Here is a 70,754-nt window from a genome sequence, read left to right on the forward strand (position 1 = left end):
TTTTTGTGCAGGGGGTTGGACTAGATGATCCTGGATGTCCTTTCCAACTCTATGATTTGAAACCTGATCCCAGCAAGAAGATCAACAAATGCAAACAATGGAGCCATGTACAGGTTAGGGAAATTTTATTTTATTTTATTTTTCAATTTATTTCCCGCCACTCCTTAAGCGGCTCGTGGCGGGTCACATTGTCTTAAAAACCCCATGAAAACTCCCATTAAAAGACTTAAAATCCATCACAACATGGCGGCAGCAAAAAAAAAAAGATCCCCTTCCTACCCCCATTGCTAAGGGGGGCAGAGGAGAAGAAGGTCAATGATGTACTAGAAGCCTGGGTGGGAGCCATCGGTGTACCTCGCCGACCCCAGCCTCAACCATGGACCTGGCAGAAGAGCTCCATTTTGCAGGACCTGCGGAACGCCAAAAGATCCCGCAGGACCTGCAGCTCACCCGGGAGCTCATTCCACCAGGTGGGGGCCAGGACTGAAAAGGCCCTGGCCCTGGTAGAGGCTAGGCATGCTTCCCTAGGGCCGGAAATGACCATCAAGTTTTCACCTGCAGAGTGCAAGGCCCTGCGGGGGGCATAGGGCGATAGGCGGTCCTTCAGGTATGTGGGTCCCAGCCCGCATGAAGCCATAAAGGTTAAGACCAAAATGTCTGTATAAACCAGGGGTAGTCAAACTGCGGCCCTCCAGATGTCCATGGACTACAATTCCCAGGAGCCCCTGCCAGCATTCGCTGGCAGGGGCTCCTGGGAATTGTAGTCCATGGACATCTGGAGGGCCGCAGTTTGATTACCCCTGGTATAAACTGACAGGTTTGCAGAGCAGTAATAACCCACTATCCAAAAAAGAGGGGGTGTATTTAAATGGTGAGATCACTACTGCGCATCCTGAGAATAATGTTCTGTATTTGGTAGAAGATGGGATCACTCAAGCAACATCCATCTCTCTTCTCTGGAGTAAATTAAAGAAGAACCTTCAGCAGAAGAAGCACAAGAACAGTTTGGAAGAAACATCGAGGTGGTGCTGGAATGGTGATAGGAGGTCCAGAGGACAGTAGACAGTGGTCAATGGTGAAGAAACCCGGTGCGGGAACTGCTTGGACATCTTGGCAGAAATCATGATTGGTACAACACTTCAGGACAAAGGGCACAGTCCAATTTTCTGCGGGGAGATAGCAGGCATAATTAGAACTGCAAGTGTCCTTTGACTTCCAACCCTTTCTATCCAATATTTTCATGGGAGAGCTGTAGTAGATAGATTTTATTGCATTAGCCCAAGGCCTTCACAAAGAAGTTACATATATAGACAGACATAAAGGTAAAGGTATCCGCTGTGCAAGCACCGGGTCATGTTTGACCCTTGGGGTGACGCCCTCTAGCGTTTTCATGGCAGACTCAATACCCAGTGGATTCCTACTAGCCAAGCATGGGCAGCAATAGGCAAGAGGGGATCAGCCAGATCAGGCTTTCTCAACCCGGGTTTCATGAAACCCTGAGGATCCTTGATTACCCTGGAAGGGTTTCTCGAATGGGTGGGAGTTAATTCATTTTTAAAACATTTTTTTTAAAACATGTTAAGCATTTATCCAGTGATATGATGATGTATTGTCATGTTGACCTGCCCACCTATCCAAAAATGGCCAGTGATATTGATATTGATATTGATATTGATTTATTCCCTGCCACTCCCAAGGTTGGCTCGTGGTGGGTTACAACATCCATTAAAAATCCCATAAAAATGGAAACAAAATCACACTAAAAGAGATAACATGGCAAAATACCACCCACCACCCATCCCTACCTATGAAGGAAGGAGGGTCAAATAACACAAATTGTTACTTAACACCAGAGTAGCCCCGTTGATCTTCCTCTCTGCCCCTCCAGCCTCAACCATAGACCTGGCGGAAGAGCTCCATTTTGCAGGCCCTGTGGAATGCCTACAGCTTCCGCAGGGCCCGCAGCTCACCTGGGAGCTCATTCCACCAGGTTGGCCAGGACTGAAAAGGCCCTGGCCCTGGTTGACACCAGGCATGCTTCCCTGGGTCTGGGAATGACCAGGGCGATACCTGAGGGACCTGTGATGGGCCCGGAGGGGATGGGAAGGGGAGGGGTCTTAGGTGGGCTTTTACACCGTTCTGCTTTCCATACATATTCTGCCCAATCATGCCACTTCTGGGGTTTCTCGAAGCCTAAATAATGTTTTAGGAGCCTCTCACCAGTAAAAAACGTTGAGAAAGGCTGAGCTAGATGTATACCCAACCATGGAATTATATAATTTCAAGCACTAAAGTATATGCACATGCTTGTATGCTACTTTACCAAAGGTTCCAGTTGCTCTGAGCTCAGCACAATGGATGTGGTCTCCTGTGCAATCTGCAACCACACCTTCGCACTCAAGGCTGTTCACAGCATAGCAAGCGGGACACTTCTTCCCATTGGGGGTGGTGTTGATGGGCGGCCCTGAACAAAAGAGAGAAGTGTAAGCTCAGTCTTAGGTTGGTTGACTGCCAATTCCTCTTGATCTCCAGATTGCAGAAACCAGTACCCGGAATAACAAGGGTAGCTTTGATTAGTGGACAGTATGGAATTATGCCCCATTGAGATCCCTCTCCAAGCTCAGTCATCTACCATTGGCCATCGATCCAAAGTTCCAGAAATGTCACAAACTGGCACTGGCAACCATAAATATTTACTGACTGGGGATTGAACCGGGGGCCTTTTAGATGCCTCCTATGGTCTCTGCCCATTTACTGACCACAGCAGCCTCTCCCTTCCTTTATGTCAGTGGTTCTCAACCTGGGGGGTTGAGACCCCTTTGGGGGTTGACCAGCCATTTCACAAGGGTCGCAGCAGGGCAAACAGCTTGGCTGGGAGGGGGCGCCATCTACACAACAGCCTTGCGGGGTAGATCGAGATAGAGCATTAGTCTGTCTGTAGCAGCGGAATAGAGCGGCATCGGCATGGTGGGACAAGAGGCAGAACTGAACTGAGAAACCCCGGAAAAAAAAAACAATTTATATACAATCATGAACAAGGGATCTTCATGCTATTGGTGAGTTTTGGTTTAATTTCAGTGAAAGAACCCTTGCATAACTTTATGGTTGCGGGTCACCACAATATGAGGAACTGTATAAAAAGGTTGCAGCATTAGGAAGGTTGAGAACCACTGATTTACATCAAAAACAAAGTATTCAGGCCTCATCCATCTGGGGGCAGTATTACTCCAACACCTTTGAAAATGTACTTTTGCACAACCTCTGAGGCTGTGGCTGGAAACTTCGTATTACTGTTTTCTGGCCTCACAACCATCATGAAAAATGGAATATTAATTCAGTATCTGTTCTTGTGATGGGCAGTGTTTTATATGCAGAGGAACAGATCCTGAGATCCAAGCTGGGGACCGTAAGAACAGCCAAGAGGAAACAAAGATTCCTGCGGTCCTGAAAATGAAATGTCAGAGTTAACGACCAATGAGAGGTCTCCACTTAGGACCAATGAGGTTACTGGGTGGAGAGATCCTTTGTTTTGTATTTGTATATAAGTAGGGGGTTGTTGACGGGTTTTTCTCAGTTCAGTTTTGCCTCTTATAACATCATGCTGAGATCACAATAAAGAGCTGGCTGAACTCTTAGTGGTCCTGGCTTTCTTGAACCCACAGTTTTAGCAGCCAGGACCCATAAAGCCTCTCGATTGGCCAGGACTGGCATAAAACCCGTAAAAGCTGAATTCAGAGACCCTGAACTAGAAACTCCAGATTCAAGTCTGATCGTCTCAAGCTTTTTACTCCCAGCAGAGGGCTGGCAGCTTCTACTTAGGAAAGCTCTCCATTGGCTCCAGCAGAGGTTTTCTAAGTTCTTCCATCTGTTGTTGTTTCAACAAGAAATTCCTTCACTTCTGTGAGTTCTATGGAATTAATCAGAGCACACAGCAAAAGGCAAGAGGAGATAAATGCTTGGGTTTCATTTTAGAGACTTGAACGGGTAGGATTCGATTTATTCATTTACAGTATTTGCTGACGTATAAGACTACTTTTTCCCCCTGGAAAACATGCCTCCAAGTGGGGGGGGGGGGTCGTCTTATACGCCGGGTGCACTTCAGCTGGGATAGACATAGCTGCCCATAGTGGCCCATAGTACTGTATTTTGAGTGGAAATGTTGGGGGTTCGTCTTATACGCCCAGTCGTCTTATAACCCGGCAAATACGGTACCTATTTTTGGAATGTGTATGCTGCCTTTCCCTGAGAGCTCAGGGTGGCTCACAACAATCGTTACAATAGGCAATAAAATGATATATACGTTCCTAAATAATTAAGTTAAAAGTCTAACCATTCCAGAAGGGCCACCTTCTGTTCTCTACTGAAAGAGAGGCACATAACCCACACTCCTGGTAGCTTACAGGTATTTATTAGATTGTTGAGTGGCCAGAATTTCTGATGATATTTCTAGGCCTCAACCACATGCCTGGGGGAACAGCTTCATCTTACTGGCTCTGCATATCCTACCATGAGCTGTGATGGCCAGGAGATTCCTGAAAATCCCAGACATGCACAGACGCTGTCCATGCAAAAAAGGCTGTATAGAAGCTATGCAACAAGTTTTCCTATTCTGCCTTATATATGATATGATGCTCTCCAGCCAAAACCCTCCATGCTCTTCTAATTAAATGAAATGGTTACTCCAATAACTGTAAGATATCTCTTCTTCTTTCCAATCGTGATATAACGAATAGCAACATTTTTGCAATTAGCTATTTGGCTCCAGGAACTTAATACCTGACTGATTCCATCTTGATTTGTTTTATTACATATTTGGTAAATATTTTATAGGCCAATAAAGGTGTTTGTTGCCATCTCAGAGCACTCCAAAAGACAGGGGCCACATCTGAAAAGGCCAGTTGACTGAAGGGCATCCAGCAAAGGAAGATATGACTCTTATTTTATTTTTGGCAATAATAAGGCCACAGCTTTTATTGAGATGTCCCTCACGCCAATGAGGGATGGCATGGCATGGAAAATGAGTACCAGTTTTGCATCCGACCAGCTGCTGCTCAATTAGGGCTCCAGTAGCCATTGGGATCCCTCCTTTGCCAGCCGAGAAGGTCAGTCCCTACCTCCTGGAACCTCACTGCAAGGAGGCATTGAGACATGATGACCAATGGGTGCCCACTTCATTTGGCCTCACTCACTCCCTGGCACACAGTCCCTGGTCTGCCCCAGCTAGGACAGCCGCGCTCACTTCTGCCAGTCTCTTAAGACAGAGGTAGTCAACCTGTGGTCCTCCAGATGTCCATGGACTACAATTCCCATAGAGCCCCTGCCAGCAAATGCTGGCAGGGGCTCTATGGGAATTGTAGTCCATTAGCATCTGGAGGACCACAGGTTGACTACCCCTGTCTTAAGAGACATCTCTCTCCAGCAAGGATCCAGTGCACAGACTGGGTCCTGCCTCAGCTCATTTCTGTGCCCCCTAAACTGCCGCTGTGACAGAAAACAAAACTGAAACACAATCATCAACAAACAAGAATAACATGGGCGGGAGGGAAGCTGTGCAGGTGATGAGTGAGGCAAAGAGGCCGACTCTGAGGCACGTGGCACCTATAAAGGTGCCTCCGCCCTGCCTCTTGTGTCGCTGCCATGCGCGCCCAGCGAGGTGCATATAGCAACAGGCCCGTGCCGGCTGCACTTCTTCCTGTTCATGGCCAAGCCCTCTGTGGCATCAACTGCTGGCCGCGTTTTACTTGCAGCCGCTCTTTTTAATCTCTTTGGGCTGGGGGATCTGGAGCAAAATTTGCCCATTAGATCTTAATCTTCTTGGATTAAAGAGGGATACAGCAGTGACTTTACAAATAGCTTAACATCCCTGATAACCACAGTGGGGTAGTTACTGACCTGGAGCCAGACATCCTGGAATGTGAAGTCAAATGGGCCTTAGGAAGTCTGAGCAACAATAAAGCTAGTGGTGGTGACAGCATTCCAGTTGAACTATTCAAAATATTAAAAGATGCAGTAAAAGTGCTACACTCAATATGCCAGCAAATTTGGAAAACTCAACACTGGCCACAGGATTGGAAAGGTGAACAAACCGGTCAGTCCTAGAGGAGATCAGCCCGGACTGCTCCTTAGAAGGCCAGATCCTGAAGATGAAACTCAACTACTTTGGCCGCCTCATGAGAAGGAAGGACTCCCTAGAGAAGAGCCTAATGCTGAGAGCAACTGAGGGCAAAAGAAGAAGGGGATGACAGAGAATGAGGTGGCTGGATGGAGTCACTGAAGCAGTAGGTGCAAACTTAAATGGACTCCGGGGAATGGTAGAGGACAGGAAGGCCTGGAAGATCATTGTCCATGGGGTCGCGATGGGTCGGACATGACTTTGCACCTAACAACAACAACAACAGAAGCAGTGACTTACAGGGGGGAACGAGGTCACACTCCTTTCCTGTGCAGCAAGTAAGTCTGGTCAACAGTTGTCCTGTGATGCCAAAATCAATAGACTCGATTGATTTTTTGCAGTCTCTTGAATGGAAACAAGATTTGACAACTGCCTCCATCTTGAACACTGGAATGAAGAAAACTTGAATGAAGAGAGACTATCTTGGGACAAACAACCCCCGGCCACCCAGCCCAGCATCCTGTGTGAGCATCAGAGTATTGGCAGAGTCTAAAAATGCATGGAAGCTGAGTACACACTGTTCAAGAACAAAACAAATTTAATGAATAAGAAAACAACTGTATTGGTAAGAGGGGAGGTAGAAGACTGTCTGGTGTAGCTGGAGAGAAGAAAACTAATGGGCCATTCTCTGAAGAATTAGGGGGGGGGGGAAATCTGACTGAACAAGTCAGAGGGAAGGAAAGGAAGTATTTGAAATGGGAGGAGGTCCCCTTTACTTCCTCCAGCAGGATTTTCCAGTCACGTACCTGTGTATATGCACATTAGCTTTTAGAATCATAGAATAATAGAATTGGAAGGGACCGCCAGGGTCACCTAGACCAACCCCCTGCAGAATACAGGAAAATCACAACTACCTGCCCACCCACAATTACCCCAATTCCACGCTCAGATGATGCCCCACCCCAAAAAATAGAATATCTGGAAAGCCTGGCCAGTTTTCCACAATCCTACAATGGACCATGCCAACTTGTTTCATCCCGAGTCCATCATGCCCAGATTTATAGGCCTAAATTCCTTGAGCTCAGGATGCTGGGGCATCATCTGTGCTCCTTCAGGGTGTTGTGCTACCAAACCTTGCTGTCCCTCAGATTCTGGGGATGTCCATAGGGATTCTATTCAGGCTGGTTTATTGTCAAAAGTCCCATCTGAATTCTTTCATATCACACATATCTTTCCTTGTAGCACAGCACTCTACCATGACGAGTATCCCACCAAATAGTCACGTGGGCAGCCAGGTACTCTACAGAGGGCTGGGTTTCCTGCCCCTTGGCAAGTGTTAGAACATCCCTTGGTGGTATTTATTTATTTGTTTGTTTTAAAATTTATACTCCACCTCTCACAACAATGTCGCCTCGAGGTGGCTTACAGAATAAAACCATAAAACAGTATCTTTAACCACTCCGTGAGAGTGGTATAAATAAAACATTAAGGGCTCTTGGGGTGGACCCAGACCAGGATGGGGAAGGGCACCCATTAACCCCTTCCTCCCCCCCAGGGACTGACAAGCGGAGGGCCCATTTGGCAGGCGCTCCAGCCAGACAAGTCAGGAGGCACAAAGCACCTCCCGACACGCCCATCCCCCAATGTCGGCCACCTTCCCCCCACTGCCACCATTACCAGACTGTCCGGCGCTATGACAGGTAGGCGCCTAGCCGGGGCAACCTGGTGGAGGCAGGGTGGAGGGGGGGCTTTGCCCCTGGCAAGGGGACAGCCCTGCCACATCACAAACGCAGCAGCTCTGTCCCTTGGCCAGCCCCAAAGACCTGCAGCCTCCCGGGAGCTGGCCGGGACCAGGAGGGTTCCAGCCGGGGCCAGGAGCCGGGACCCTGTGGGGGAGGGGGCTGGGGAGAGCTGGGCCGGCGCATCGTGGACACGATGGCTCAGCTCCTTTCCCGGCCTTGATGCCAGGAGCCTAGGGCAGGAGGGGCCGGGAGAGGGCTTCGTGGCTGGGAGCGGGGCACCCCAAGGAGGGCTCCTAGCACCTGCTGTATTTAGGGTACAGCAGGCTTAAGTACTAGTATCCCATAAAATCCCATCAAAAGAACAATAACATTGATCACAATATCCCACAGTTATAAGATAGTGGTAAATGGTAATCTCGCCAACCCAACTCTGCTGATTCCAACCAAAGACCAATGTCCTTATCTTAATTATAACCCTGGGATGCTCAGATAAGGTGGGCCCCCAGATCAAAACTCCAGTCATTTGTGATTCCCTCGAATAGGAACCTGTAACTGAATTGTTGAAGGTTTTCACGCCTGGAGTCAACTGGTTGTTGTGGGTTTTCCAGGTTGTGTGGTTATGGTCTGATAATTTCAGTCTCTGGTATTTCACCAGTAACTGTGGCTGGCATCTTCAGAGGTAGGACGTCGCAAGATGGGAGTCTCTACATGTCAAAGAGACAGAATGATTCTCATCTTGCCATTTGCTGGAATTGTTATCAACAAGTAATTTGGTGAAGTTGGCCCTGAAGGACTGTTGTTAAACTGTTAAAACAGCTAAGCTGTGTCTGTGTGCTCACTAGTGGCATCAAGTGGTGAGGTTGCAGTGAAGAAGCTGCAAGCACAGGCTCTGGGGGATTTCTTTGTTTAAGGTGGGCTCCCACACACTTCCTCTTTCTTCAGGAAGAAAAAGAGAAGCTCCATGTGCTTTTGCTGAAACAAGGAGCAAACACTATTAGTCTAGCTGATGTGTGGGATGTAGTCCTGCCTACAGCCTAGCAATAGAGGCTTGTAATGTACTGCTTTTTAAACTACTCTCTAAGCTTTTTTACTTTCCTTCAGTAAGGAGACTGAAGCAGATGGATATGCTATATATTTGTAAATGATCTTTCCAGTAAAGCTTCTTCCTTTTCTTTCTTTTTTTAAAATGTCGTTAGTTTTCTAGGTCGCCCCTATCCCCAAAAAGCCTCAGGTTGGCTAACAACATAAAAACTTTACAATAAAAACCATAAAATCTTAAAACTCCCATTTAAAATACTTTAGTCACCCCAACAAATAAACTAATTGGCCTGGTTATAGATGACAGGGAAGTGCTCAGGCAGAGCCTGAGCAGGGAGTCAGGCAGGGGGCCCCTTCCAGATAGAGTACAACCCTGGCCTCAACAAAATGCCTGGTGGAAGAGCAGGTCCTTTGAAACATCAGAATCTCTGAATCTCCAACAGCACTTCAGGGCCTGAATCTCCAACAGCACTCATTCCATGAAGCCAGTCATACTTCTCTGGGGCTGGGGACAACCAGCAGATTTGTATTCGCAGGGCAAAGAGCTTTTCGGGGGATATAAGGGGAGAGATGGTCCCACAGGTACGCGGGTCCCAGACCATGTAAGGCCTCAAAGCATTGTGAGTCTGGATGTGTGCCTCATCCACAAACTCTGACTAACAAATGTAAGCCAAGACCAAAAGTCCCAACGCTGTGAAGATATCAGTCACAGGTACTGGTGAAGCATCAGGGACTACAACTACCAGACCATGTCCGCAGAGCCCAGAAACCCCACAACTACTATAATCTGTAACTTCATAGAATCATAGAATCATAGAGTTGGAAGGGGCCATACAGGCCATCTAGTCCAACCCCCTGCTCAACGCAGGATTAGCCCTAAGCATCCTAAAGCATCCAAGAAAAGTGTGTATCCAACCTTTGCTTGAAGACTGCCAGTGAGGGGGAGCTCACCACCTCCTTAAGCAGCCTATTCCACTGCTGAACTACTCTGACTGTGAAATTTTTTTTCCTGATATCTAGCCTATATCGTTGTACTTGAAGTTTAAACCCATTACTGCATGTCCTCTCCTCTGCAGCCAACAGAAACAGCATCCTGCCCTCCTCCAAGTGACAACCTTTCAAATACTTAAAGAGGGCTATCATGTCCCCTCTCAACCTCCTTTTCTCCAGGCTGAACATTCCCAAGTCCCTCAACCTATCTTCATCTGACCCAGATGCAGAACTTTACACTTATCATTATTAAATTGCATCTTGTTCTCATTTGCCCATTTTTCCATTGTGTTCAGATCTCGTTGAACTCTGTATCTATTTTCCGGAGTATTTGCCAGTCCTCCCAATTTGGTGTCATCTGCAAACTTGATGAGTAGTCCCTCCACCCCCTCATCTAGATCATTAATAAATATGTTAAAAAGTACCAGGCCAAGCACCGAGCCCTGAGGTACCCCGCTACTCACCTCTCTCCAGTCTGATGAAACACCATTGACAACAACTCTTTGAGTGCGGTTCTCTAATCAATTCCCTATCCACCTGACTATCTGAAAATCCAGATTGCAGTCCTTCAATTTATCCATCAGAACATCATGGGGAACCTTGTCAAAAGCTTTACTAAAATCCAAGTAAATTACATCAACCGAATTTCCCCGATCCAGCAAACCTGTTACTTGGTCAAAAAAGGAAACCAGGTTGGTCTGGCAGGACCTGTTGGAGACAAATCCATGCTGACTTCCTTGGATCACCAAATTGTCCTCCAGATGTTTGCAGATCGCTCCCTTTAATATCTGCTCCATTATCTTCCCCACAACAGAGGTCAGACTCACTGGTCTGTAGTTTCCTGGGTCATCCTTCCTCCCTTTTTTGAAGATCGGAATAACATTTGCTCTCGTCCAGTCCTCCGGGACATCTCCAGTCCTTAAAGAGGTTCCGAAGATGATGGACAAGGGCTGTGCAAGTTCTCTGGAAAGTTCTTTGACCTCTCGGGTGCATTTCATCCGGACCAGGGGATTTGAACTCAACCAGTGCAGCTAAATGCCTCTCGACAACCTCTCTATCCATGTTAACCTGCCACCCAGATACTGTCCATGTTAACCTGCCACCCAGATACTTCTGATCTTGCCTGATCTTCACTGGACTCTGGTGGCAATTTTTGGACTTACCTCCTGAGGTTTTTATCTGGGTGATACCACAGATGTCTTCATAAAAAGCACACTCCTCCAAAGGCCCCTTACAGGTTTGGCCCAATCCGAAACAACTTTCACACGACAAAGACTCGCCTAAGAGCAGGAAAAAGTAGAAACGAGAACTGAATGAAATGTAGAACATATGATAATGAGAATTTTATTCTTATAGCCTTTTGTTCACTCAGGATGGGTAGATTCAGATACCTTTATTGGCATATGATTTGACGTACATAAAGCAACAACAAGCGAATTCTAGGCAAAGACATATGGATAACAATAATAATGAGCGGCGCGGACTTGCCCGTGCTGCCGTTTGGCGGGGCGGAGGGCAGGTGGGACGAGACGCTGCGGCTGATGGGCACGCTGCCAGCCATGGCGCGCTCGGCGCAGGGAGCTGGAGCCAGGAGCGTCTAGGAGAGATGCTGCTTGTGGCTTTCCTGCCTCTCTGCCAGCCGTTTGGGCAAGTCACCCACCCTCCCGTTCCCTATGCATACTTTATTGTTAAAAAAAATTAATGTTGCTTGTTTTTTTTGTCACAGCAGGGGATGCGCATGAGAGGAGCCGATTTTATGGGGAGCCGGTGTGCGATCGGACTCCCCAGGAAGAGACGGGCCCCCTTTAAAGTTTTAAAATTAAGTTCATTTAAGTTAAAAGCCATCTGTCATTAAGATTAGAATCTTATGGGGGGGGAGGCTTGGCCTGTGATTAGACAGATTTTCTTTAGATGTTCTCAGGTAAAATTCTTCAATAGGGAGGCCAGCATGTTTTGGATTCTGATTTCCTGGCCACATTCTAGACTAGCTGAGGTTTCCAGAGCAGCTCCAAGGGCAGCCTTGTATAAAGTGGCTTACAAAAGTCCACCCTGGAGGTGACCATTGCATGGATCTCAGTGGCTGGGTCAGGTGCTCAGAGGTAGAGTGCAAGTTGTTGCACCTGGCAGCTTTAGGAGACATCTTTTTTATGTCCAAGCTCAGAACCAGAAGGGGAAATTAATGCCTAGACACAGAAGGTGGAACAACAATGCTTTCTGGGGGAAAGTCACAGGATACCCTCCAGAGAGGTTCCTTCCATACGAACTGGGGGGCTCTCCATGAAGATTTAGAAAGGAGAGACTGGAACAGGAGGTCAGCCCCACCCAATGCAGTTGCATTCTATAAAGTTTACTGCAAAAATGTGATTGCTCGATGCCTTTACTGACCATACACTTTACAGTAGTAGACAAGATACCTCTAAGTTAGAGGTGTGGGAGAAACACCAGAAGAATCAAGGGAGAAAGTGTTTGATAAGATCTATCCTGTAGAAAAGGACAATTTGGACTCCTCTGGAGTCCTCAGTACCATTCATGTAGCTTTGTTGCTCTATGCTGATGATGCGGTCTTAATATCTTGCCCCCAGAAGGACCTTTGCAGTTTTGGTAGGGCCTGAGACAATCCGGTTTGAACAACTGCTCAGCATGAGCCCAAATGACCGAGTGATCGGCTCACATCCAGTCACATTTTTTGAACAGGGTATATTTGGCAGTCACACATACTCATGGAGATATTGGCCTTTCGGAAACAACACACGCACGCACACGCACACAGAGTTTCCAAAAACTCCCCCCTTGCAAAGTCTTCAAACTCCTCACCTGCAGCTATGAAGGTGGCCAAGACTGTAAGAAAGGTCTGCATCATTCCAGAGCGTGTGTAGTTTGGATGAAAGCCGGGCTGGAGCTCTTCAATGCAGCAAAGTCTCTGCTTCTGCCTGATATAACGGTGGCTCTTCTCCAGAATGGAAAACTTTCTCCTGGAAAGATAGGCCAGGCATCTGCAAAAGTCTCTGCCTCTCATCTAGCTGCAAACATTGTACACAAGGAAACAAATATGTCCCAGAAGGAAAAGGAGGAGGCGTGAAAACAATTCTCCCTTTCTCTGCCCTACCCCAAAGTCCAAGGAGTTCTAAACATCTAGGGGGTGAGACCATACCTTACCGAGGAATGCAGTGTGTTGTTTTATTGATTGAGCAAATCTGGTCCAGTTCCAAATCCCTTTAAAGTTTGAATGTCTTTGACTTAATAGTCCACTGAAGAGGGAGATACACTTCCAATGCAGCCATAACTCCAGCGGAATGCATCTTTGGATACTCTATTGGTCCACAGTCGAGATCCTGGAGTTCTGTAGTTCTCTCAAGTTCAGGAGACAATCTGAAAGTGGCTTGGACCTTATGGGGTGGATTGGCCATTAAGACCACCAAGAAAAGTCTCCCTTCAGCCAGTGGGTTGGTGGACTACCCCCAGAACAAGGATCGCCCCAGTTCCAAAGAAGGGGTGGACTTTGTCAGGGAAGTGGACTGGCAGCCTGGACCCCGCTTGGAGGCTGCCTGAGACACCCACGAGCAAACACCACGAGCAAGCCAGTAGCCACTCAGGCCAATGAGAAAGCTATCAGTGTGGCAAGGCCAGCCAGCTGCCCAAGCCACCCATGAATCATCATTTTAGTGAGCACAGAAGCCATGGTGGGCACAAGGAAGGGAGATGCCACCACTGCAATAAAGCTGCCACCCTCCAGGTGGGGCCTGAGACACTCCTGGAGACTTGTAGTTTCCTAGGTACGTTTTTGGAAGAATGGAATAACATTCACTCTCCTCCAGTCTTCTGGCACCTCTCCAGTTCTCCAAAATGTCCTAAAGATGATGGACAAATGTTCCTCAAGCTCTCCAGGAAGTTCTTTGAGCACTCTTGGATGCACACAATCCAGCCCCGGGTATTAGACCTCATCCAGTGCAGCCAGGTGCCTCTGTTAACCCACCAGCCAGACACCATACCTTGCCTACTACCATCCCTAGGTTTGGTGCAGTGGTTAGGAGTGTGGACTTCAAATCTGGTGAGCCATGTTTGATTCCGCGCTCCCCCACATGCAGCCAGCTGGGTGACTTTGGGCTCACCACAGCACTGACAAAGCTGTTCTGACCGAGCAGTAATATCAGGGCTCTCTCAGTCTCACCTCCCTCACAGGGCGACTGTAAGCTGCTTTGAGATTCCTTCAGGTAGAGAAAAGCGGCATCTAAAAACCAACTCTTCTTGGTCAGTAATCTCAGGGCTCTCTCAGCCTCACCTTCCTCACAGGATGTCTGTTGTGAGGAGAGGGAAGGGAAGGCGGCTGTAAGCTGCTTTGAGACTCCTTCGGGTAGAGAAAACCGGCATATAAGAACCAACTCTTCTTTTTCTGGAAAAACTCAGAGGCAAAATAGGTATGGAGCCTTTCTGCTTTCTCTGTCCTCGGTCAGAATCTCTCCATCTTCACCCAACAGCAGGCCTATTGCCTCATTCACCTTACGTTTGCTCCTCACATTTCTGAAGAAACCGTTCTTGTTGCAGTGGGCTTCCCTAAGTAGCCTCAGCTCACTCCCAGCTTTGGCCTCTCTGATGGCTGACCTCCAGTGCTCTGTAATCTGCAAGTACTCTTCATTAGAGGTCTGTCCTTCCTTCTGTTTCTTGGACAATTCCTCTTTTTTAACACCTTTAATTTTCCTTCTCTGGGCCAAATTATCAAAAGCTCTGGGGACAAAGTGTAAAGGTGCGTGTTGCAGCTACCAGGCATCCCCATTAAGTCCACTTAAGGTTTTATAGTGTACACGGGAATATCCACTTTGCTTAAAAGAAGTGTTTTTAAAACGTACAGCTGAACAGATGTTCTTCAGCTTGGGTGGGAACAGTGATGCCCCAGGAGACCAAAAGATAATAGAATAACAGGCATTGAGTGGAAATGGATGGAGGGGGGGGGGACTCCAACATACTCCAGTGTTTCTTTTTCCTTTAGAGCAAAACAAGAATACAGTATGCCAAGTCATGACGCTGCTTGCTGGGTAATGGAGGATCCTCGTAATGTCCCCATGTAAATCAATTCAGCTTAAGGGAAATAAGGGCTGTAAAATATTACTTCAGCTTGCTCGGGAACATCCAGCGCTGAGAAGCTTCCCGGAATGTTGTCTATTATCTAGATTTGTAAATGAGCCAACCATATTTTTCAAACCCCCACTCTCCCAAATCTAGACCTTGCTGCAGGCTGTGCTCTGCCCCCTAAGCTCCGCCCAGCCCAAAATGCGCCAGCTGTGACAACATAAGAAACTAAACAAGAAGAGAGCATGACAATGTCCAAATCCATGGGAGGGAGAGAAGTCTTCCAGCAGCACAGGAAAAAGAGGGCTTCCCTCTGCATTAGCTGCCTTTTAAGCTTGCGTGGGAGGGGGGGGGGTCATGTTCCCGCTCCAGTGGTGCACCTGAGCAGATAGTCTCTTCTCACCAGCTCCAGCATGGGAAGGCGATCTTCTTCCCGCCCTGGCACCCTCCCGCCTGAGCAATGGTGGGATGCTGTTTTATTCTGGCAGCTGCAGTTATTGAATGCGTTCAGCCTCTCCACCATCAATTGTTCTTGTGACCCGTCTGTTTTTTGCAGCGGCCATTATTTTTGCCTTTTTTTTAGTGTTTAACCAAAAGCCAGATTTCTTACCGACTTCATTGGCCTATGTAATCAGTTGTTCTAGGCCTTCCTCAGACGGTTTCCGCACAGAGGCGCAAACCTCGCAATGCCTCTTGCTGGCAAACGAACCAACTAGATAGTGCAGTTGCGAAGCTCTTCCTCAATGTCCTAGCTCAGTGAGTACTGACGCCCGGCATTTCATCAAAAGGTAGTTTTATTGAAGGCAGGACCACAGACGAACAGTCAGCTAAGGCAATATGTAGAACAGGAAAATTGACTGCGATTATGCGTTTAGATTGGACCCAGGTTTTATAGGCACATGAGTAGAACCTCCCCTCCTCATCAGGAGAGCCAGAAAACCTTTCCCAAGGGGAAGTGTTTGAACCCAGACGGGTGCTAAATGCTGGAGCCGAGCAGGCCATCTGCTCATGCATTTAACATTTCAGAGCGGAACACTGGATCTCACGGCTTACAGGGAGGACGAAAACGAGAGAAGGAAGGCAGCAATCAGGGTGACTTTTTTAACACCTCTAAGTGGAGCCCGCCCGGAGAGAGGGAGAAAGGAAGGGGGGAGCAGGAAGCAGCAATCAGGGCAACGTGGAGAGACCCAGAGAGGGAATTTGACAAGGCACCTGGGTGGAATGGAATGAGCACCTGACAGTGCGGTTATAAGCCATGCATTTGCACACCTTCTCATGGGAGACCCCTCCCATGTTTTTCCCCTGCCTCGTGGTGGCTTTTTGTCTCCCAGCAAGGCTGCAAGGGAAAACAAGCTGAACTCCACCCCCCTGCCGCACCTTGGCTTTTCAATCACAGCAAGCCACCAATCACAGCACAGCAGTTATTTCATGGACTGAAACCTTCTCCCCACCCTGAGCCCTGAAATTATTTATTTTTTAAAAAGCACTTCTGCATTGCTATGTGGTAGTGCCACAACACAGAAGCAGTTTTAATCAAAATAATTAGCACTTCCGCATTGCTATAAAGAAATACAAGACTGATACAGCATTCTCCACCCTCCCCCATTTTTCAAACTATTTGTGTCTGGGTCGATTTATGAGAGGCTGAAAATGGTAACTGGACCCCAGAGAGTGATTTTGTTTAAACAGTGGGCTTAAAAACAAGGAGCACAGACACCTGGATGATTGGGAGGGGGCTGCTTCATCACGCAACTCCTCCACTTACTCCATTCATTTCTCACAGCCAGAAAACACAAATGGGACTGTGTTTTGCCTGCCTGATTCCCAAAAGACCATAGAGACTTTATTTTATTTTTATTTTACCTTTGCGGTCCCACAGCAACACAGAGCAGGAAATGGAGAGGAGAGGGCAGGTATGAGGGCAGGATAATGCTGCAGAGACTATCACACCTTTCCCCCTCCATACAGGCTTGCCCCTGGTTGCTCCCTGATGAGAAGCACAATAGGAGGTGGAATCCAGGCTCTAGCCAGCCTGTGGACAGCCTTGGGATGCAGATAACCTCATGTGGAGGGGGCTCTAAAACTTGTTGGCAACCAGAGGCTGTCCAGAGGTAGATTCCTCATGCGGAAATGGTCTTAGTTCCTGACAAGAAGATTATTTATATTCCTTCCTCCAGTCTAAATTCCAGTGTTTGATTCTGAGTTCAGTCTCTCTCACAATGATCTCAGTATACAAGTTAAACAGGAAGGGGGAAAGAATGCAACCTTGGCACACTCCTTTCTCTCTTTCGAACTAGTCAGTGTCACCAAATGGCATGCGTACAGTGGCTTCTTGGTCTGCGTAGAGTGACTCCATCAGTCTGATCAGATGCCCTGGCATAGCAACAACCATTGAAAAAGAAATAACCAATGTTTAAGCTGGCTTTTGATGGGGGCATGGCACTCATGATCACATAGCAAACCTGCACTGGATTTTGGGGAAGTCATGGGACTATTGGATGTCCACATCTGCTTTATTGACTACAAGGAAGTTTTTGATTGTGTGGATCACAACAAATTCTTGATAAAATTAGTTATTATCAGTCCCTTAGAAAATGGCTCCTCTAACTCCATAACCAGTGAGAGGCCCAAGGCTGAACTCCAGAGTCCCATCTGGCTCTTTGTTTGGAATAGATTTCTTATTCGATAGGTGGGTTTGGGGAAGAAGCAGAGAAAACTCAGTTCAGATCTCCACCCATCCATAATGCTGGCTGAACAAATTTGGGATAATCATTGCTTCTCAGAATAACTTACCTAACTGGGTTGTTGGAGGAGAGAAGAATGACATTTGTGACTTGATCTTGTAGGCAGGGCAAGATAGAACCATAACAGAAAGATTTACCAACACTGGTTCTTCAGTTATTAACTAGAATGCCATACTGAGTACCCTATAAAGCTGAGTTTTTCTCTTGTTGAACTTTGCTTTGTGGTCTGGAAATCCTATATAGTTTCAGGTGAGCGCCAATCCTCAGCTGGACATTGGCAAGCATAGTCCAAGTGACTTCTTCTAAGGCTGGGATCCATACAAAGGCTTCATGGGACGGTGCAAGCTGGTACGGTGGTCTTCTCATGGACTGTGGCAAATATTTTTGTGACAAGTGATGGATTAGATTTTTACCATATACAATGTTGAATATTTACCATATACAGTGTTGAATATCGTTTATATTTTGTGTGTCAGTAAAGTGCCATCAAGTCACAGCTGGTTTATACTGATTCCCGCAGGGTTTTCAAGTCATGTGAGAAGCTGATAGGGTTGCCAGGTCCCCATGCCCCAACCCCCTGGCCCCAATCAGCTGGACAGTGGGGGAACTTACCAGGAAAGGAATAAAGGCCCAGGGGACATTGCTCCCATCCCCTATCAGTTGTCCTGACAATCATAGAAGCAGAAGTTGTTTATCATCGTCTTCCTCTGGAAAGTCTTCCTTGGTGATGTTCTATCCAAGTACCACCCCTGTTTAACTTGCAAGATTTGATGAGACTGGGCTATACTATGTCATTCCACATGGTATAGTATATTGTATATACACTTTTCATTCAAAGGTATTTTATGTTATATAGAATAACTTTAAATAATCTGTATTACATTTTGAGAAACCATACATACAGTTGGGTTGGGGGCTGTTATTGTGGAGTAGAGCCCTTTAGGACAGCGAAATATAATTTGTCCTGGGGAGGGCTTTTAGGATAGAAAGGCAGATATAGATAAAGAATACAACCAGGTTCAGCTTAATATTTATTGTCTCCGATTTAGAAACATTGCCTTTTTTCTGAAGCATCCTTGTGAAAGCGTGCACATTTGGATCCATTTGGATTTGTCAGAAACTTTTCTCAATTGCATTCTGGGATTGTTCTTGCTCCCCCTCCCCTTTATCAAGGCTGTTTAATACATTTAAAGTGATATAGTGCCAGGGTAAGTAGCAGAAACAGCACTCAATATGACTCCAGGGTGCTGAAGCAACACCTTCCTGCCAGCCAATGAAGCATCTGAAAAGGGCAGCTCTGCAGACCCACTTCATCCACTACTCACCACCACAGTCAACTGGTAAACATCAGCAGATCTGACTTCCTTCAGTCACTGGGTGGGTACATCACCCAGATACCCCTCTTCCTGTGCACGCACTGGTGCTCCCCAAAGCCATTATGGAATAGAAGAAGAGATGTTTTTATACCCCGCTTTTTACTACCCGAAGGAGTTTCAAAGCGGCTTACAATTGCTTACTCTTCCTCTCCCCAAACCAGATACCCTGTGAGGCAGGTGGGACTGCGAGAGCTCTGAGAGAACTAGGACTAGCCCAAAGTCACCCAGCTGGCTGCATATGGAGGAGAAAGGGGGAATCAAACCCGGCTCTCCAGATTAGAGTCTGCCACTCTTAACCACAGCACCAAGCTGGCTCTCAAGGGGAAGTTAATTTTTTGCCCCGTGGCCAGTAAGAGCTTTATAAAATCTATAGCCAGACAACGACCTAAAAGCCAGCAGGGATCAGCCAGGAAAAACTGCAGGAGCAAAATCTCTGTCCTGGGAAATCAGTCCAGTGCCTTGGCAAGCAAAAGCCCCACAAGAAGTTGGAGGAAGAGTCCAAAGAATCCGGGGACAATGCTGGCAATCCCAGAGGCTAGTGTGCAATTGGCTGTTATGACGTTATGGATCCCACCAAAGAAGGAATGCTCTTGGATATTGTTGCAGTATGCATTGTTTGCACATCCCTTTATGATGACTGGCACATTTTTTCCACCTGCCAAGAGAATTGCAAGAGACATCAGTCAGAATTTGAATTGCAGTGCAGTGCCCAGGTAATCTTGACAGACTGGGGGAAAGGGTTTGGTGCAGAGAGCACCTGCTTTGCACGCAGAAGATCCAGGTTTGATCCCCAGCATTTCCAACTGCAATTGTCAGGTTGTAGGTGATGTAGAAGACCTCTGCCTCAGACCCTAGAAAGCTGCTGACTGTCAGAGTAGACAAGATGGACCAATAGTCTGTGTCATGCCACCCCATTGGCACCATGCCATCTATCAAGGGGACTCCCTCTCAATAGGAGTCTTAGGAGGTCTCTCAGTATTTTTCCAGACTGCAACTGTTTATTCTTACCCCTCTCTGTGTCTTGGTTTCTTAGATCACTGGGTACATGGTTTATAGTTGTTCTCTCTTGAGAAGGCCTGTGTAGTGTCTTAACGGGAGTAAATATCCTTGGGGAATGTCCAGCAACCAGGTGTCAAATCCTGATTTGCTTTCACTTTGGGGAATGAAAGGGGTTTTCTGTGGGAACGACTTTTGGTGCAATAAGTGCCTGGGTGAATGGGGGGTTTGGGCTGAAGCCTATATGTATCTTATCCTGTCTTTAGCAATGATTGCCTGTTGTGATTGCCTGCCCGTTGTTGCTCTCTTAGACTAGAATAAAACCTCTTATGGGCTCTCTACTAAAGTCTGCCTAAGGTCATTTTCTGCGTCTCTCTCAAAGAACATAATGGGGTCACGACAGACTGAGTCAGTAGGAAGCAGTTTTAGGTGTTCTGTTTCTGAGCATGAAAATGAGTGACTAGTTGGACCAGGAAACAGATTCAATCTTGTTCAAGTTAAAAGAGCAGGAAGAAGTGAAGAGCCATGGAAGGCTTTGCTACTACTGGATATTTTCTGTGTAGGGGGTGGTGGAGTACATGAGAACCCTATTCCAGACTAGAAGGCAGAGGTTGGTGACTTTAAAATAATGACCAGGATTTGCATGTATGAATCAGAGATTAATTACCAAGGAATACACTCCTAGATGCCTCGAGGCAATAGAGCTGGTCTCCAGTACATTTGATGACCTCCTCTTCACACTCAAGGCTCTGAATAGCGTAGCAAGCTGGACATGTTTTCCCATTGGGTGTGTTGTTCAATGGTGGCACTGCATGAAAGAAGAGACATTGAGATTTGTACAAAAAGAACAGTCCAGGCAAGGTGAGCGGTCAGTTGCCAGCTGGCCTCTTTGGCCCAAGGGGAGTGGTGGAGTGACAGCACCCAGCATCACAATATCAGTTTCAGTTGTGCATTCAAATGATGCCACAGTGTTCTAGGAATACAGCAATCTCTATAGTAGAACACCATAGAGATCTGAGATTTCTAGAGTCATAACATGACTTCCCAGGACAATCAGAAGTTGTGGTATGGTATAATTCAGAGTTGAAGAAGAAGAAGAAGAAGAAGAAGAAGAAGTCTACCTGAAGGGGTCTCAAAGTGGCTTATCATCCTTTCCTCTCCCCACAACAGACACCCTGTGAGGGAGGTGAGGCTGAGAGAGCCCTGATATTACTGCTCAGTCATAACAGCTTTATCACTGCTGTGGTGAGCCCAAGGTCACCCAGCTGGCTGCATGTGGAGGAGCAGGGAATCAAACCCAGCTTGCCAGATTAGAAGCTCGCCACTCCTAACCACGACACCAAGCAGGATCTTTAGTTGCTCCCCTCCCCATTTTTGTTCCTGATGGGAACAAAGAGAAGCACCGGGGCTGGAAAACAGTGGCTGGGAGTCACCTGAACTAAATACATCAGCAACTTTCTATGCTTCTCCCGTACCAAACAGTAGCTTAAACCTTTGGGCTGCATTTTCTGCCAACCCATTTAATTTACTGGGGCACGTTTAATTACTACGGTCATCTCTACCTAGCCCGGTCAGAGCTCAGAAATTAAGCAGGATTGACTCTGGCCAGTATTTGGACCATCTAAGGCTTTGGATGGAGTTTCTCCAAAATACACCAGGGACCATTTCCACACTGGAGGCTCTGTGCTGGGCTGCCGGCTGGAGTTTGTGCCCGGGCAGGTTGCCCCACCTCTTCCTACACCACAAGGGGGAGTATTTGGGCTGGTGCACCTTGTCCAGCCCAGATTTGTGCTCCCACAGGGGTTTCAGGGCAGCAAAGTTCCCAGTGTGGAAACTGTCCAGGGATCATGACGTGGAGGCAGGCATTAACAAACCATCTGCAAACGTCTCTTGCCTGGCTGCCAGAAAATCCTTGGATCTCTTGGCTGCAAGATATGTTGTTGTTGTTGTTGTTGTTGTTGTTGTTGTTGTTGTTGTTGTTGTTAGTTGCGAAGTTGTGTCCGACCCATCACGACCCCATGGACAATGATCCTCCAGGCCTTGTTATGGCGAAGGGGCTTGTGTAGCTCAGTGAAGCTATGAGCTGTGCAGGGCCACCCAAGATGGACAGATCATAGCAGAGAGCTCTGACAAAAGGTGATCCACTGGAGAAGGAAATGGCAAACCACTCCAGTATCTTTGCCATGAAAACTCTATGGACAGTACCAAAAGGCAATCAGGGTGACCAAAAGTGCCATGAAGCTGCACCAATGTTAGGTACAACTGGTAGCCTATTTATTATTTTCCTTTGGTGTCCTTTGTAGACATTATGTCATTTTATTCAGTTTTGACCTTGACATCTTTTTCTCCTAATTTTACTGTGTTCGTTTTATATGCCCATAAAGGATATCTGATTCTTCTTCTGTCCGTGCATCATGAACCTTTGCTTTTTGGCTGAAACTATGAAGCCCTTGGATTGCCCAGGCCAGTATAACTCCTAAAACCCAGGACTGTTCAGCAGTGCTTTCTACTTGCTGAACTTTTTGTTCACGTCATAGATTGTAGGGACCCTGAAGGAGAAAGTCCAAATTAAGTCACAGCCAACCACCACCACTGTGGTCCCATCTTGCCTAGGCATGGGTGGTTCAGCTTGGGTAAGCTGAAAAGTACCTGAATCAACGCTGACTTGGGAACTTTTCTGGCTCATCCGACCTAACCTGCCCATTCTGTGCATTTGAACAGTTCAAATCAGGGTGGCTGAATTGAGAGGCTGTTCAAAGGCTTTCTCCCACTTTCTTAGTCAGCACCTGAGAAAGGGAGGGGAAAGAGAGTGTGCCTTACAACTGATAACAACTGGGGAGTGATTTAAAGGGAGCAGGTGGGGCACCTGTCATCATCAGCTGTCCAGCTTGCCCATGAAGATGCAACAAATATTAAGATGGGGATACCAACAAGCAGAACAGCTGTTGATGAAAGGTGCCCCACCTGCTCCCTTTAAATCCCTCAGCCCTTTAAATGCAGCCAGAGAACTGAAGAACTAATAATGACAGGTGCCGGGTCCGCTCCCTTTAATCCCCTTCCCAGTGGGTGGTATGCATGCCATCAGGCAGTGGAAATGCTGCTGCCTGGGAAGGGGGGGACAAGGAACACTAAAAGCCCTGAAACCTTTCAGTTTCAGTCAAATACGGAAAGGTGAAGGGATATTTCTACATTTCGGATTTGGCCGAAATGTTTCTGACCATATCTTTTCCGGTCAAATCCAAAACGATACAAGTTATTATCATTATTATTTATTAGGCATATGTCCCATTGCTTTCCCAAGACTCGTGGCGGCTTACAACAAAGTCCCCATAAAATCCCCATATAAAACCCATTATTCCCAGGGCTCTTGAACCCCTACGCCCACAAAAGATTGGCGGCCTACAAATCCCTCCCTTGAGCCAACCTCCGTAGAGGTGGGGGATGTGGATGTAATACAACTGAGCCTGAGGAGGGGCCATGATATCCCTAGTGCTAGCTCTGGCCTCAACCAAAAACCTGGTGGAAGAGCTCTGTTTTGCAGGTCCTCCAGAACTGTGATAGCTCCGTCAGGGCCCTCAGCTCTCCCGGGAGCTCCTTCCACCAGGTTGGGGCCAGGACCAAGAAGGCCCTGGCCCTGGTTGAGGCCAGATGCACTTCCTTATTTTTACACATGCCTAGTCCTGACAGATACATGCTTTTTACTCCTCTGAGAGATGTTACGAGACCCAGAGAACTTCTGTGCAGAACGTCTGCCATTATGTAATTGCTAAACATACATCAGTAATAATCTGCTGAGCTGGACCCTTTGGGAAGGAAGGATGCAGAGGATATCTGGTAGGATTGTGGAGGTAACCAGAGAGTCCCAGTTGTATCTGGGGAGGAAAGGAAAGTAGAATGCAGCAGCAGCATACTTGTTGGAGTGATTCTCCGGCACTCGTCCCCCAGGCAACAGGTCAGATGGGTCCATGTTTCTCCAGCCTTGCCTGCGTTAACATAAGCGAAGGGTTCATCACAGGATTCTGATCGGATACACGTTTTTGAGATTCTCTTCACTTGCAGAGCTGAAAGAATTTTTTTTTGTTTAAAAAAAAGAGAGAACGTTTAGGTAAACATGACAGGCCCAAGGAAGATGCATCATATACAAACAGTGCATTGAGGCTGACTCATCTGGAGTCAGGCCTTGGATCACAGAGAGTGATTAAAATGTGGAATTTGCTGCCAGAGGATGACAGGATGGTCACAGGAATTAACAGCTTTGAAAGGGGCTATGAGCCTGTGGTTGGCCCTCCAGAGGAACTGGTTGGCCTCTGTGTGAAGCAAGATCCATGGCTAGTAGCCATGGTGGCTGAGGGGAATCTCCACATTCAGAGGCACTAAACCTCTGAATTCCAAAGCCAGGGGAAGGCCTTGGCCTTTGTGCTCTGTGGTTGGCCCTCCAGAGGAACTCACTGCCCACTGTGTGAGGCAGGATGCTGGACTAGATAGACCCTCCCTGGTTGGATCCAGCAGGGCTCTTCTGAGGTTCTTATGAAGGCCTCAGCCTCTGTGCCCTGTGGCTGACCACTGTATGAGGCAGGATACTGGACTAGATGGACCCTCCCTTGTCAGATCCAGCAGGGCTCTTCTGAGGTTCTTATGAAGGCCTCAGACTCTCTGCCCTGTGGTTGGCCCTCCAGAGGAACTGGTTGGCCTCTGTGTGAAGGAAGATGCTGGACTAGATGGACCCTCCCTGGTCTGACCTAGCAGGTCTCTTCTGAGATTCTTATGAAGTCCTTGGCCTCTGTGCTCTGCAGTTGGCCCTCCAGAGGAAGTGGTTGGCCACTGTGTGAGGCAGGATGCTGGACTAGATGGACCCTCCCTGGTCGGATCCAGCAGGGTTCTTCTGATGTTCTTATCCCTTATGGCAAGCATTGTTTGATATAGTCAGTGATAGTGATAACATTCTACATCACAGGGAGCAGTCCATCTTAGATGGAGGCAACAGTAAAGGAAAACAACCAAACCATCAGGCTATGGGGGTTCTTAGGTGATGGTCAGCGGAGGCAGCTGTCCTGGGCTTTAGGGAGTCCAACTGCCCATGTCTCCACCCAGCAAAGGAGAGGGGAAAGAAGAAGAGTGTGTCCCTGCATCCTCTTATACCTGTCCCATCTGGGAATCAGGCAGCTGACTTACAGTGGCAAAAGCGGCTCTTAGAATCCTAGAGTGGGAAGGAGCCACACAGGCCATCTAGTCCAACCCCCTGCTCAACACAGGATCAGCCTAAAGCCAGTGCCAGCCTTGCTGAGCCCTCATTGGTGGAGGCCAGTGGTGAGCTGCCATTCATTCTGAAAGCCCAGCATTGCTAAGACCATCCCTAGATCAGCCAGTTATTTCTCCATAAGCCCCCAGCCCTTTCTGAGAAATTGTATTAACCTGCAATCATTTTCAGTGCAAGGAGGATGCCATTCCTGAACAGGCCCTATCTCATATAGACCGTTTATGCACTGGAGGTTTCATGCCAGGCTGCAGGCTAGAGTTTTAGTCATGGCAGGTTGCCACACCTGTTCCCGCACCCACATAGGGAAGCATTTGGCCTGGTGCACCTCATCTGTCCCCGATTTGTGTTCCTGCAGGGGAGCTGGGGCAGTGAAGTTCCTAGTGCATAAACGGCCATAGTGAAGCAATTCAGATGGCAAGTGAATGACAAATCAGAGCACTGGAAATTTATCTAGGAGGGAGTCAGCATTCATAGGAGAACAGTAGAAAGAAAAAAATATCACAACCCAGGTGATGAAACCACAGCGGAGGGTCCAGTTTGGTCCGTAATGCAGTAAGCATGGAGGAGTAGGCCAGCCTTTCATATGGAATAGGAAACTGAGGTGGCCTTTAGTCTTGCATTGCTAGTATTTGGTCTTTGGGACTCACCTCCTGTACCCTCTAGCAGAGTGACGCCACATCTGTCTTCTCCAGATAGGCAAAACTCTAAGGACCCGTCGCAAGTATGCCCGAAGCCTCCACAAATCTCGCAGGTCAAAGACAGCCCTAAAAGGGAGTGAAAGAAGCGGTAATCCCATTTTCAAAGCACATCACATTTAAAGATATTTTTGAAAGGCTTTCAGCATAAAAAGGGTAGCACAGTTTTGAAGAGGAAGGTCTTGTTGCCCTGTTTTCATGTTGCAACACATGAGTGCTCTTTCCCCAAGATTCCCAGTGCTCAGAAATATGAAGGACGGAATTTCATTCGAGGTATAAGGTCTCATGGGCACGCCCACTTCTTCAGATCCATTCACTGAGATGGAGGAGTGACCGCTTCGATTTTATGACTTTTTAATAGGATTATAGGATAACATTTACTTTCCTACTTCTGCATGCTTCTGTTTTGTATCTTGCCATTTTTGTAAACTTTTGCAACGTTGTTCTTTTCTATGTCACTATAGTCATGCACCTTATGGATTTTAGAGCATTTTGTTTGAGAGTCTAGATTTCAGTATTATAGTTCAAGTTTTCCCCATATCAGCACGTATTTAGTCTAACCGAATTTTAAGAGCGACAGTGAAACATGCCGCTGGCAACCAGCACCTTGGGAGCCCTGTGTTCCAGAATTTTCGTAAACAGCTAGTCTGAAGACACCTGTTTATAAAAGCTGTCCCTTGTCTGTGATAAGGAAGGGGAGAGTAGCATCTGGACATAACACCAAGCATTATTCTTGCTCACTGCCCTTTGCTTCATTATAATACTAAAAAGCACAGCCCATTTTTGCTCCCAGCCCACTGGGGAGTAGAACAGAATATTATTATGTTATGAAATATTATCTGAACTGGTTTCATTGCAAGATCTTTCCAGTGATTGTGCCAGAGTGGACAGTTGAGATGGGACTTCATTGAGGTGTGACTTACTCACTTGTATAAAAGCTTATGTCCTGAGCTGCTGGTCTCACACCAATTTTGGGGATGCCCTGTTGTCAAAATTGGCTACTATTAAGTTGCAGCTTAAATAAAATTCTATCTGAAGGATTCTCTGCCTGGTTTGAAGAAATTCTTGGTCCCTGTGCAGAAGGTAATGAAACAGTCCCTACAGGACAGGGGTATTTATTACTCTCAGCAAGCCGGGTTTGATTCTGCACTCCCCCACATGCAGCCAGCTGGGTGACCTTGGGCTTGTCAGGGCTCTCTCAGCTTCATCTCCCTCACAGGGTGTCTGTTGTGGGGAGAGGAAAGGGAAGGCGAATGTAAGCCGCTTTGAGACTCCTGCAGGTAGAGAAAAGCAGCATATAAGAACCAACTCCTTCTTCGTCTTCTTTCTGCACAGAGCATCGCATTATTTCCCGGTACATGAAAAATATTTCAGTGGTACCTCCATGGTCAATACGTTGAGATAGGCTGCTTTAATGAAATATTGTAAGAATGTTAATGTCTTAGCATCTTTGTATTTTGAGTAAGAATAAAATTGTGGCACGGACTACAGTTCCCATGAGCCCCTGCCAGCTTGTGGCCAAACTGTGGCTCTCCAGATGTCCATGGACTACAATTCCCATGAGGCTCTGCCAGCATGTGGCCAAACTGTGGCTCTCCAGATGTCCATGGATTACAAATCCCATGAGCCCTTGCCAGCATGTGGCCAAACTGTGGCTCTCCAGATGTCCATGGACTACAATTTCCATGAGCCCCTGCCAGCTTGTGGCCCAACTGTGGCTCTCCAGATGTCCATGGACTACAATTCCCATGAGCTCCTCTCGGGGCTCATGGGAATTGAAGTCCATGGACATCTGGAGAGCCACAATTTGACAACTCCTGCAGTGAGTTAGGCTGGGAGAGAATAACTGTGCCAAAGTCAACCAGTAATTTAGTCTACCTGGGAGGCCCTATCACCTTTGAAAAAAATATCCCGGTCAAGCAGTTGGTGACCATGCAGCCTTCTTAGCGCAGCCACCCTTTGAAGTCCTTCCAACACACTGCTGAATTAAAAGGATGTTCACTCAAAGTGCTCTGAACCCAGGAACAGCCCTACCGCTAATAAAGAATGTTTGACACAAATCAAAGCGTCCGCTAGGCAGATTTGTTTTAAAAGGAGAAAGGAGCATGGGCAATATTGTGGCAAAACACGTGTAATTGCCAGATTTCACAGTGCAGTTGCTCAGGGCTGCTGCTTGCAGTGTGTGTGTTTTTTCCAGGGTAGTTTTATAATATTGCTGTTTCATTCTGCAAATTCTGCAACATAGGGATGCCGGTCTTCCCTCCCACACTGTACTTTCCCCCTCTGAATAATCGAGCTTGCTAGAAGAAGTAGCCAAGTAGTGCATGAGATGTCCCAAAATTATAAGAGTGGGTTCTTATATGCCACTTTTCTCTACCTGAAGGAATCTCAAAGCGGCTTACATTCGCCTTCCCTTTCCTCTCCCCACAACAGACACCCTGTGACATGGGTGAGGCTGAGAGAGCCCTGATATTACTGAAGAAGAATCATAGAATCATAGAATCATAGAGTTGGAAGAGGCCATACAGGCCATCTAGTCCAACCCCCTGCTCAACGCAGGATTAGCCCTAAGCATCCTAAAGCATCCAAGAAAAGTGTGTATCCAACCTTTGCTTGAAGACTTCCAGTGAGGGGGAGCTCACCACCTCCTTAGGCAGCCTATTCCACTGCTGAACTACTCTGACTGTGAAAAACTTTTTCCTGATATCTAGCCTAAATCGTTGTACTTGAAGTTTAAACCCATTACTGCGTGTCCTCTCCTCTGCAGCCAGCAGAAACAGCATCCTGCCCTCCTCCAAGTGACAACCTTTCAAATACTTAAAGAGGGCTATCATGTCCCCCCTCAACCTCCTTTTCTCCAGGCTGAACATTCCCAAGTCCCTCAACCTATCTTCATAGGGCTTGGTCCCTTGGCCCCAGATCATCCTCGTTGCTCTCCTCTGTACCCTTTCAATTTTATCGATGTCCTTCTTGAAGTGAGGCCTCCAGAACTGCACACAGTACTCCAGGTGTGGTCTGACCAGTGCCGTATACAATGGGACTATGAAGAAGAATTGGTTCTTATATGCCACTTTTCTCTACCTGAAGGAATCTCAAAGCAGCTTACATTCGCCTTCCCTTTCCTCTCCCCACAACAGACACCCTGTGACATGGGTGAGGCTGAGAGAGCCCTGATATTACTGAAGAAGAAGAAGAATTGGTTCTTATATGCCACTTTTCTCTACCTGAAGGAATCTCAAAGCGGCTTACATTCGCCTTCCCTTTCCTCTCCCCACAACAGACACCCTGTGAGGCGGGTGAGGCTGAGAGAGCCCTGATATCACTGCTCAGTCAGAACAGCTTTATCAGTGCTGTGGCAAGCCCAAGGTCCCCCAGCTGGCTGCATGTGAGTGAGGAGCGGGGAATCCAACCCGGCTCGCCAGATTAGAAGTCTGCACTCCTAACCACTATGCCATGCTGGCTCTCCAACCTGTCAATGATCAGTTCTCTTGGAGAACATGGCTGCTTTGCAGGGTGGGCTCTGACCTCATATCTCATTATGGTCCTTTCCCAATCCTCACCCTCTCCAGTCTCCCTCCCAAAATCTCCTGGCATTTTCAGCTTGGAGCTGGCAACCCTAATGGGGCTTGCAACCAAAAGACCCAGCCTTCCCAAGCCCCATAGTGGGGCTTAAAATAATCTAAAATAATTTCCAATCAGGGATACATTGCAGGAGGAGACTGTACAGAAGAACTAGCATAGAATTTTGGATTTTGCTATGGTCCTGATCCATGCTTTCCCCTCCCCCACCCCACACAGATGCTTAGGCCAAAGGATCCTAAACCATCCCATCAAGTGGCAGCATTGGTAGAAGTAACATCAGAGATAACACGAAAGGATATCAGTCTCGGGCAGTCCCAGCATGATGTCTGAATAATTTAACCATAGAACATTTCTTGGGAACATCAGGAAAATAGACAGGAGGAGAAAGATCCCCCTTTTTAGCTAAACAAATGAAGAAGAGTTGGTTTTTATACCCCACTATTCACTGCCTGGAGGAGTCTCAAAGCAGCTTACAATCCCCTTCTTTTCCTCTCCCCATAGCAGACACCCTGTGAGGGAGGTGGGGCTGAGAGAACCCTGATATTACTCTAGAAGAAGAAGAGTTGGTTCTTATATGCCGCTTTTCTCTACCCAAAGGAGTCTCTAAGTGGCTTACATTCGCCTTCCCTTTCCTCTCCCCACAAAAGACACCCTGTGAGGGAGGTGGGGCTGAGAGAGCCCTGATATTACTGTTGTGAGGAGAGGAAGGGAAGGCGATTGTATAAAAACTAACTCTTCTTCATGAGCAGTTTCAGGCTGAGGCTTTCCTGGACTCATTTCCTTAATGTGGATGAAGGGCTGGAAAAACAGGTCTTTTGGCTCTCAGTTTACAAACAGACAGCTGCTGAAGAGGACAGGCAGAGAGGCCCTGGCCGATCAATGAAAGAGGACCTCCCAAACAGCATCTTGGAGTGAAAGTTTTTGTCCTGATGCTGAAAATCGAAACATCCAACTTGTCCAGCTTTCCTGGGCTGCTTCCCAAAATGCCAAAAATTGTTCCTCCCCCCAAAAGCAGCACAAACGCTTCAGCAGCTGTGTGTGGGAAAAGACATATTTTTATACTCTGCTTTTCTCTACCCTGAGGAGTCTCAAAGTGGCTTAGAATTCCCTTTCTCTCCGTGCAACAAACACCCTGTGATGGAGGTGAGGCAGAAAGAGCTCTGAGAGAACTGTGACTAACCCAAGGTCAGTAGAGGAGAAACAGCAGAGAATCAAGCTCAGTTTTCCAAATGAGAAGCAGCCACTTTTAACCACTACAGCAAGCTGACTCTGTAAACCTGGGCCCTCAAGTTACAGCTGACATATGCAGACCCCAGCAAGGGGCTTTCAAGGTCAGTGAAAAGCAGAGGTGGTTTGTCCTTGTCTTCCTCATGCCCCTTCTGGTACTCCCTGCTTAGCTCCCAAGATCTGACAAGATTGGATGATGCCATGCCACCTTCCCTCCTCCTCCCCTCCGCTTTCGGTACCCATCAATTATTAAAAGCACCAAGCTTAAAAAACAGCTGAGAGAGGAAACCCCTCTGGCCCCAAACAGAGGCCCATTTCAAGAGGCTGATGCCGATTTGGATCAACCCACTCGCTGAGAAATACAGTCACCCGCTCCCCCAGCACAGGGGTGGGATGATCATCAGACTGGCAGGCAATTTGGGGAGACGAAGGAAGGCTTCAAATCCCCTTGGCTATGTGCACGACACACGCTAGCCTTGTTCGATGCTCAAAACGGACTTCCAGACAAGCCCAGACTTACCTCGATCCATGACGGCAGCCAAGAGGCAAAAGCTAAGCCACGTGCGCATCGTTCCAGATGTGGGCTGCCCCGGCGACCCAAGCCAGGCGAAAAACGTTGGCTGCAGCAAAGCCTTTGATCCAGCTGTGGCTTTTCGGCAAGGGGGGTGGGAGCCGAGTGCGACTTCCGAGGAAGGGGAGGAGGAGGAGTTGCTGTACAGACTCTGCTGGACTCTGCCCTGCCTCCAAGGTCAGAGGTAATCCTGACATAATGAGAGGATCGTGACATTCCCTTGAGGAGGCCTACCAAGGGGGTCTGGTCCAGCACTGTGCGCGTGAGATCTGGAGAAAATCCGGTGGAGGAGTCCCCCAGGTTTGGATGCCTTGGCCAGAATACGAGACGCTGAGAGTGGCAGGAAACCCAGCCAGCCTCTGGATCGAATGTCTGCCTGCAATTTCCATTTCCTTCTTTTTCCTCCCCCATTCATGAGAGATTCTGGGGGAAGCTGCAAACTCAGTTGACTCAATAGTAGGTTCTGACACTCTCCTGGGCCCCTCGGCTCGGCTCGGCCGGCTGGCTTGTGAGAGATTTTTGCAACTTGTTTCCTCTCCCTCTCCCTCCCCTCTTCTTATCCTCCCTGCAAAACCTTGGCCCATGCCTCTCAGAAAGGAAGTAGGCAGAAAGCCAGGGCTAGATTGCTGGCTCTCGGCCCCCGGTGTTTACAGCGAGCTCCATCCCTCCCGTCCGCACAGGGAAGTCCGGGAAAAGATATTACTTCTGTGCTGATTTTCTTACTGTCGCTGGGCAACGGTGACAGCCGAGAATGCAAGGGCCACGGAGGTTCCGGGTGGTAAAAAAATAAAAAGTCGCTTGTGCGGGGGGGGGGGGGAGGGAGACAGAAAGGAAAGGCAAACATGGAAAGGATCTTTCTTGTGCAGGCTGTCTTCCCTTGGCTTCCGTTGTCTGTGTCTCTGGCTTCTTCTCTCTATGACTTGTTGGGTTTTTTTTTAACAGTTGCGTCAGCCTGAGTATGCAAACATGTGTGGTCCATGCGCACAGCCCTGCTCCAGATGTACAGCTTCCCTCTGTGCGTTGAGAAAGAAATTATTCTGCTTATCACTCGGGGTGGCCCGTTGTGGTAACGGACTTGTAGGTCTGCCTGGAGTTGCCTGATGCTTGGTAGACCCATACTTCTCTCCCCTGGGCCTAGACCTCTTTGGGAGCTTCTGTCTTCATAACAGGGGATAGGGATGCCAGTTTCCAGGTGAGACCTGGGGACCCCTCCAGAATTCAAACTCATCTCCAAACTGCAGAGATCAGTTCCCCGGGCGAAAAGGGATGCTTTGGAGGGGAGACTCTACAGCCTTGTACCCCACTGAGGTCCTTGCCCTCCGCAGGATCCATCCCAGAACTCCCAGAGGCTCCCAACCTGGATCTAACAAAGCACTGGGACTCCCACTGCTCTGACAACTACACTGCACTGTGCAGAAAAAAGTATTTTAAAGGGACTCCCACTGCTCCGCCAGTACACCGCACTGTGCAGAAATAAGTATTTTAAAGGGACTCCCACTGCTCTGACAACTACGCTGCACTGTGCAGAAAGAAGTATTTTAAAGGGACTCCCACTGCTCTGACAACTACACTGCACTGTGCAGAAAAAAGTATTTTAAAGGGACTCCCACTGCTCCGCCAGTACACCGCACTGTGCAGAAATAAGTATTTTAAAGGGACTCCCACTGCTCTGACAACTATGCTGCACTGTGCAGAAAGAAGTATTTTAAAGGGACTCCCACTGCTCTGACAACTACACTGCACTGTGCAGAAAAAAGTATTTTAAAGGGACTCCCACTGCTCCGCCAGTACACCGCACTGTGCAGAAAGAAGTATTTTAAAGGGACTCCCACTGCTCTGACAACTACGATGCGCTGCGCTGTGCAAAAAGGAGTATTTTAAAGTGTGAAAGAAGCTGCAAACCATTAGTTTGTTTGGGAGTCATTTGTCTTTGGTTTTGTTGCTCCATTGCAACATATGGACAGTGTTCTCCCCATGAGAAAACTGGGCTGGGGATGTCAAAAGTGCAACAGCTGTTGGATTGCTCCATAGAGACCTGGAAGGCTGAACTTTGAGCCAAGGATCAGGCACTGGAGGGGTTTTGTGGCAAAAACCTCTGCCTGACTCAGATTTCACAGTCAGCCCCAATTAACAAAATGCAAAAAGGAATCCAGAGGTCACGGCCCAGCAAAAGATCTCCTTCCTACTCCAGGGAGGAAAAATACAGTACACTTGAAATCGTAGATGGCCTCTAGTCACTGAAAGACGTTTTTGTCCTTTCCTGTGTGTTGAACGCAGTATGCCAGTTTGTGATGCAGGGGTCCTAACATTCAAGAAGAATGTTCAACATGGCAACCCTACCCCGTGCTGTTTGCCATACAGTTTTCAAAGGTCTCAGAGTCCTGAAGGAGCAAAATGTCAGCAATCCCCTTCTTTTTTTTTTTCCATTCAAAGGTCCTTCTGTGGCTTCTGCTGAATGACAGCTTATGCTTGTGTCACAGCTGAGGAAACACCCTTCTTGGCTTATCTTACCCTGGAATCTCCATGCAGATGAGGTTTTGTAATGATCGGGTAGTTCAGGAGAATGAGGACCTTGTGGTTTCTAGCCAATGCTTTCTCCACTCATGAAGTTACACAAGGATAGAGTGTCTGATGTCCTGGCCAGGATTCCCAACCAGGGATTGTCTCTGAGTCCTCATGTTACAAAACACTATCCCTGTACTCAATATTCTTATTTATTTGTTTGTTTGTTTGTTTGTTGATTTGCCGCCCTCCCTGAAGGCTCAGGGTGGTTTACAGGGAACAGGCAGACTCAATACGGGGTGGTTTGCCAGTGCCTTCCCCAGTCATTACCGTTTACCCCCCAGCAAACTGGGTACTCATTTTACTGACCTCGGAAGGATGGAAGGCTGAGTCAACCTTGAGCCGGCTGCTGGGATCGAACTCCCAGCCTCATGGACAGAGCTTTCAGACTGCATGTCTGCTGCCTTACCACTCTGCACCACAAGAGGCTCATACTGCCTAACAAATTACCAACAATTCTAGAAGAGGTATTCAAATATATTTACTCACTGGTGGTCTCTAAGCTTGCCCTGGATGCTTTATACAGGTCCTGCAATGAACAGGGGGTGGGACTAGTTGGCCTGTAGGGCCCCTTCTCACTGTAGGATTCTAGGAGTCTAATTCAGCAGTAGGATGAGCTGCCTAAGGAGGTGGTGAACTCTCCCTCACTGGCAATTTTCAAGCAGCAGCTGGACAGTTCCATATCTTGGATGCTTTAGGCTAATCCTTCATTGAGCAGGGGGTGGGTCTAGATGCCCTCATTGCCCCTTTCAACTCTATGATTCTATGATTCTATATAGGTGTGCATCATTGGCTGCCAAGACCAGCCCCAGCTCCTCCTTTGCACTGAAATGCCTGCACAAGAAAGGAATATGCATCTCTGCCCCAGCTTTCCTTGCCATAGATGGGCAGCAGCATGAGTCAAGAATGCCTGGACAGAGATGAGATACCAGGGAGGCTAAATTTAGCAGCATGCCCCCTTAGGAAGCTCTCTCTGCCCCACCTGCCTTACAGGGTGTCTGTTGTGGGGGACAGTAAGGGAAAGGTGCATGTATGCCACTTGGGACTCCTTCAGGTAGTGAAAAGTGGGATATAAAAAAACCCAGCTCTTCTCTTCTTCTCTCCAAGCAGCCATTTCCTCCAGGGGAGCTGACCTCTATAATCTGGAGATGACCTGTAATTCCAGGAGATCCCCAGGTCCTACCTGAGAGTGAGACTGGCATCCGCACTGCTCCCTTTAAGTATTTTAACAGTTCCTTCAGTCGACAAGAGAATCAAAATATATTGCATACTGCAAGTGCTGCTACCTTGAAGGGATTGAACCCAAATGAATGACAAAAAGAAAGGTTTGCAGACTTTAGCAATGAGACTGCCTAGTTCCCAAGGGAAGATGTATTTTTATCCCAGTCTGACCCTGAGTCTGTTACAGTGTTGACAGCCAAGTGTATTTATGGGATTCATGCAACCAACCTTGAAACAGCTTGCCCGTTGCTTGTCTGCTTTATACGACACTACACTCGATCTTAGCCAAAAGGCCGAAAAGCGGTAGTGTCTGCTTTATATATTTATGTAGAATACAAAGCAGTATGTTCCCTTGCCCCCACAGGCCTTCAATTTGCAGGACCAGAGCAAGGTGGTTCAAGGCTGGTGCAAAATTCAGCTGCTAGAGTCCTCACAGGTACATCTTGGAGGGCCCATATCCAACCTGTCCTGAGGCAGCTGCATTGGTTAACAATTGCTGCCCGGATCTGGTTCAAGCTTCCAGTTTTAACCTTTAAGGCCCTTCGCAGTCTGGGTCCCGCATACCTGAGGGACCGCCTGTCGCCCTATGCCCCTCACAGGGCTTTACGTTCTTCATGCACCAACATGTTGGTCATTCTTAGCCCCAGGGAAGTCTGGCTGGTCTCGACCAGTGCCAGGGCCTTTTCGGCCCTAGCCCCTACCTGGTGGAATAAGCTCCCAGAAGAGCTGTGGGCACCTGCGGGAGCTTTCAGCATTCCATACGGCCTGTGAAACAGAGATCTTCCACCAGGTCCATGGTTGAGGCCAGTATGGCCAGTGAGATCTACATGGCCCCCCTTCCAGATAATTCTGAGATGGTTGTGAGTGACATCTGCAGCCTCCTCCCTCCCACTCCAATACAAATTGTTCGGGTATTGAGAATAGTGATGTTTTTTTCCACCGTACCTTCTTCTCTCTTTTTGATCTGATTATTGATTGTAATTTTTATCAGAGTTTTTAATTAGGGGTTTATGGGTTTTTATCCTAATCTATGTAACCCGCCACGAGCCATCAGGGAGTGGTGGGTAATAAATCTAATAGATGATGGTGATGGTGATGGTGGTGATGATGGTAGTGGTGATGATGATGATGATGATGATGATGGTTGCCAGCCTCAGATGGGACCTGGAGATCTCCCAGAATTACAACTGATTACAACTAGAGGTTACATTTAAGTAAATCCAGGGCATTTCCGCACATTGAAAAAAATAGTGTCACACCAGCTTCTTACACTCCACAAGCACTGCTGGAAATGGTGGAAGAGAACGATGTGGTTTATACGCGACTCTCTTCCACCTGTCAATCAATCCAGGCAGCCAATCCCCTTTCTTCTTTTTTAAAGGTCCCGTGATGCCAGCTTTTTTTTTAAATTCATACTTCTCTATTTAAATGCCTATGCATGTAATCATAAAAATATTTTTGACTTTGCCTGCATGCTTATACACCTATTCATTTCTCCAGGCATTTAACTTTTAAAAAATCCCATCCTTGGGAGAAAGGAGAGGGATGCAGGTATGATGGTAGGACAATGGACGCAGAGATAGCACTTCTTTGCCTCCACACATTTCTTTTGCTGGTGTCCTACTGTTTCTTCTCCTGTAGCTTGAACTTTTAAGGTTGGGGAGTCCACTTTATGCAATTCCCCAACTAGTGCTTTAAAATGGAGGATGTAGCCAGCCGTTTGTTGCCTGGATGCTGGATGTTGGTGACGTCATGGGGAGCAGTTGGAATATAACAACTACCTAAGGTAAGCATTTCACTATATTTAATGGGTGCAGAATGGCCCCTGTTCTAATCTGAAGGAACATGCATCTGGATATACCTAGGGCCATTCCGCACCCACTAAAAAAAGTGCCATTTTACCTTTCTTAAACACCATATTTTTGGCGTTTTGCATAACATTGTGAACATCCAGTATTACAGCAGCAAACCAGCAGCTACATCCTTCATTTTAAAGCACTTGCATGGTATAAACTGGATTCCCCTTGCCATGTAGCGTGAACAGGAGGAGAGCAGCCAGCAAGACTCTCGCAAAAGACACATGCATTATCAAAGTGGCTGAAGTAATGAGATCTCCAGCTCTAGTGCCTGCCTGAGTCCCCCTCCCTCTCTCTTCACTCGGAACAGGGGTTTCTTTATTTTTCTTTTTTCGTTGAAAAAAACTGCCTGGAGCAATGAATAGGCACACAATCGCCCAGGCAAAGCACAAAATAAACTTTTCCCCTATGAACAGTTTGTTCATAACGCATGCCTCTTCCGCACCCCAAAAAAAAGGCTCCAGATTGCAAGAAGGCTTGTAGTAAAAGGAGCCCTATGCATCTATGAATAGATGCAGTTATGAATATGCGTTTAAGTGCATAAGTCTCATTTTAAATAATTAGCTTGCATCGCGTTCCTTTTAAAAGAGGGAGAAAGGTGACTGGCCACCTGTCTTGATTGACAGGTGAAGAGAGGAGTGTATATAGGTCATTTCCCTCTTCCGCCATTTCAAGCAGGTGTATGAAATGTCAGGAAGCCCAAGACGACAGCAGAGGAGCTAGCAGGTGAGGAATTCCTGGAGGCACGGGGTTTTTTTAGTGTTACACCATTGCACTGGCCTAACCCTTTTTTCCCCTTTTTTTTTTACTGTGCGGAAGTTTTCCTAGTCTCTCGGTTCTTCCTGCTGAGTGGAACTTTGTTGGCTTCTGGGCTGACACTGAACTCAAACGTTCTTTTCATGCCTGCTTTTTAATTCTTGTATTTGTAAGCTTATTTAAGACAATTTACAGATCTTCATTGCTGCCTTAATCCAAAACAAATATTGAATCCAGTGGTGCCTTTAAGACCTCTTATGAGCAACTTTGGGAAAGTCACCCTTATCTTATTTTAAAAAAAATAAAACAAAGATAACTGAGACACCATAAGCCTCCGACTTTTGCATCTGCTTTTTGATGATTTATTTTTTTGCAAGCAACTGAATGGAAATTCACCAAAGGCAGAAGATCTACAATCAAAGAAAACAGGACTTCAAAATCAGCAACAAATGTGCAAAAAGAGAGAAATGCAAGCAAAACTATCACCATGAAAGTTGTTGCCTTCTATATATTGTAGGTGGTCTCCATTCAGTGGTAGAAATTAGCATAAACATTTTATAGGCTAATTGGCCATTATTTCCATGTTGTTTGTTCAGCCGCACGCACGGCATCAGCCAACAAAGCAGCGAGAAGAAGCTTTATGAAACATTCCTGGTTTTTCTTGTGTTTTTTGGGAATAGCGCCTTGAACTCCACTGTTAACCTTTATTTGCCGGCTTGCATATGATGCTTTGAGAACTCAGCACCACCCCAAGACTGTCTGTAATGGTGACCATGGTCCGTGCGGAGCTAGCACAAAAAGATTTGGTGGCACATCCAGCATGGATGATGTTACCTATGCAAGGCAAGAGAAAATTTGTTAGGTAAAGTCTGTTGGAGATTGAGTTGGTAAGTTTAAAACATCAAAAGAATGACTTTCCCTATGTTAGGTGCACAAAGCAGGCTTCAGTGCATTTCTAGCACCTGTGAGTTCTTGCGTTCTATTTTTTGTCGCCATTACCCCCTCGGCCCCACTTGCTTTATCCTTCCAGGCTCTTCATGAGCTCCACCCCACCACCAGAATTCCCATCTCCATAAACCAGTGTCTCCCCAAAAGGTACCTGCCAGCTATGCTTTGTGGTTGCCAACCTCCAGCTACATAGCTACACAATTGAAGCAGTGATTGCTTTACTGAAGAGTTATTGCCAATGTGATATGCTTGACCTTTAGAATTGAAATGAATACTGGTGATGTTAAATCTACAGTATTAAGACTACAATTGCAAACCCCTGAAGAAGTAACAGAAAGCGGGATTGAATACCTGGAGCCCCGTTCTGGTTGCAAAATTATTTAAATAACCTAGGACTGCATTTAATAAATCTCAAGAAGATACCACTTTTTGCTTATTGGATTCGTTTGCTTTTGGGAGAACCACCAGCTACAGCCCAGAGTTCTCTCCAACTACAAAGATCGGTTCCCTTGAAGGGTCTGTGGGATTCCATAGATCAGGGGTGCCCCAAAAGGGGTATCTGTGGGTACCATGTTCCCCTCCAACACATTTTCTGGTGCCTGCCAAGTGCAAAGGGGACAGGTAGGGATTTTGCCCAACAAGGATCCTGATTGGCTGTTGGAGATTTGATTGGCTATGCAATTTTTTTTTAAGAGCATTGCTTTGGCAGCAACTGCTACTGCAGAACAAGAATCTTAACTGTATGGCTGAAGATAAGTAGCAGCAGTCATTTTGTGATTACTTCCATCTTCTGTGGCAGCTATTTTGTGCTTGCCATTTTGTGACTGCACTCAGCATCCTGGGTCAGATTTCAAAAGGTTAGGCACCCCAGTCATAGATTGTAGTTCAAACAACAACTAAAAGGGGGGAGGCAACCTAGAATAGAGTTGAGAACCTAAAAAAGTTGAGAAAGCTACAACTATATATATATATAATGTCAGGGAGAGATGCTTTTTCTATTGGTCAGCCATATATCAATTAGTTATATCCCCAACACCTCAATGTATTCATTCATTAAACCTGTTCTCCTCTAGAAACCCCCCGTTTAGGTTTTTCCTTCTAAGATCATTTATGGCTGCCCTTCAGACCTCTCCTCACTGGATTTCCGGCTACTCTACCTCAGGACTCTCTCCTATCCATTCTTAATTTGAGCCATGGATGGTGTGGAATGGTAGGCTAGAAGCGTGCCTCTGAGCATGCATGGAGTTTCTTCTGCTCCCCACTGAGAGACCAAAGATCACCTTCCACATACTTAATGCAAGATAGCAGAAACTGAAACTAGCAAGGAGCTTTGTTTTAGTAATGTTCTGCATAAGGGCTGGACAGCTGTGAATTATGGTTTAAATCTTGTAATGATTACCCTATATACTCGTGTATAAGCCTAGTTTTCCAGCACCTTTTTTCACACTGAAAAAGCCCTCCTTGGCTTATGTACAGGTATATATGGTAATTAAAAGCCTGCTCCAGCCAGCCAATCGTTGCTCTGGCAATTTGTCGGACATCAACGGCTTGACTGAGGAACTCTGATCTTTTTTCCCTTATGCCTTCACTTCTTCGTCTTCTTAATCACTTCTTCCAAACTATTCTTTAGGTTTCTGTGGGTGAAAAACGGGGTTCAAAAACCAGCAGCTATTCATCCTCTGGACTTTTCTGTATTTGTTGGGGGGGGGGGCTGGATGGGAGAGCCTGTGATGATGGCGCATTTCTGGCTTATATGCCAGTCAATAAGTTTGCCCAGATTTTGTGGTTAAATTAGGTTCCTTGGCTTATATGTGGGTCCGCTTATATGTGAGTATACAGCCTAATGTGGATATTTTTAATGTGAGCATAGTTTATATTTTTGCATTACATATATGATGTTCATCAGCCCGAGCCATATTGTGGGGAGTTATACAAATTCTAATAATAACAACAACAACAACAGTATTGTTATCTGACACAATCATAGTCCAAAACTTGACGCATCAATAGATGAACTGGACTTACCGGTGGCCCTGAGAAAACACTGGTCTTCCACTCCTTTGCAATGGATGGTCTCTTCTGGGCATGGGTTAGAGCGGGTGGTGCTGCAGGAGGGACACCGGAACCCATTGGGGGCTTCATTCCAAACTGGCACTGGAAGCAAACAGCCAATCACCAGTTTTAATAGCTTAAAGATCAGGCAGAGAAGTACACAGAGAAGGATGCAAAACATGGTGCCTACGTCTCCCAGTGAAATCAGATTCAAACTGGATTTTACCAATCCTATGACAAGTTACATCTGAAGAAACCCATGGAGTCACAGAAATAAGAAAGTAAGAGAAGCCATGTTTGGATCAGCCCCATCCTTTGCCACATGGGGGTTATGCAGGTGGTTGGACCATCTTTTGGAAATTTTAAAACAGAGGTTGGATAGCCGTCTGACGGAGAGGCTGATTCTGTGAAGGCTTAAGGGTGTGGCAGGTGACACTGGATGAGCAATAGGATTGTGAGTGTCCTGCATTGTGCAGGGGGCTTTGACTAGATGACCCAGGAGGTCCCTTCCAACTCTATGATTCTACGATTCACAGTTGCCAAAACTGAGGGGTCATCAAGAGGTCCACCAGTGGTGCCAGAACTCCAGAAGCCCTCCTACTCTTGCCCCCCTAAGCACCAAGAATACAGAGCATCACTACCCCAGACATAATACTCAGTTTCCACCTTGTAGTGCGGGGGTAGTCAAACTGCGGCCCTCCAGATGTCCATGAACTACAATACCCAGAAGCCCCTGCCAGCATTCGCTGGCAGGGGCTTCTGGGAATTGTAGTCCATGGACATCTGGAGGGCCGCAGTTTGACTACCCCTGTTATAGCTAATAGGCACTGAGGGACCTCTGCTCCATATCTTTATGCAGTGAATTACTGATTTTTAATCTCTGATGAGGCATTCTTGTGGATGCTGGAAGAAGTTAAAACATGCTAACCATCAAGAGAATGACTAGAAATCAAGGAGGACTGTTAAATATATGGGAAACTGGATCTGTGATTGAAATGTGGACTTCGCTGCCAGAAGATTAGTAATGACCGCAGGAATAAACAGCTATCAATGGCTACTAGCCATGGTGACCAACCCCCATATTCAGAGCCTCTAAGAGAGCTAGCATGGTGTGGTGGTCAGCAATGGTGGAGAACGAGGTTTGATTCCCCATTCCTCCACATGCAGCTAGCTGGGTGACCTTGGGACAGTCCCAGTCCTGTTAGAGCTGTTCTCACAGAGAAGTTCTGTCAAAGCTCTCTCAGCCCCACCTACTTCCCAGGGTACCTGTTGAGAGGAGACAAAAGGGAAGGCCATTATAAGCCATTTTGAGACTCCTTTGGGTAGTAAAAAGCTGGAAAAAAATCAGCTTTTTTCTTCTTCTCTAAATCCCAGAGGCAGGAAGCAACATTGGGAAAAGGCCTTGGCATCTGTGCTGTGCTGATGACTATGCAGAGGAACTAGTTGGGCATTGTGTGAAACAGGATGCTGGGCTATAGGAACCACTGGTCTGATCCAGCAGGACTCTTATGTTCTCATCTGTGAGAGTGGCCACTGCTCAGTGACCAATGTAATTGTAGACTCTAGAAAGTCTCTGGTTCAGGTCCCTTCATCTCCAGCTAAAAGGATCTCAGGCAGTAAAGCTAGAGACATATCTGCACATGAATACCTACCTGCCGGGATCACTGCATTGCAGGCATCTGTAGTGCAACAGATGCTCTTCCCGGTCTCCTTCAGTCCATTTTTAAGATGCATAAATATATCTCCAGGAACACAACTCTCTCTCTTTGCACAAGTCTTTTTGACGGTTCTCACTGTCTTTCCAGCTATACCCCAGAAACAGGAAGAAATAGGAATTCGTTAGAGGTTTGTTTGTTCAGATGTTCACACGTCAATATGTTGAAACCTGAGCAAAAAAAAAGAAACTCTTCTATTCTTTCCTTGTGAAAGTCATTGAAAACTAATCCAGGCTTAAGGACAAGAAGACTGAGATTTGCTAATGTTTGGAAAGATTGACTTCTGTTTATTATTACGGTATTTATTTATTATTTATTATTTATTCATTGTATTTCTATACCACCCTCCTGTAACGCTCAGGTCGGTTTACGTAAAACATAGAACCTTGTAAACATAACAACAATAATCATCACAATAAGAAGTAGTATTGAGTAACAATATAACAATTAACAATACAATATAACTGTTATGAACTAGGCAGAGGATACCTCTGTAAAGTCACTGGAGTGGCAATAAAAAAGCACTATGCATGTCTGATTAGATGCATAGGCTTTTCAATGGAGAAGTATTGATTTTTGAAAAATAACGGGCCTCACAGGCCCTTTAAAGTGGGGGTCGTCAACCCCCGGGCTGCAGCCCAATACCGGGCCACGAAAGCCTCGGCACCGGGCCACTGGCTTCCGCGCCTCCCTTTCCACCCCCCTGCTTCGGCAGCCAATTTGCTCACGGCCCAGCGCTGCGGGGAAAGAGAGGAAGGCGCAGCCACCAGCATGCCAGTGGCGCAAATGTGCATGTGCGGCGCCCAAACCTCACTCTCCCTCCACCCCCGCAGGCCGGTCCCCAGCCTTCAAAAGATTGGGGGCCGCTGCTTTAAAGCATGAGGAAAGGGGATTGGCTGCCTGGCTTGATTGACAGGCGGATGAGAGTCACGTATAAATTGCTCTCTTCCACCATTTCTAAAAGCACTTGTGGAGGGGGAGAAGTGTGGAACGGTGGTAGAAAAGAGCGAGATAGCAAAAGAGGTGAGGAGGGGCCAGGAGGCATGATTTTATTTAGCGTTAAGCCACTCAGCTGGCATAACACTATTTTTAAAGATGTACGGAAATGCTCTTCTTCTTCTAAAATGCACTCTCGGGAAAGGCTTGTTGAAGCTCCGCTTCTGGTCATCAAGTACTGGAATAGATATAAATTCAAAGAGTGAGAAATCCTAAGAGTTCTTAAGTAAGGGCTTTAACTTAAATAAGGGCTTTAACTCATAAATACAGTGCAAATGAAAGCTTTGTTTACAATCGGCAATTTTGATAGTAGACTCTGGCTTCAGTTGAGTGTGATTGAATTCCGGATTGAGCCCACTGGCATTTATAAGACCAACAAAGTTTAATTCTAAGTTTTTCTGTGTACCTGGAGGGGTGTTCATGCATACAAAAGCTAATCGCCAGAATAAAATTTTGTTGGCCTTAAAGGGGCCACAGGGTTCAAACTTTGTTCTGTGGCTTCAGACCAACACAGCTACACACACACACACACACACACACACAAAGAATTTGAGTTTGGTTTTGAATGTATTTTTCTGGCTTCGTAAGATTGTTGTTGTTGGATTTATTGCCCACCACTGAGACTAGCCGGCTCATGGCGGGTTGCAAAATAAAAACCGCACAATAAAATCTCATTAATCCCAACCATTAAATCCCCACAGTGGCAAAAATATACGCTTAACTCCCTACCCCCCTACCCCGTTCCCTCAGATCAACAACCCGCCCCCTACCAACATGTGCCTTGGGAAAGGGTGTTAATGGAGAGATAGCCTGATGTTCCGGGTTTTCCGAGGAGGGTCCCCCTGATCTTATCTGCCCTAGCCTTAACTGAATACCTGGCAGAAGAGTCCCCTCATGCAGGCCCTGTGGAAATGTGGGAGCTCAGCTCTTTCAGGAGCTCATTCCACCAGGTGGGGGCCAGGACCGAAAAGGCCCTGGTCCTGATTGAGGCCAGGTGCACTTCCCACAAGCCAAGGATCACCGACAGATTTGCGTCACAGAGCAACAGGCCCTGTGGGGGGGAGGGGGTATGGCAATAGGTCGTACTCAGATATGTGGGGCCCAGTCCGCAGATGGACACAAAGGTCAATACCAGAACCTTGAACTTGATCTGGGATGCAACTGGCAACCTGCGCTGCTGCCTGAGCACTGGCTGGATATGTCATATAAAAATGTGATATTTATTTATTTATATTTATATACCACTCTTCCCTGAGGCTCAGGGCAGTTTACATAAAATTTAGTAGAACTGGGAACAGTACAGATAACTCAGTAATTATAAATGGCAACAACACAGTGATGACAATCTTTACACCGCTTCGTGGGAGTGGTATAAATAAAGTAGTAAGGGGTGTGGGGGAGAGCTCGGTCCGGGATGGGGGGGCAGCCGACTGGGCCCTCCGCTTGTCAGTCCGGGGGGGGAGGAGCCAATTTGCGCCTAGACTGATGACCCCAAGCTGCGCCACCTTTGGCCGACAGCCGCCATTACACGGCTGCTCACCAACAAGGCGGGTAGACATCCACCTTTCTCAACCCCCAACTCTTCCCCCACTCACCACTCAACCCCGCGCTCTGCCGCCGCCGCTTCCCTGCCCCCAAACACTCAGCCGCCCACCCTTCTCAACCCCCAAAGGTGGTAAAATGCCAGCCGCGCTACTGTTGTGATCTGAGCCTCCATTGAGAGGGAGGCAATGAGAATCACGCCCAGGTTCCTGGTGGAGTGAGCTGCACTCCATCCAGGTTGGGCAGACACACTTCCTTACTTGAACCCTTCCTGGTCAGCCACAGGACCTCCGTCTTTGAAGGAGTGAGCTTCAGACAACTCAGCTTGAGCCATCTCGTCACTGCTTCCAGGCAGCTGGCTAATGCTTCAGGGGGACCGTCAGGGTGGCCATCTGTCAAGCTGGGTGTCATCAGCATATTGGTGACAACCCTGCCCAAGCATAAATACGGATGTGTGATACACTGTGAGACATGATTGATTTATATGTGATAACCAAGTGAATCTGTAAGAAGGAGAACTGATTTCTTTGTGGGTGCCCCACCAGAACTTGAACCATCTGCCCAATTTGTGGGCCAGTTTACTTACACCGTGTCACTTCCATCACCAACAATCCACAAGCGTCATACTCGGGGCCACAGGTCTTGAGAGAGGTACTCCGTTTACTGAAAGTTCTGATGCTGTGAGACACCTCACACCGAATAGGAGACCCTGGAGGATGGTATAGAAAGCGGAGTAGAAAAACAGATTGAAGAAAACACTCCAAATCATTCCCCTTCCAACCTCTTTCCTCTCATGTTTCTGCCTTGGTTTTATTTAGTCCAGAGAACAAAGATGGAGGCTGAGTAGGGCTGTGAGTTTCGGCCCCCAAGCAGCTGTTCATGCCCAAAGTGACCAGCACCACGGCATGGGGGAAGGGGCAGCACCGGTGTGCCAGTTGGTGCACGCACGCAGGAGCAGAGCTCTGTGCCTGCATGCAGACACTGGGTCACGTGCCGCCACCGGTGCCACCCAGAAGCACACAACCCTAATCCTGAGTGTGGGATGGCTTGAGACAGGAGGAATGAGCAAGAAAAAAATATTCTGGCTCATTTTCTTTGAGGTTTTCAATCCTCCTTCCCCAAAGAGATTTCCATCTCGTCCGCCCCTGCTGAATGCAAGGGAGTCACAACTACCTGCCCCCCACAGTGACCCCAATTCCATGCCCAGATGATGCCCCTCCAAACCTTCTGGTCTGGCCTGGAAGAGATTCACCTTCTGACCCCAAAGTGGCAATCAGCATTCCCCTGGGCATGCAAAAAAGGACCAAGCGCCAAGCATAGTTTTTTTAGAATAATTATTGTAGAATAATATTTTGCTATTACTAAGGGTATTCTCAGAAACTCAAGTGGGGTGACTCCTTGAATGGGAGACCACCAATAAACTCTCTCCAGAAGAAGGCAATGGCCAATCACCTCTCCTCCTTACTTTCCCTTGCTGGGGTTGCCATAAGTGGGCCGTATCTATGTATATAAGGACAATCTACTCCACATTTTGTCTAGAAGCAGAGCATGGATATTTTTCCTCCTACAGATAATCCTGTGGTGCTCTGTCAATTAATTTTTCTTAATTCTGCTCAGGGGCCATTACACACCTGCCTCTTGGGACCATGGAATGGATCCAGCCAGCTTTTTTACTCAGTCTTCCCCAATTCCCCTCCTCCTTACAGCCCCCCATCCCAAAATGGCATCTGTTTACAAAGGTCCTGTGAGCCCCAGCATATCCATTTGGGTGACCAAAGGGAGGTTTTCTCCTCACTTCTTTGCTAAGACAAACACTGGTAAGATCCAGCCCCATGTCTGCTAAATTCCAGAGAGAGTGGAGAATGGGAGCTTCAGTTTTATAAGAAGTTAAAATGTTTGCAATGTGTTTGTCTCTGCTTCTTCTGTCTGCAGTGTGTTTGTTTTCCATCCCAGCTGTGATGAAGCTTTCAAGACTGGTGGCTATCACTCAAAGGATCTTCCCTAACTCAATTCTGGCTACAAAATCTGAGTCCAAGGCTACCTTGAAGACCAACAAAGATTTATTCAAGGCACGAGCTTTCCTGAGCAGGCATGCTTCCTCAGGCTAGGGAACAGGGATCTTAAGAGATCATAACAGTACAGCTATGAGGAGAAAGTAAATTAGGAAACAACATCAGAAGTCTAAATTTGCAGTATAATAATTCTTTGCTACAGAGCCAGTCAGTTCTATGGGTTCAATTGTCATTTACAAAAATATTGGGGCAATAAAAATGTAAAGTTAGTGATTAATGGCAGACACTTTCCCAGTTGTGAAAAGAATTAAAATGACTTCTTGTTAGCCCCATCCATCTCCACCCAATGTGGATGACACTTTCCAAGTGGGATCTGGGGATACCTATCCAAGATATTTTCCCAAATCTCCAGAAGTTTCCCACATTTCATCTGGCAAGCCAAAGGCCAAGAGCACGGTCATATGGAATGGGGCAAATCCCTACTTCTACATGATGCAACCTGCCTTGGATCAGGACCTCAGTTGCCCGGTGCTAAGGGAATGTGGGAGACAGCCTGTCCCACAGCACATCTGTGTGGACAGGGAAGAGTTGGCCTTATAGGCCTGGCTCCTCCGTGCCCTACGGTGGGCCAGAGGGGCAAAGAATGCCCCAGTCAGCTTCACGGCACTTTGCCGCACCACAGGGCAAACTGGGACATTCATTTTTATTTTGCAGGGACGTGGGACTGCATGGAATGCAATCCCACCCTCCTGCAAAATAACCCCCTGTGCCCCCCTGCATGGCAGAACCATTCCACCTCTGCTTTGTTTCCTGTGGGGACCCATTTCAGTGCTGGAGTGTATCTAGTACTGAAATGTGTCCCCCCCCCCCTATAGGGACACAGTAAACTGTGGAGCTTTATACTCTGCAACACCACACCGCCGGCAGCCTGGCACAGCCACCGCTGTGCGGAATGGGCCTGAATAAGGAATACAGTTTCTAGAAATTCACCCGTCCAGAAGACATCAAAATTACCTTGAAGAAATGGAGAGGGTTAAGGGAACCGATCGTGAATCAAGCATTATAAAAAGCCATGAAATGTGGAAAACAAAGCAAAATGTAAACATTTCCCCCGTTTGTTGCATTGCCTCATAACTCACCTGTTCTAGCTATGGCAAATATAATGGCCAAGAGGAAGAGTGCACCAGGAGCTGCCATGGTGCTGTCCGGAGTTCGTGATGCTGCCAGACCCACTTGGATTCTCTGGTCTTCAGAGCTTTCCAGCCAGGGAGTTTTATAGGAATGGCAAAGCTGTAGCCTGACTTCCTTTTGGCTGAGCTACTCAATTTCTTATCATTTCAAAGCAGTGGAATGCATGCCAGTGGTTTCCAAACAACCAACTTGACCTTTGATGATGGCAGAACCACTGAGAACATGCAAATCTTGCTCTAAGTGTCTCGCTTTCAGAGAATCAGGGTTTCTCTTATATTTTGTGTGCCAATTTCCTTTTGGTAGGTAAGCAACTCTAGAACGTATTATTCTAAATTTGATACTCTGCTGTGAGTGAGGCGTAAAGCTGATGCATCTACTCAAAAGCTAGCTAAGGTTCAGCACAGGGATGGGACAAGCAAGCTTAGTTGTCACACATTTAATATTCATACTTGCATTTTACTGAACTTGTGTTTGGTGGCTAATGCGCAGGGCAACTTAACAGTCATGTAGCTCTTAAAGTCGATGGTCGTTGTGAATGTGGTTGTCTGCTAGCCACTGGCTGATGGTGTTCCACACCTCAGGCAGTTTTCTATCTGTGGTCTTTTCTAATTCTGTAATCCTAGCCATGTGTCATTGTTTACTGGATGCCTTATGGCAGTGGTCCGCAACCTTTTTAAGGCTGTGGACTGCCTGTGGTGGGGAGGGCGATTGCCCGGCTGCACATGCCGCACCATGCGCGGCCGCAAACGCGCATGTGTGACACTCCCGTGCATGCATGCATGCGTGAGAGTGCCGCACATGTGCGTTTGCAGCAGTGCATGGCGCAAACGCGCATGCGCAGCCCTGCTTCCCTCCCCCCCCACAAAAAGAAGCTTGCCGGGCTGCAAGCTAATCAGACGCTTTTGCGGTCAATTTGCTTGCAGCCTGGGAAGTTTCTTACTGCGGGGGGGGGGGGCGGGGAGAGGGAGCCACGTCCCGGTGCCAGGGCCTTCGCAGCCTGGCACCAGGCCGCAACCCGGTAGTTGGGGACCACCACCTTATGGTGTCTTTTATATGTGTGTGGGGGGGTATTCTGCCTCAAGCCTCACTAAAGCTGGTGATCAATAATAACAGTGTCAAATTCTATCGAACCAAGGGAAAATATTTTGTTCCAGCTGCCCTAGAGCTCTACAGAGCCAAGACACTTTCTCAGCTGCTATATGGCTCCTTTTCAGGAGCCCCAACATCTCGTGTTATGCTACTGGAAAGGGTGCGGTCAACATTTCTAAGGAAGTTCATCCAGCACCCCAAATGCATTTCAAATGCTGGAGTGAGATTGGAAACAGGTATGCAAAGTGTGGAAGATAAGATCTACATGCTATCGATCCTCTACTGCAGGGGTAGTCAAACTGCGGCCCTCCAGATGTCCATGGACTACAATTCCCACAAGCCCCTGCCAGCATTTGCTGGCAGGGGCTCATGGGAATTGTAGTCCATGGACATCTGGAGGGCCGCAGTTTGACTACCCCTGCTGTATTGGCTGAAGCTAACCTTCGACCCAAAGCAATTGTCTGCTTTGATCTTAAGAGACAACTTTCAGTCAATTTGGCTAAAAACTGTGAAGCGCAAACTATCACAGCTAGGCTTTATGCTGTCTTTTGTGTGTGTGTGTGTGTGTGTGTGTGTGTGTGGAGGGGGAGGGTAATCTGCCTCAAGCCTCACTAAAGCTGGTGATCAATAAAGTGAATAAATAAATAATGGGCATGTAGCGCAATTAAGATGTATATTTTAAATAAAGAGAATGTCTTCAACAAAATCTGCTTATTGGGAATATTGCCTGGAATGTCACAAATTGCTAAAATTCACAAACTACCAGTTCCCAATTCCCTGCTGTTTGCATCACTATGCAGAACAGTTCATTGTCCAAGTTAATTCAAGTGACTTGACAATGGGAGCAGTTCCCCTACAGTGTGGAGAGGCAGGGCAGAATGGGGCTATTTGGGAGAAGAAGGCTACATTATCTGTGGCTCTTTTTGTCTGTGGCTCTTTTTGTCTTTGTTTGCCTTGTGGCAATGGCTCGAAGGGGGGGGGGTTCCTTTCGAAGTATGGATAGATTCCTTAAACAGCCTCCTTTCGTTTGAAACATGCCTGGAAAATAGAACTTCCGGACTGATGTGTTATCCTGCCTTATCCAACATGACAGCCAATGAGAGCCATCTGTTGAAACTGTTTTCTCCCCCCACCATCAAGAAATGGGACTGATCACTGTCACAAGGAGCAAATTGAAGCTACAGGAGTTTCTCCTAGGGAGATGGATGGATTCATCTCCAGGAATGATTCTGACCCAGGGATGGATTCTGATCATCTCCAGGAAGCCTTGAGGGTTGATCCTGAGTTCCTGGAGTTTAAGGCAGAACTGGAGGAGCAGGATATGTGTGTATTTTTTTAAAGAAGGATTGGTTGTATGTCCCAGAGATGACCAGGACTCAGGTTTGCCTCTTGCTCGGTGGCAGTTTTGATGACCTGCAATGAGGAAAGAAATTGAGACCTATGTTCAAGCCTGCACTGTGCACTGTTCGCATAATCTCAAAAGGATTGGAAGGCAAGCCCCATGGTCTCCTGCAACCCCTGGAGATGTCTACCTCCCTCTCATTTCTATGGGTTTCATAACTGACCTGCCTGCTATTCAGGGTAAAACAGTCATATGAGTACCCAGCTTGCTGGGGGGTAAACGGTAATGACTGGGGAAGGCACTGGCAAACCACCCTGTATTCAATCTGCCAAGAAAACGCTAGAGGGCGTCACCCTAAGGGTCAAACATGACCCGGTGCTTTTCCTTTTATGGGTAGTTGTGAATTTGTTCTCTAAACCAGCCCACTTTGTCCCTTTTGCCTCCTTGACCAGTGCTCAGTGACTGGCATCTATGTTTGTACGGCATATATTTACATTTCACTCTTCACCTATCAAGATCATCTCAGACCATGACGAAATGTTTATTGACAGATTCTGGCAAGGGCTCTTGAATTTTTTTTGGGGGGTGGCAGTGGTGGAACAAGGTTTGTGTTCTGGCTACCGCCCAGAAACAAATGACCAGGCCAAAAGAATTAATCAGATGCTTGAACAATATCTAAGATGTTTATAAATGGTCAGAAGAATGATTTGGGGGAGCTCCCCCCATTTGCTGAATATCCATATAATAATGTGGTAGATCAAAGCACAGGAATGTCCCCCCTTGAGGTGGTGTATATCATGGGGGCCAAACCCTTGCCTGTTATCAAGACCATTCCTGACAGCTGGTGGACTTTCATGAGTGGGCAGAGCACATTAGAAAGGCTTGGCTGCATTTGATGTCTGCTCTGGCTGCTGCCAAGGTGGCTTACAAGCTATGAGTGGACCGAACACAAGCCCCCAAGATATTCCTTCAGATGGGGGACCAAGTTTACGTCTCCACAAAGCATCTTAAATGTCAGCAATCCTCCAAGAAACTTAGCAAGTGTTTTGTAGGTCCTATCCCAGTGACATGGGTGATGAAGTGATGGTAGAACTCAGGCTTCCAAAATCCTACAAAAATGTGCTTCCTATCTTCCACAGCAGCCTACCTAGACATGCCCTGTTTGCAGATGATTAGCATCCTGCACCTGAGGATCCCATCCCTGTGACAGTTGAACATATGAAGTGCATAAGATCTTGGATTCTCAAATGCACTGGAGTAAACTGCAGTATTTTGTGGACTGGAAATAATTTCCCCAGGCTGAAAGGGTTGATGTAGCACATGTGCAGGTGCTCAGACTGGTCTGGAGTTCCACAGCCTTTATCCTGAGAAGCCTGCTTTCTGAGAATGGGGGGAACGGACATCTTGTGGGAGTTGGATGTCAAAACACTTATTCAGAGCTAGTTTGGTGTAGAGCGGACTTCTAATCTGGGGAGCCAGGTTCGATTCTGCACTCCCCCACATGCAGCCAGCTGGGTGACCTTGGGCTCACCACAGCACTGATAAAGCTGCTCTGACTGAGCAGTAATATTAGGGCTCTCTCAGCTTCACCCACCTCACAGGGTGTCTGTTGTGGGGAGGTGAAAGGGAAGGCAAATGTAAGCCGCTTTGAGACACCTTCGGGTAGAGAAAAGCGGCATATAAGAACCAATCTTCTTCTTCTTCTTCACAAGCTTTTACCATGACCATTGAAATTCCATTTTGTGAATTAGTATGATGTAGCTTTGGTTAGGCCGGTTTCTACCAGCTTAAGCTTAAGCTGGTAGAAAGGGGGAGGGAATAAGTTCATAGAGAGTTCCGGAGATGGTGGGCATGGGGATGGTGTCTCCAACTTCTGCCATTCCATTGGGAGGGGCAGGCTGTAAGTCTGCTGAGTGTTTGGATACTGGTTATCTCTGTGGCCTTGGAGCCCAGGCTTAGCAGTAGTGTCTGGTGTTAATGTTCATTTTGCCATGAGAAGTGATGGCGTTTATTGTGAATTGGGATAGTGGGGAGCAAACGGGAAGTGTAGATATAGAAGAACTTGTTTAGAGGTGTTTCAGTCTTAGCAAGACATTGGAGATGTCCTGTTTCAGTGTTTCTTGAATAAAGAGATTTTCTTCAATATCATCTGCTTACCGGGAATATTGACAAAAGCCTCACAATTTGATCTCTTGTCTTCTTTCTAACAAAATGCACCAAAGTGTCTCTTGAAACTTTTCTTACTGTGGCAGATCTTGATTTCACTCTATATATCTTATCCAATTCTGCTTCTAAACCTTTCTGACATTCCCAGGAAATGTGTCAGACTTTCAACAACTCTCTTTCAAATATCTTCACTCACAATTTCAGGCTAAGGCCTTAAGGAAAATTCATTTTTTAAGCTCTAAGAGCATCAATTTGTCCAAACCTCTTTCTAATTTTGCATTTAGGAAATCTGATTTCGATTCCAATGTTTGCATTTTTTTCATTGATGTTTTGCACATCTTCCAAAAATAGTTAGATGGATCTCTCCTGATTTTTTTATCTCCTCCTCAACCTTTAGCTTCATATTATTAAAACCATTCTCTGAAGCATACAGTCCACACTTTCAATTTTCAAATCTAAGCTGCCAAATCTCAAATCCAATTTCTGAGAAATTTCTGAGAAATTTTCATTTTATATTATTCAGGTGTTTTTTTCGGTATGCTGATCTATAGACCTAGCACATTTTCTTGTAAACATATGTGCAATGTCATATATCTCTTCATTTTATATACTTCACATATAATCAGCCACTGGATAGTCAATTCAGTGTGACTTTAACTTTCCAACCGAATAATTCAAATCTGCCACAAGATGTCTCTCTTGCATCACAAATGAAGACTGTGATTAAGTAAAATCTGTAAACAGAAAAGCATTCTCACACCATTTATAGCAGTGGTCCCCAACCTTTTTATCACCGGGACCACTCAACGCTTGACAATTTTACTGAGGCCCGGTGAGGGGGAGGGTAGTTTACTCCTCTACTCTCAACCACTGCCCTAACGCTCTCTGATCGCTCTGGTAATGTTTAAACATCCCTTCAAAATAAGATACAGACATGCCACAACAATGAACATAAGGAACATTTTATTTTCATGGAAATTTTAACTCATGACAATGACAAATCAATGGGAACCCTGAGCTTGTTTCTCTGCAACGAGATAGTCCCATCTGGGAGTGATGGGAGACAATGACACCCGAAGTGTGTTGTAAAGGGCCGGGGGGGGGGGAGAAGGCGTCCTTCGGGGCCCACCTCCAATTAGCCGATGGACCACATGTGGTACGCAACCCACAGGTTGGGGATTGCTAATTTATAGAACAATTTCCTGTTTCTTCAGCCCACACACACACACACACACACTAGTAACCACACAAGAAACAATTTATCAGTACAAGGGCAACATGCTAGCTGAGTGTGCTATGTGGGGCCCTATCTTGAAGGGGAAGCACCTGGCTGCATCCAGTCACAGTGCCCCTCATTGTCAAACCTGGGTGCCACTCATTGCCTCCCCCCTTGGGATAGGACCCCACATAGTGAACCTGGCTGACATGCATCTCAAAGGTGTCCCTATACTCCTCCATTAATGAGGCCATTTGCAAGACAAAACAAGTAGCCTCTTTCATGGGGAGACATGGGCAATTTCCTGTTTCTTCACCTCCACTATGAAATCAGAGTCCAGGAGCACCTTTAAAACCAACAAAGATTTATTCAAGGCGTGAGCTTTCGGGTGCAAGCACTCTTCCTCAGTCTGAGGAAGGTCTTCAAGATCTTCAAGGCCTTAAAGGTGCTACTCACCCCCCTTCATTTAATTTAAGGTGACCAGATTTTAACATTGGTAAAGCGGGACACCATTGACCCGGGGGGGGGGGTGGTTCTTGATTAAAATTTGGTCTATATGGAGCAACAAAAACTTTCACAGAATGCATAGAACGCAAAAATAGTATTGTATTATATATTTTTTACTTTCGAAATAAATACAATTTGCCAGGTGCCCCCAGATGTCCCTCCAAAAGTGGAACAATCTGGTCACCTTAATTTAATTGTATTTCTTATTTAAGATAATAGAACTGAATAGTGAATTATAATGTAACATAATGACTAACAGAATGTAATGCAATTTATAGTGGGGGGTTGTTATTTAATTCTCTGGTCTGAGGACAACAGGGGACATAACTGAATGGCCAATCATGCCTGCAGAGAGGCAGATGGAGACCAGTGACAAAGTCTCAATTAATTACTCAGGAAGTTGCCCCACCAGACTTGAACCCAAACAAATGATAACCTTGTAAACTTAGCTTGTTATTCCTGTAAGGCCTTTGAACCTGTAACACATCTTCATTACCCGGTGTACCAATGTATGGCTCACCCTCTGCCCAAATATGTGGACTTGTAATCCCCATTTCATCCTGCCCTTGGAAGTCTGCTGTACACACAAAACCGAATACCTTTAATAAAATTGTGTTGGTCTTAAAGATTCCAATGGACTCAAATTTTGTTCTACTGCTTCTGACCAACATAGTTTCCCTCCTGTATTTCATTCTATACAGTTGTTAAAGTCGCCCATTAATATGAAAAGGGCTGTACCCTTTGAAGGACATATGCTTGTTTGTAAAGAGAGCAAATGGAAAAATACTTTCAAAATCTGTGACCAGCAACTATCTCCAACAGATTTGACTCTATCTAATAAAGTGCCAGCCCTTTGCAGTTTAACAGTTCTAGAGTGCCCCTAGAATTGGACCCTCTGGCTCAGTCTTTTGAAACATGGGGGGTTCTTTGGAGGAGGGGCTCTCACAGCAACACTGCAAGTTTGGTGCCTCTACCCCAGATCCACACCACTAAAGAGGGTGCCCCCATCCAACCTCCATTATATCCAAAGGGGGAAATATACAAACAGATAAGAAAATCTGCTTCCCCACCACAACCATCTGTAAACCGCCCGTGGCGCCGCGGGCGCCACGGACTAAATAAAACAGTAAGGGTCCTGGGGCGGGATGAGTCCGGGATGAGGAAGGGTCCAGATTGGACCCTTCCTCATGACAGACAATCGGAGGGACCAATTGGCAGGCGCAAAGCGCCTGCCAATTGGTCCCTCCGATTCCAAGCCCCAGGAACTGCAGTTGCTCCCAGCCTGACGCGGCGAGAGGCGCAAAGCGCCTCTCGCCGTGTCAGGCCACCGCCTGAGGGAGCCCCCGGCAGTCGCGCGGAGCGCGGCTGTCGGGGGCTCCCTGTCCGGCAGCATGACGCCGCGAAGCGCCTCTCGCCGCGTCCGCGCGGCCCAATCCGCGGGGGTGGCTTCCGGGCGCGGCCCGACCTGTGGGCGCGGCTTCCGGGCGCGGCCCGGCCCGCGGGCGCGGCTTCCGGGCGCGGCACGACCCGCGGGTGTGGCTTCCAGGCGCGGCCCGACCCACGGGGCGGCTTCCGGGCGCGGCCCGATCCGCGGGCGCGGCTTTCGGCCGCGGCCCGCAAGCGCGGCCAGAAGCGTGGGCGTGGCCCAATGCCCTGCCTGTCCCCAGCCTAATAAAGGTTGGGGACCACTGCCTTAGCTGATGAGTCGCTGGAGGTTTCGTCTGCCTAGCCGATCAATTCGCTTACTCAAGCATCCCAGGGTAAGCAATTCTCTTAGTAAAGCATTCCCCTCCAGGAAAAGGCTAGCGCCCATTGTATTCCCACATACAATGGGCTTTGCCTCTAGTTGGATATAATGCATGTCAGATGGGGGCACTCTCATAGAGTGCTCCTAGAGTTAGACCCCTTTTTGAAACTTGGGGGTTCTTTCGAGGAGAGGTTCCCATAGATACACTATAAGTTTGGTGCCTCTACATCAGTGGTTCTCAACCTGGGGGTCGGGATCCCTTTAGGGGGTTGAACGATCCTTTCACAGGGGTCACGGCAGGGCAAGCAGCTTGGCCGGGGGAGGGCGCCATCCACACAACAGCCTTGTGGGGTAGATCAAGATAGAGCATTCGTCTGTCTGGAGCAGCGGAAAAGAGTGAGATCGGCATGGTGGGACAAGTGGCAGAACTAAACTGAGAAACCCTGGGGAAAAAACAATTTATATACAATCATGAACAATGGATCTTCACACCATTGGTCAGTTTCGGTTTAATTTCTGTGAAAGAACCCTTGCATAATTTTATGGTTGGGGGTCACCACCACACAAGGAACTGTATTAAAGGGTCGCGGCATTACGAAGGTTGAGAACTACGGCTCTACATCAACCCCCACAGCCTAGGAAAGATGGACAGGGGAACTTTTATGAGAGTCTTTGCAATGAGGCAATGCTTACAGCAGGGGTAGTCAACCTGTGGTCCTTCAGATGTCCATGGACTACAGCAAACGCTGGCAGGGGCTCATGGGAATTGTAGTCCATGGACATCTGGAGGACCACAGGTTGACTTCCTCTGGCTTACAGGACCAAGTCCAAACAGCAGATAGTCTTATGGCTGAGGGGACCCAAATAAGTTAGAAAAACAATGCATACTAAAGCCCAGCAACAAAACTTCTCACCAAGCCAACTATTGCCTGCCCAACAAGCCAGCAGCTGAGGTGGACAGATGTATTGCTCTAGCGCAGCTAAACAGCTCAGCCACAGACATCAGTAGCACAGAAACACAATCCGAGGGAAGGTGGGGTCATTCACAGGGTCAACATTCCAGAAAACCAGGAAAACAAATTAATAGGACTCAATGCCAACCAACTGATGCAATTGCTAAAGTACCTATCAGGAAAACTCTGAGGTTAAGCATCGCCAAACAACACACACAATGCTGAGGTACAGAGCCACAATCTTAGAGAAGGGTGCGGAAATTTGAGAGGACAGCAGAAAAGAACCACTAACCCTTGCATGGCTGGTGACAGACCATACCACCATCTACATCACCCCTGTGGTGAGGCTGTGCTCTTTGGGTTCCATGTAGGTTCTCTGGCGGGTGCAGGGTGGATCCAGAATTGCTGTGGAGATTTGGGTGGGGAGGGGGAGTTTTTGTCACAGAAACCTCAGACATTCAAACTGGTTAATGGCCTTGCTGCTTCTTTCTGTCCTTTTTTTCACCTGGTGGTGCCCCTACATTAGGTCACATCTCTCCCATGACTGACCCTGGCCCGACACAGCTGGCACTGTGCATAGCATTGATCCTCCATTTGCTGAAAATACTTCGGGATCATGGAGATTTGGGTGAGCCTACACTGAGTAGCAACCACAGGAGTCCCTGAAATCTCCTCCTGTGAAGAGCTCAGGGCAGACATGCCATGTCCAAAGGGAGGCATGAAGAGATGATGGAAGGAGCTGAGGTGGCAACACCTTGGGTGGACCTCAATCTCTACTTGCGCCACCTCTTGTCTCTCTTCCTTAGAAAGCCTGATGGATCCTGAAGGAACCAGTGGAGTGGGCAGGACAACCAACCTCTCCTCTAGCTCCTCCATGGCTCTCTTTGTTCTAGGTTTGAACTCATACCACTCACATCCCCAAAGTTCACCCAAAAGGACAGATTAGACATTTCCTCCTCCGGAAGGTTCCAAAACTCAGTGACAACAGCCATGGGAGGCACTGTCTGATCAGCAGGTCTCTGCCCAGTGCCAGCAACCATCCCATCCTTCACCTTTGGAGAAGTTGCCCCAGCAGCCACCTCAATGAAGAGCTCCTTGTGGCTCTTTATTGCTCCACTCTGGCCAGAGGTCAGAGTGGTGAAAGGTGGCTGGGTTGCAGGCCTCTTCACAGGTGGCCTTTGGCTGGCCAGGCAGGTCTGCAGCAGTGCAGAGGAGTGACCTTGAGCTGGAGCAGCTACTGAATACAGTCTGAATGGGAACTAGAGTTCCTGCAGTTACAGGCTGTGCTGAAAGGAGTGTCCCAATAAACAGAGTCAAAAACAAGGCAAGAAGTCAACAGCAGGGGATTACAGAGCTGGGAGTGTCCAGGAGCAAGCTGAGAAGTTAGAGCTGTATAATCCAGAAGAGTTTCCAAATACAAGGTCAGGTTTCCAATCCAGGGTCATCAGGAGATTCCAAGCCTGCAGGTGGAGTCAGGCTGTTGCAGGTTGATGCATGTTTGCAAGGTTGCAATTCAGTGGGCAATTTTGTATAAAGGTCAATGGTGGCAGGAGAGGGGGGAGAGAGACAAACCTCTCCAGGAATTGGGAAGCCCTTGTAGTAGACAGATGAATACGGCCTGCAGCCTGAAGCAGGACTGTTCTGCTGTAGAGTGAAAACACAAACCTACATGCTTCTTGATAGGGTGATAGAATTTTGTTGAGGAAAGAAGCTGAGTATATTTTGAGGTTAAAAAGTCTGCACCCAGATGGGTTAAATGAAAACATCTTCTGGCCAATGCTTATGTAGGTAAGAGCCAGAACAAGCCTGGAAACCTCATTTTGTTCCAGTTTATATATGGGAACATGATTAAAAAGAAACGGAAAGGTCAACCTTAATATTTGGTGTTGAATTTAAAAAGCAATTCAAATTGTGATTCTTTTGTGAATGTGTAATATAAGGTATATGCTATTTATGGGATCATTCATTTTCTTAATATTAACAACTAATAGCTTATTGCACTCTGTGCATGCTCTGTCCTGAGTTTAATTAGTTATTTTTAATGCATCAAATATATCTTTATTATCCTTTTATTATTTTCTGTTGTATTAGAATCTTTCTGGAGAAGGGCTTTAATAACCATTAAAGGTTCTGTTTTCCTCTGCACCATATTGTTTCTTCACCTTCCATTTGCCTTAGCGCAGCCCCCTTTTTCTTTAATCCCACTAGAATATGTTGACCCCATTCCATGCCTAGGCTTGTCATGCTTGTGGTATGTTACACTCCTGTTATGTTTTTGCCATACTACGCTCACCATGGTCTCACCATGACAGGTTATATTGTAAAATCAGAATCCAGAGACCTTTAAGACCAACAAAGATTTATTCAAGGTGTGAGCTTTCGAATGCAAGCACTCTTCCTCAGACTAAGAACTCCCTCAGATCCTCAAGGTGTAGCTTCAATAAGGCACTGGAACAATAAGAGAGGCCATGCCAAATCAGGGTTCCAAGTTTAAGCGGGTTAGAGATAACCTTTATTATCCTTTTATTATTTTCCTCTGCACCTAATACTGCAAAATACTGCAAAAATGAAGAACGCACACAGACAAAATAAGGAGAGACAGACTGAAAACAAAGCCCTTTCCTTCTTTTCGAGTTCTTCTCAGTGAGTGGCATGAGTCCCATCTGGGTGCCGCATGGCCTTTTGATCTTCAGCCTCATCACCTTGATCTTTTGTTGTTGACTAGAGTAGGTGTGAATGAAAGAGCCTCTTGTGGCGCAGAGTGGTAAGGCAGCAGAAATGCTGTCTGAAGCTCTGACCATGAGGCTGAGAGTTTGATCCCAGCAGCCGGCTCAAGGTTGACTCAGCCTTCCATCCTTCCGAGGTCGGTAAAATGAGTACCCAGCTTGCTGGGGGGTAAACGGTAATGACTGGGGAAGGCACTGGCAAACCACCCCGTATTGAGTCTGCCATGAAAACGCTGGAGGGCGTCACCCCAAGGGTCAGACATGACTTGGTGCTTGCACAGGGGATACCTTTACCTTTACCTTTAGGTGTGAATGAATTTAGCCCTGGGCCTCAAGCTTCCTGCCTCCCCTTTGTGATGCACCTGAACATGAATTGTCATGTTTACCAGGACCCTAAAGCCACACAGGTACTTTGATGCAGTCATTGTCTTCACACCCAAGCCATTCACATCACCGTTTCCCACATAGTTTCTTCTTCCTCTCATGTGTTGGAACTTTTGGATATGGCTTGGACATCCAGAAAATTCAAATTGCAGAGCATTTTGAAACTATGCAGTTATTAGTTAGTTTTATGGATGAGGCATACGTCTAAACTCACAGTGTTTTGAGGTTTAAAAGAGAGAATCTTTACTGAGAAAGATTATTTGCAAAATATATCATATTAATCTGCTTCAGTCGCCTTACTGAAACAACCGGGAGGTGGAAAGTGCCTTCAAATTGCACCTGACTTATGTAAGGTTTTCGGCAAGAGACATCCAGTGTTTTGTCATTGCATAGCAATCCTGGAGTTTCTTTGTGGTCTCCCAACCATGCACTAACCAGGGCTGACCCTGCTTAGATTTGACAAAATCAGGCTATCCTAGTCAGGGCTTGTGCCAGTTCCAGTGTGCTGGACAAACTGTCTGAGCCTCTTCTCATTGCCTTCTGCCCCCAATTGCACAATCAGGGGAGATACTAATTCTTTCAGTATTTCATTTTAACAGCTCTATAAGACCGTTTATGCACTGGAGGTTTCATGCCAGGCTGCAGCCTGGAGTTTTAGTCATGGCAGGTTACCCCACCTCTCCCTGCACCCACACGGGGGAGCATTTGGCCCGGTGCTCCTCATCTACCCCCAATTTTTGCCCTTGCACAGGAGCTGGGGCAGTGAAGATCCCAGTGCGTAAATGGTATAAGAGCTTCCGGGAGACGGGAAAGAGCCTTTATTGGCATTACAGAAGGAAAGACTAAACAAATAAAATACAGTACAAATATGGTGTGAAACAGGTTTGCAAAACAAAACAATCACAGACAATCATGTTCAATAAAGTCAGAGTCCAGTAGCACCTTTAAAACCAACAAAGATTTATTCATGGCATGAGAATTTGTGTGCAAGCACTCTTCGTCAGACTATGATCTCCTTACATGACAGGGAATCTATAGCAAAAATCAATTCTGTTACATCAGCAGACTGTGTCCCAACCAAATACAGCCAATGATAATCCTTTATCAAAACAGCCAATCAATCCTCTGAATTAAAGTGTATTTTACAAAAACACGACCTCTCATTCAGTGCAATCCCAATGCAGTGTTTCCCGTCTAGATGGATAATATGAGCCTTGCAATAAGGATACAACATGAAAAGCGAAGTCTTTCACGGAGCACCAGAGGAAAGGAAGAAGGGAGCTATCCCAAAGCCAAGAAAAGCCAATGGGTGAGCTGCAGGACGTAGCAGCACATGGTTCTCGTGTTCTCATGCATTAAACACAAACTCCAGGAGAGTCTTTGCTATCAGACCTGCAGCAAAGGTTGTAAAGTAGCACGGAGTTGATTCCAGCACGGCATTTTTAATTTCACACATTATACTTTGAGAAAACAGGAGGGCGTGCGAGTCTTCACCAATGGCCACCCGAAAACTATTGGGACAGAAGGACATGGTGGCACAGCCCTGTTGTTTGACGGAACCTACAGAAGGCAGGACAGAGTTTCATTAGACCAGAACAAAACCAGGCATCAAGGAGATTGTGTTCATGTGTATCGCTATCTTCTGATTCTTCCCTCTGGGATTTCCAGATAACATCCAGCAATATGACCAGATGATAAAATTTCTGGACACTGTCTTTATCAATTACTTTTGAGTGTATTTTAGGAAACTTGTTCAGTGGACACCGTGAATACTAAGGGGTATAAATCATTCCATGTAGCAGCCTACAGGGGCCATTATAAGGCTGGCTTGGCCAAAGTCCAGCATACAGTCTGTCATTGGCACGAGCTATTTTGATTTCCACATCTGATTTGGTCTTAATATTGGTAAATGCTTCTCTCCCACCTTCCGAAAAGGAGGGTATTATCACAAATTGGGACACGTCTGATTTTACACTCTCTATAACTAAAATATGCCCGAAATCAGGTTATTATTATTAATTTGGGAGATTTTAATGCTCAAATTGGAAGCCAATTATCAAAACATTATTCCCCAATTCGGTTATGATGGTATTGTCTTAACCTTGTTCATCTAAGGATATTACATCCAATACAACTATTTAATGATTGCTTTGCCATAATGTCATAGATGCTTTAGCACAGTGGTCCCCAACCTTTTTATCACCGGGGACTGGTCAATGCTTGACAATTTTACTGAGGCCCGGGGGGGGGGTAGTCTTTTGCCATCTACGTCAAGCAAGGCTACTAGCGCCCTATTTGCCCCTGCAACAATTAGCCACATTGATCCAAGTGACTGTCACCTTCAGGTTGGATTACCGTAACTCCCTCTAGGGCCTTCCCTTGTCCCTGATCTGGATACTGCAACAGGTCCCAAATGCAGCTGCTCAGGTTCTCATGAGAACACCATAGAGAGTTCATATTAGGTCTGTCCTCATACAGCTGCAGTAGCTCCTGGTTGAATTCTGGATCAGATTCAAGTTTTTGATTTGAATTTTTAAGGTCATACTTGAACTGGGCCCCGTGTACCTGAGGAACCGCCTGGCCTACTATAACCCCCGAAGGGCACTGTGCTCCGCCAATACAAACAGGCTGGCGATTCCTGGCCCTCAAAATGTGCATTTGGTTGGTTGTGGACTTCCCAATCAGACAGAAATATTTCTTTAGAAACACACAACCAGCCTGATTCTGAATTCCTGACATTGCCATAACGTTAAAAAACAGAATAATAACAATAACAATAACAATAACAATAACAATAACAATAACAATAACAATAACGTTAAAAAACAGAAGGGTGAATGAACCAGAATTACCTAGCAGCCTGGTGAAGCAACTGGTTGCCGCTCCTGTGCATTTCATGGTCTCTGGTTCGCATGTCTTGGGGTACTCAGCACTGCAAGAAGGGCATTGCTGCCCATTTAGGGTTTCATTCCAGACTGGCACTAGGAACAAATAGCCAAGGACAAGTTGTAATGACTCTGTGTGTAACAGTAACAAGCAAATAGTGAAGGATGGGTATTAAAGGTCCCTGTCTAGACCGCCTTTGGAATACTGTGCACAATTCCAGTCGCTGTATCTCAAAAAGGACATTACAGAGCTGGAAAACGTACAGAGGAGGGCAACCAAGATTCATAGGGGGTTGGAGAGCCAGCTTGGTGTGCAGGGCAGCTTGGTGTAGTGGTTAGGAGTGCGGACTTCTAATCTGGTGATCCGGGTTTGATCCCAACTCCTCCTCCACATGCAGCCAGCTGGGTGACCTTGGGCTTGCCACAGCACTGATAAAACTGTTCTGACCGCGCAGTAATATCAGAGCTCGCTCAGCCTGACCTACTCCCAAGGGTGTCTGCTATGGCAGGGGTAGTCAACCTGTGGTCTTCCAGATGTCCATGGACTACAATTCCCATGAGCCCCTGCCAGCAACTGCTGGCAGCAAGTGCTGGCAGGGGCTCATGGAAATTGTAGTCCATGGGCATCTGGAGGACCACAGGTTGACTACCCCTGTGCTATGGGATAGGAAAGGGAAGGCGACTGTAAGCCGCTTTGACCGATTATGCACGGTGGCAGCCACGCTGGGCTGCCGCCGTGCCATTACGGTGGGGTGGGATGCCCTGGCATTCCCCACGTACGCACGGGAGAGGAGCTCCCTCGGTGTATGCAGCCTGCCCTGCTGTAACGGCTGTGCGTGCACAATGCGGGGCCAGAAGCGCCTGGTATGTTTCGTGAAAGCAGCAGGGGGCGGGGGGCAGGGGGTGGCTCTGCGGAGCTGGCAGGAATGTGTGGTGTCCCTGCAGAGTCACCATAGGTTGGAGGAAGAGCCGATTATGCACAGGGCTGGCCTGCCCTAGGCCCCGATGGCGCCTGCAACATCTCAGGGAAGGCAGAAGACTTTTCAGTAGCAGCCGTGCAATTACAGAAGATTTGCCCCCGGAATGCATGCCTGCATCTTATTTTATGCATTATATCTACTATGTTGTAAGCCTCCTCAAGCTCCATAAGAAAGGCAGATAATAAACATTTTAAATAAATACACAAAATAAGTAAACCCCTTACAAACATTGTCAAGCAAGCAGCACCTTGAAAGATAAAGGTAAAGGTAAAGGTATCCCCTGTGCAAGCACCGAGTCATGTCTGACCCTTGGGGTGACGCCCTCCAGCGTTTTCATGGCAGACTCAATACGGGGTGGTTTGCCTGTGCCTTCCCCAGTCATTACCGTTTACCCCCCCCCCAGCAAGCTGGGTACTCATTTTACTGACCTCAGAAGGATGGAAGGCTGAGTCAACCTTGAGCCGGCTGCTGGGATTGAACTCCCAGCCTCATGGGCAGAGCTTTCAGACTGTATGTCTGCTGCCTTACCACTCTGCACCACAAGAGGCTCTACCTTGAAGGATACATTGTTCTAAAAAGGACATGAGATGTTCAGATCAGTTTCTAATTGTGCTATACTGAGCAGAGTTAAACCAATCCAAGACTATTGATTTCAAGGGACTTAGAAGGTTGCAACTCCTCTTAGGAATGCACTATAAACTGACTAAACCTGAACCACTGATTTCCAGACTCCTGTGAGTCATTCCTGTGGATGTTGGAATAAGCTAAATTAAGCAAGCCATTCAGAGAGGATCTAGTGGTTGTCAACTTTCCTCAAATCGGGACCCTTTAATACAGTTCCTCCTGTTGTGGTGACTCCCAACCATAAAATTATGCAAAGGTTCTTTCACAGAAATTAAACCGAAACTGACCAATGGCATGAAGATCCATTGTTCATGATTGTATATAATTTTTTCGGGGGGCACTGCTGGAGTGGCTGGCGGCTGAGCAGGCGGAGTGTCAACAGAGGCGGCGTCCCTCCCCCAGCCAAGCTGCTCGCCTTGCCTCAACCCCTGTGAAAAGGTCGTTTGACCCCCAAAGGGGTCCCAACCCCCAGGTTGAGAACCACTGATTTAGAGAATGGGTGGATACAAACTAAGATGGCTATGACAATTTGGAGGAAGCAGTTTTGACGGAAACCACGTGGATTTGTGGCAACTAAAATCCAAAAGATTTCTTGCCTCTGGGTTTGGGAAAGCTACCATGAGCCATGAAAGACAGTATGGGAACATACAAATAAATGCTCTACTTAGCAGGTCAGCTTTCTATGAACATAGTTAGTATACCTGAAAAGTTTCCTGTGTTACAGTCATCCATTGTACAGCAGACACTGCTCCCTGCTTCCCGATATCCATTTTCAAGTTCCATAAAAAAATCTCCAGGAATGCATCCCTCTTGTGTTTTACATGATCTTCGTGTGGTCTTCACTGTCATTCCTGCTGTATATTAGAATAAGATGAAGATTCCCAGGTGTGAACTAGAATGTGTGCAAAGAATCTACTAGAAGTGGAACCAACCATTTCCCCAAAATTCATCTCTGCAATTTAGATGTTCAATAGTCTTTACTTGCGGAGGTTTCCTTTCAACTTTTGCTAGCTGATAATATTTAATAGATGGTAGTCAACGACTTTCAGGGGCTTTTCGCACGCATTCAAAATAGCACAATGGTTGCCAATTGAAAACGCTACTGATTTGCCGTTATGCACAACGTCGTTGACAATCTGCCACACACCTGAAACCAATCTGCAAAAAGCGCTTCCTTGTAGCGCTTTCAGGGAAATCCCCAAAAGTGGATTCACCCTCCGGAAAGCGATACACTCCTGCAACCAATCTGCAACACTAGCGAAAAAGACCTGTGCGTTAACATTGTTGCGGTTTCTACAAAGTCCCTCCCCCTGGCTCTCTTCTCTGATCTTCCAGCGAAGCGATCGCCATTTTTTTTTCTCCGAGCGAGCGGGGATAAACGCACCAGCGAGCCTCTTTCTGTTTAGAGGCTTCCCCGGCTTCAGTCCCTCCCCTTCAGTCACTAAGCACAAAGAACAGAAAAGCCCGTTTGCTGATGTATTTTCCCTTTATTTTTTACACATTCATTCAGCCGAAAATCGAGCCCGTGAGAGGGGGGGGTATTTTTTTTTTCACTCGGAGGGAGCGTGGCAACGATGCAATGACAGCTCAAACACACCAGGCAGCTGGATGGGTCTCTCCGTTGCAACGAATCAACACAGATTCGTTGCAATGAGTCTGTTTTTTTTTTTTTAAACTTTCTTAAAGGGAAAGGGGCTGTTTGGGAGCATGCTAACGGCTGCCCATTGGCTGCTTGACGGCCAGGGGCGGGACAAGCTTGGCAATAGCGCTTCCTTTCTAGCGATTTTTGCCGAGACCGGAAGCCTGTGGGAAACGCTACAAAATGCAACTGGATTCCACTACAAAGGCAGGTATGCATAACGACGAATTCCACTATTTTAAATGGCGATTTTTCATTCAGCAACCAATTTGCTACAAAGATCCCGGTGCGGAAAGCCCCTCAGTGTTGGTGAAGTTTTGTGTTGGATGCCTGCCCAAACGATTAAGCGCGGCCACGATTAAGCGCGGCCGCCGTTGACGCTGCGAGGGCGGCAGAGACGGCGCGGGCCCAGCGGGCCCAGAGACGGCATCGGGCCGCGCCACGGCCTGTCGGAGAAGGGCGAGGCTGCCGGCCTTAAATAGGCCGGGAAGAGGCAGCCCGCCCTCTTCGCTCTCTGCTCGCTGCCCGGACAGCTACCCTCCCTATCCCTCCCTTTTTTCTTATGTTTTTGTCGCAGCTGCGGGTTATGCCAGGAAGGGAGCCTTTTGGCAGGGAGCCCGTTTGCGCACGGGACTCCCCAGAGAAGGGGGGGTCTCATTAATGAGACCGGCCATAACCGGGTGCGGCCTACCCGGCTGGGAGGCCAGGGGCCCGGGGCCAAGCGAGTCGGGGGCCTGATGGAGGCGGACGCCCGTTGGGTCCTTCGAGGTCACTTCCCAAGAATTCCGCGGCGGAAGGCGTCCCATCCTCCCGGCTGGGAGAGAGGCGTGGAGCCGGAGCGCCGCGGTTAAGGTGGTCAGCTGGATGGTTGGCGAAGGGAGGCTCCCTTTCCTGAATTCGGGCCAACCCTCCGGCTGGAGGGGTCCGGGGTAATAAACGGCTGCGGCCATTTTTGTTGCCAAAAGTTGGGTTCGCGTCGTTTCTGATATGTCGCCACCTGCTAGTCAAAGAGGTGGATTTAAAGAAGAAGTCCCTAACCCTTTTGAGCCTGCATCAGGCCGCCACCTGAGGGAGCCCCCGGTAGCCGCGCTCCCTGCCAGAACGCTGTGGGAACCTGCACCGCTGTCCTGAGGCTTCTGCTGGGCCCACCAGAAGTCCTGAGCGGCCTGAGTGCCTGCCCAACGGCCCGCCATTCTGCCCGGCCCTAGGCTGGCCTTCTGCCCAGCCCAGCCTTCTGCCCGGCCTGGGGAGAACCTGCCCCTGCCACCCCAGAAGGCCTCTGCCAGCTGCGGACCCGGCCGGACCATCAGGAATGCTGCCGTGCCCGGGGCGCCTCCTCTGTCCCTTCCCCTTGCCCCTTCTCCCCTTTCAAGGCCCATTTTTAGAAATGGGCTTTGAAACTAGTAGAGATATAAAAGGGAACGGCGAGAATAGCAAACTTGGAGAATTAAAAAACAGAAAATAGAAAATTAAAGAACAAAACTTCCTGTAGCAGGACACAACCTAAACATGTCAACCACATCAGCCCCCGAAACTGCAATTAAAAAGGCAAATAATAATCAAAAAAGCTTCAGGTACCCCTAGGGCCAAAACAGACATAACTTACATATTACATCTCCTTCAGCCATATGAATGAAGCCAGATTCAAGATGAGATTTGGGGAATCCCCTGGAATTCCAGCTCATCTCCAGACTGCAGATATTAGTTGCCCAGAAGAAAATGGGTGTTTTGGAGAGTTTACGGCATTGTACCCCCATGAGGTCCCTGCCCTCCCCCTCCCCCCAGGTTTCCCCTCAAAACCTCCTGGGGTTTCCAAAGCCAGAGATAGCAACTCTACCTTCCCCACCTCCCGTCTGTGGCCAGGGTATCTAGCAAGCCTAAAAATATGCACTGTAGGTTCTCACATTCTTAACTTGCATTAGGGCCATTTGAGAAAAGGCGGTTTTTTAAGGAAATGAAAAGAAAATGATGAAAGGCTATGACAATCACAAAGCTACGAAAACAACGTCCAGCCTTCTGCTGACAGATGGCTAAAATACCTGGCAACAAGTTTGTGACCTTGAACTCCTGTTACTTACACAGTGTTGCTTCAGTAAAAATTAAGCCACAGGAGTCCGACTCAGAGCTGCAGTTCTTGAGGGAGCCGACACATTCTGCATTTACAGCTGTGCAAGTCCGGCACTGAATGGCAGATCCTGGAAAAATGCACAGAAAAAGATAGAGACAAAGAAACTCATATTGAGGCAAGTTAGTTTCAGAGCTGCTGGTCTACAGAAAAGCAGCTAGGTTTGAGACCAGTAGAGTCTTAGAGATCAACAAGAGGTTCATTTATTAGAAGAAGAAGAAGAAGAATTGGTTCTTATGTGCCACTTTTCCCTACCCGAAGGAGGCTCAGTGGCTTACAGTCGCCTTCCCGTTCCTCTCCACACAACAGACACCCTGTGGGGTGGGTGAGGCTGAGAGAGCACTGATATCACTGCTTGGTCAGAACAGTTTTATCAGTGCCGTGGCGAGCTCAAGGTCACCCAGCTGGTTGCATGTGGGGGAGCGCAGAATTGAACCTGGCATGCCAGATTAGAAGTCTGCACTCCTAACCACTACACCAAACTGGCTCTAAATTCCTTTAGTGATAAAGGAATTTAGTCACTGTCAATGGGCAGGTAGTTGTGAGTTCTTGCATTGTGCAGGACTAGATGACCCTGGAGGTCCCTTCCAACTCTATGGTTCTATGATTAATTTGTGGGAAATCTCTTTATTGAAAGAATAATGAACTAGACATCATGGGAACTTTGCTAAGACTAAAGAGTCTAATCAAACATCGCCTCACCCCCTTGTGCCAAATGGTTAGGACATGAAGCTAACAGCCTCTTTGTGAAGGCACCTATTGGGATTTAGGATCCTGGGAAGGATGATACCTAAACAAAGTTTGAGTCCAGTAGCACCTTTAAGACCAACAGAATTTTATTCAAGATATAAGCTTTCGTGTACAGATATATAGGTAGCACTATCGTGTACAGATATATAGGTAGCAAACTTTATTCTGTTGCGTCAGACTAACATGGCTACCCGTTGTGAGGTTTCTGCTGATTGTCTTCACTAAGAAAGCTCCATTTGCAGGGAAATCTCTTTATTGAAAAGAACAACCATGCTAGCTACCTGGAAGCTTTGCTAGGACTACACTTCCACTGTCCACTGCCCTGCCTTAACATCCACGTCCCCCCTGTTCCTGCCGCCCATCCATTTGGATGTGAAGATTCCAGGATGCCATCCTTCAGCTAGCCAGAGAGACACTACCACCCTTCAAGGCTACAGTAGAAATAGCAATGCCAGGCAATAGGACAGGATGGGATATTCCCCATTAGCCAACTCCCCCCCCCACTGCTGTAATTACACCTAGATATCTAAAGGTAATCAATTATACGGACACAGAATAGAGCAGAACAGTAAAAGAAAAAAATGGCAAAATCAAATATGATTTTGACACTCATATGAATGGATTAGGACTTGTCAAGGATGTTCTAGGCTGATCCTGCATTGAAATGAACTAGATGGCCTTAATGGATTCTTGTAGATCTATGATTCTAGCCTAGCAAATGTTGACATGACTGCAGGAGCTGAAATCACAGTATTTTCCCCATGAAGTATAGTGAAAGTCTTGTCATATTGTGCAGGGATGCTACTGCCTTGGTAGTGTGGTGCTGTTGTTAGCATGTTAGATGAGGATCCGGAAGGTCTTAAAACCATATAGACCTTTCAGCATTCTAGCTGCAGCTGAGGTTAGCTGACTATACTCATAGGATGCAAGTCCACACTTGGGACAAGGCCAGCATCAGCATACCTTGAGATGGGCATCTGCCAGGTCCACAGGTTTCTAGGAGGGCCCACCACAACAGTGCCCCTGTAGCACTGCTGATGGGCACAGTGTGAATGATCCAATCTGCAAAGCCCCCAAGACCACTGCGGAAAAGTCAGCAGAAAGGCACACGAAAAATCAGAAGAACATCTACGCAGATGGGGATAGGGTGCATTGGAAGACAGTCCTGGAGATGGTCAGAGATGGACAGGGGACCCCTGGCTACTAGCAGAGGTGGCAGTTAGGGTTGCCAATTCAGATGAGAAACTCCTGGAGATTTGGGGATGGAACTTAGGAAGGGCAGGAGTACCATGCCATAGAGTCTCTCCTCCCCAAGCTCCCATTTTCTCCAGGGGCACTGACCTCTCTCTGAAGATAACTTGTAATTCTGGGGATCT

The 70,754-nt window shown here is 47.1% G+C and overlaps 3 protein-coding genes across 3 annotated transcripts; all 3 read right to left on the reverse strand.

The window, feature by feature from the left end:
- Nucleotides 1–783: 783 nt before the first annotated feature.
- LOC143837042 (phospholipase A2 inhibitor NAI-like) lies at nt 784–12,895 on the reverse strand. Its single transcript, XM_077336462.1, has 5 exons — nt 12,697–12,895; nt 11,046–11,162; nt 6,413–6,559; nt 2,324–2,464; nt 784–1,166 (listed from the first exon to the last, which is right to left on the reverse strand). The coding sequence occupies exons 1-5, from the start codon at nt 12,740–12,742 to the stop codon at nt 967–969; spliced, it is 651 nt and encodes a 216-aa protein (XP_077192577.1). The 5' UTR covers nt 12,743–12,895; the 3' UTR covers nt 784–966.
- Nucleotides 12,896–18,708: 5,813 nt separating this feature from the next.
- LOC143837040 (phospholipase A2 inhibitor gamma subunit B-like) lies at nt 18,709–31,935 on the reverse strand. The gene is made up of 5 exons (XM_077336460.1): nt 31,344–31,935; nt 25,967–26,083; nt 23,974–24,123; nt 20,730–20,870; nt 18,709–19,721 (listed from the first exon to the last, which is right to left on the reverse strand). The coding sequence occupies exons 1-5, from the start codon at nt 31,390–31,392 to the stop codon at nt 19,513–19,515; spliced, it is 666 nt and encodes a 221-aa protein (XP_077192575.1). The 5' UTR covers nt 31,393–31,935; the 3' UTR covers nt 18,709–19,512.
- A 6,190-nt stretch (nt 31,936–38,125) lies between these two features.
- LOC143837044 (phospholipase A2 inhibitor and Ly6/PLAUR domain-containing protein-like) lies at nt 38,126–48,351 on the reverse strand. The gene is made up of 5 exons (XM_077336465.1): nt 48,194–48,351; nt 45,629–45,751; nt 42,442–42,594; nt 40,763–40,891; nt 38,126–38,623 (listed from the first exon to the last, which is right to left on the reverse strand). The coding sequence occupies exons 1-5, from the start codon at nt 48,249–48,251 to the stop codon at nt 38,487–38,489; spliced, it is 600 nt and encodes a 199-aa protein (XP_077192580.1). The 5' UTR covers nt 48,252–48,351; the 3' UTR covers nt 38,126–38,486.
- Between the last annotated feature and the right edge of the window lie 22,403 nt (nt 48,352–70,754).

The sequence above is a fragment of the Paroedura picta genome, chromosome 5, assembly GCF_049243985.1.
Source record: "Paroedura picta isolate Pp20150507F chromosome 5, Ppicta_v3.0, whole genome shotgun sequence".
In the NCBI taxonomy this organism is placed as follows: Eukaryota; Metazoa; Chordata; class Lepidosauria; order Squamata; family Gekkonidae; genus Paroedura; species Paroedura picta.

Bases quoted from the DNA above. Each gene is read 5' to 3' on its own strand.
- LOC143837042 (XM_077336462.1), bottom strand. From the start codon at position 12,742: ATGATGCAGACCTTTCTTACAGTCTTGGCCACCTTCATAGCTGCAG. The intron at 11,163-12,696 runs GTGAGGAGTTTG...TCCTGCTCTTAG, and splicing joins GGCCACCTTCATAGCTGCAG to GCGAGTCTTTGTCGTGTGAA. The intron at 1,167-2,323 runs GTAAAGTAGCAT...ATCTCCCCGCAG, and splicing joins CAGAGCAACTGGAACCTTTG to AAAATTGGACTGTGCCCTTT.
- LOC143837040 (XM_077336460.1), bottom strand. From the start codon at position 31,392: ATGCGCACGTGGCTTAGCTTTTGCCTCTTGGCTGCCGTCATGGATCGA. The intron at 24,124-25,966 runs GTGAGTCCCAAA...AAATTCTTTCAG, and splicing joins TCTGCTAGAGGGTACAGGAG to CTCTGCAAGTGAAGAGAATC. The intron at 19,722-20,729 runs GTAATTAATCTC...TTCTCTTGGCAG, and splicing joins ATCTAGGAGTGTATTCCTTG to GTGGAAAAAATGTGCCAGTC.
- LOC143837044 (XM_077336465.1), bottom strand. From the start codon at position 48,251: ATGGCAGCTCCTGGTGCACTCTTCCTCTTGGCCATTATATTTGCCATA. The intron at 45,752-48,193 runs GTGAGTTATGAG...ACCATCCTCCAG, and splicing joins ATTTGCCATAGCTAGAACAG to GGTCTCCTATTCGGTGTGAG. The intron at 42,595-45,628 runs GTAAGTAAACTG...TCTGGGGTATAG, and splicing joins GGTGATGGAAGTGACACGGT to CTGGAAAGACAGTGAGAACC.